General features: G+C 48.1%; 7 protein-coding genes across 16 annotated transcripts in view; 5 read left to right on the top strand and 2 right to left on the bottom strand.

Moving 5' to 3' along the window:
• carmil3 (capping protein regulator and myosin 1 linker 3) overlaps positions 1–5,172 on the top strand; it is a 33,880-nt gene extending 28,708 nt beyond the window's left edge. For 4 of the 6 annotated variants that reach the window (XM_068341651.1, XM_068341653.1, XM_068341649.1 and 1 more), the window contains exons 32-38: positions 245–324; positions 1,081–1,200; positions 1,742–1,910; positions 1,993–2,335; positions 2,821–2,912; positions 2,996–3,191; positions 4,696–5,172. In XM_068341651.1, coding sequence (XP_068197752.1) covers positions 245–324; positions 1,081–1,200; positions 1,742–1,910; positions 1,993–2,335; positions 2,821–2,912; positions 2,996–3,191; positions 4,696–4,733 — 1,038 coding nt within the window. In that variant the 3' untranslated portion in view covers positions 4,734–5,172. The remainder of the gene's footprint in view (positions 1–244; positions 325–1,080; positions 1,201–1,741; positions 1,911–1,992; positions 2,336–2,820; positions 2,913–2,995; positions 3,192–4,695) is intronic. The other 2 variants (XM_068341652.1, XM_068341650.1) reach the window with 1 other exon arrangement.
• Positions 5,173–7,193: 2,021 nt separating this feature from the next.
• si:ch211-119o8.4 (somatostatin receptor type 5) lies at positions 7,194–9,922 on the top strand. Its single transcript, XM_068340865.1, has 3 exons — positions 7,194–7,209; positions 8,151–8,571; positions 9,250–9,922. The coding sequence occupies exons 2-3, from the start codon at positions 8,165–8,167 to the stop codon at positions 9,920–9,922; spliced, it is 1,080 nt and encodes a 359-aa protein (XP_068196966.1). The 5' UTR covers positions 7,194–7,209; positions 8,151–8,164.
• Positions 9,923–12,016: 2,094 nt separating this feature from the next.
• On the top strand, positions 12,017–26,860 carry rem2 (RAS (RAD and GEM)-like GTP binding 2). The gene is made up of 5 exons (XM_068340871.1): positions 12,017–12,319; positions 14,812–15,151; positions 16,032–16,105; positions 21,449–21,626; positions 25,330–26,860. The coding sequence occupies exons 1-5, from the start codon at positions 12,308–12,310 to the stop codon at positions 25,650–25,652; spliced, it is 927 nt and encodes a 308-aa protein (XP_068196972.1). The 5' UTR covers positions 12,017–12,307; the 3' UTR covers positions 25,653–26,860.
• A 3,075-nt stretch (positions 26,861–29,935) lies between these two features.
• Positions 29,936–33,625, bottom strand: LOC137612389 (nucleolar protein 9). Its single transcript, XM_068340888.1, has 12 exons — positions 33,579–33,625; positions 32,477–32,722; positions 32,168–32,404; positions 31,897–32,094; positions 31,709–31,816; positions 31,488–31,629; positions 31,216–31,411; positions 30,983–31,123; positions 30,781–30,900; positions 30,494–30,706; positions 30,307–30,412; positions 29,936–30,211 (listed from the first exon to the last, which is right to left on the bottom strand). The coding sequence occupies exons 2-12, from the start codon at positions 32,685–32,687 to the stop codon at positions 30,057–30,059; spliced, it is 1,827 nt and encodes a 608-aa protein (XP_068196989.1). The 5' UTR covers positions 32,688–32,722; positions 33,579–33,625; the 3' UTR covers positions 29,936–30,056.
• Positions 33,626–33,879: 254 nt separating this feature from the next.
• tmem71 (transmembrane protein 71) lies at positions 33,880–40,744 on the top strand. Of its 5 annotated transcripts, XM_068341139.1 has the most exons (11): positions 33,883–34,055; positions 35,999–36,079; positions 36,257–36,330; positions 36,590–36,635; positions 36,738–36,947; positions 37,194–37,429; positions 37,520–37,693; positions 37,799–37,865; positions 38,153–38,214; positions 38,383–38,432; positions 38,523–40,744. In XM_068341139.1, exons 3-11 carry the CDS (start codon positions 36,300–36,302, stop codon positions 38,544–38,546), a joined length of 900 nt encoding a protein of 299 aa, XP_068197240.1. In that variant the 5' UTR covers positions 33,883–34,055; positions 35,999–36,079; positions 36,257–36,299; the 3' UTR covers positions 38,547–40,744. The 5 variants fall into 5 exon arrangements, with proteins under 5 accessions (XP_068197237.1, XP_068197239.1, XP_068197238.1 ...); XM_068341136.1 differs by having other exon boundaries at positions 33,880–34,055; positions 36,003–36,079; positions 37,194–37,693; XM_068341138.1 differs by having other exon boundaries at positions 33,880–34,055; positions 36,003–36,079; positions 36,190–36,330; positions 37,194–37,693.
• Positions 39,174–53,297, bottom strand: LOC137612369 (zinc finger protein 236-like). Its single transcript, XM_068340864.1, has 13 exons — positions 52,805–53,297; positions 51,268–51,380; positions 51,097–51,187; positions 50,206–50,948; positions 49,874–49,980; positions 48,683–48,734; positions 48,196–48,627; positions 46,816–46,876; positions 45,900–46,726; positions 43,957–44,530; positions 43,478–43,569; positions 43,293–43,392; positions 39,174–42,466 (listed from the first exon to the last, which is right to left on the bottom strand). Exons 1-13 carry the CDS (start codon positions 53,070–53,072, stop codon positions 41,658–41,660), a joined length of 4,269 nt encoding a protein of 1,422 aa, XP_068196965.1. The 5' UTR covers positions 53,073–53,297; the 3' UTR covers positions 39,174–41,657.
• Positions 53,298–53,680: 383 nt separating this feature from the next.
• dnaaf11 (dynein axonemal assembly factor 11) lies at positions 53,681–65,375 on the top strand. Its single transcript, XM_068341114.1, has 12 exons — positions 53,681–53,820; positions 54,989–55,156; positions 55,351–55,428; positions 55,544–55,716; positions 55,795–55,940; positions 56,027–56,179; positions 58,440–58,520; positions 59,028–59,093; positions 59,161–59,230; positions 59,829–59,924; positions 60,236–60,327; positions 64,581–65,375. The coding sequence occupies exons 1-12, from the start codon at positions 53,811–53,813 to the stop codon at positions 64,801–64,803; spliced, it is 1,356 nt and encodes a 451-aa protein (XP_068197215.1). The 5' UTR covers positions 53,681–53,810; the 3' UTR covers positions 64,804–65,375.
• The last annotated feature ends 2,992 nt before the right edge of the window (positions 65,376–68,367 follow it).

The raw sequence follows: 68,367 nt of genomic DNA, 5'->3' as shown, positions 1-68,367 counted from the left end.
AAAAATACTTTAAAGCGTCTGTCTCGGTGACTCAAATGCTAATCGTGCAACAGAAATCTCCCAGGGGGCCGTGGGGCAGCCTTGTTTGGAGACTTTTTTTGAAAACCTTTTTTTGTTCTGGATCGGAGCAAACGCTGTCGGGGGGGGGGGGCGGCGCCCTGCCGAGCGATGGCACCTTTTTAGCGGCGTCGCTGCGTCGCCACTGTGGATTGATAGCTGTCATTTCTGTTTCCTGTTCCTTCAGCACCTGTCGGAGAACGGCGGCGTCAACATAATAGAAGACGGACTGCCCGACTTCTACAGCAAGAGGGTTCTGCCCGACAGGTAGCTCCGCCCACCTCCACTAGGGAGCGCCGATGAGCGCCGGCGCCGCGCTGCGGATCGCTGAAACCTGTTATTTCTCCAGCGTCCGCGGAGGAACTTCATCTCCTAATTATGTGAGACGGAACCAATTAGTGAGATAATTATCTCGTAACGACGGGAAGATTACGCCGGAAAAATTGGATTATTGGAGTAAATGTGGCCGAACGGGGGCCCCGGGGCCCCAGAGGATCGGTTTCCAATGACGGCGTTTTATGGGAAACGTTTTAGAGCCTTTCAGCTCGTTTGTTTCACTTTTATATCCAAAACTTCAGCTGATAGCATTTTTATCTATGTGTTAAAAATAACCAAAAGTAGGCGGGGCCGCACAAATAACCACGCCCCCTAATATTACGACACAAATGGGTGTGTCCCAGGTGTCTGTGACATTTCCTGCCACTAGAGGGCAAGAAATGAGTGCAGATGGATGATGCTAATGCTAGCGTTAGCTTCCAAGGTAAAATTTTGAGTTAGGAATTTTTTTTCCGACACCTGATTGATCCGTATTGATGATTAGATGTGAAGAAAAACGTACTGAAGTAATTAAACGGCGGAAACTGATTGGACGGTTACCATCGAAGGTGTCACGGCGACGATTGTTCGCCAGTCGGCCGTGAAATTGATTAATTGAGGCGGCATAAACTAGTCCCTCTGTCGGACCCATAAAGCATCTGCCCCGCCCGCCGCCGCCGCATCACCACCCGTCTGTTTGTCCTCCAGTCAGCTGTCGTCCCTCCATCACTCCCAGTCGCTCCGGCGGAAGAAGAGACGCAGCGTCTTGTCCATCTTCTCCGGCTTCCGCAGGAACCGCCACTCCACCATCTCCAGCCAGGACTCAGAGTGAGTGAACCGGCGCGACGCGGCGCGAGGAAATAGATCCACAGGACGCATTAACGGCGTCTCGCCGCCTCGTAACTACTTTAATGGAAGAGAATCGATTTATGTTTCCGCCCGCATTGAACCCGTCGTTATGTAACGACTGAGTTTAAGAAGCAGACGGCACCGTTAGCGAGAAGAACAACTGTAAATAAGTCGCAAAAACGACAACCGGCTCAGCTGATGTTGTGTCCATCCGCCAACACGTGGTAAAGAACGAGATCCGGTCTCACTGATGGTGTATCCATCCGCCAACATGCGGTAAAGAACGAGATACGGTCTCACCGATGTTGTATCCATCCGCCAATACGCAGTAAAGAACGAGATATGGTCTCACTGATCTTGTATCCATCCGCCAACACGTGGTAAAGAACGAGATGCGGCCTCGAGATTCTACTTTATGCATAAAAATGAGTTTACCATGTTTTTTTAGCGTCTGTTATTAACTCTTCATTGATAACTTTGTAATAAATGTGTAATAATCATCTTTTTCTTCTCACTCCAGCAGCGCCCTAGAGAACGTCTACTCGATGATTCAGCACCCTAAGGATGCTGGGAGACCAGAGTCCGCCGTCCCTGGGACAAATGGGGCGTTGCCGTCGCCCCGACCCCCGCACGGCGTCTCTGTGCCGGGGGTGAGGGCCGCGAGCCCCTCCTGCCTCATCCAGAGACAGGTACCGCCCCCTAGAGGTGGAACTGCACCGGCTTCCAGGGCTCAGTGTGACCTCTGACCTTTGGAAAACCGTTTGTTTACAGTCCACAGACCTGGTCAGCATGGTCTACAGCTGCATCGGGGCGGAGCTCGACGACTCTGACGGGAGCAGTGGCGGCGACATCAAAGCTTCCAACGACGCCGAAAGACCCGCCTCCGTTCCGCAGTCGCCTGGCAACGGCCAGGTGGCGTCGCCCAATCAGCAGGCGGAGAGACGGGTGGAGGCGGGCCGGCAGGAGCGGGACGGAGCCCCGACGGAGACGGAGGAGGACGGGCAGGGCAGGGGGGGAGGCGGCGCCCCCGGTGGGGTCAAACCGGAGCCCCCGCCTCAGAGCAGCAAACCCAGCCTGGCTGCCATGAGGCAGAGACACCTGCAGGAGAGTTTAGGTACTGCAGGGTCCGGATTAAAGGTTCCATCAGTCTGTGCAGGACACAAACCTGGGGGCGGGGAAGATGAGCCCCCTATTAAAGCCCCCCATTTAAGCCCCTGAATTAAAGCCCCCCATTAAAGTCCCCCGTTAAAGCCCCCACATTAAAGCCCCTGTATTAAAGAACCCTGTAAAGCTCAGAAGAAGCCATTAAAAAGTTAGAGAAGTAATTTAAAGACTTTTAATAGGAGCAGGGGGGGGTCAGAGGGGGCAGTGGAATCTGCCCCAACTAAAGGGGTATTTAAGGGCGGGGGGTCATTGTTGGAGTCAAACCAAATAGGCTAGGAAAGAGGCAGCAGTCCGATTCAAAGGTCCAAACAGGTGGTGTGCAAACCAGATGCTCCGCCCTGTGATGGGGGCGGGGCATGGTGGGACAGGGGGCGGAGCTAACAGGCTTCCAGTTGCATGACGTCCAGGATATTGACGTCCTTTCTGTGCCCCCAGAGGAGGCGGGGCGACTGATTGGCGAGGAGGACCAGGCTGAACGGAGGCGTGAGGAGAGGCCAGAGGTCCCGCCTCCTGTCGCCCGTAGCAACGTATGTGGAGCGCCGGAAAACGAGAAGGAAACCAACTTGAGTTCGCTTCAGACTCCTAACTTAATCCTGCCTTCCTCCCTCAGCCCAGCATCGACCCCCCCAGAGATGAAACGCCCCCCGACAACGTCGCTTCCTCCCCCAAAACCTCACCCGTCTCCGTGGGTGAGGAACCCACAGGTGACCAGAAGAGCTCGCCCGCCGCCCCGCCGGTCGTCCAGGAGGAGGGGAAGGCGGAGGGGGCTGGACCCGGGACGGAGGGGGCAGAACCGGCCAATGAAGGTACACGAACCCAGCTGGAATGTTTGGGGGGGGTACTCAGGGGTAGACGGGCAAGTCAACAGCTGGTTCCTGGTTTACAGGCAGGCCTCAACCTACAAACACAACTGGTTCAAGGAGGCTGTTCATAAGTTGAATTGTTCAACTTATGAACAATTCAACTTATGGACAATAAGTTGAATTGTTCATAAGTTCATAATGTGACTTTTCAACTTTTCATAAGTTGAAGTCACATTTCGTTTCACCTCATGAACAATTCAACTTATGAACAAAGTGAAAGTCTGAACCTATGGGGTGTTGATGTTGCGCTGCTCGGTGGGGGTTGTGGCAGAAAGGGGAACTACAGGTGGCGTTGTTCGGTTGTTCGTATCTACGGACGTTCGTATCTTGAGGACTAGTTGTAGCCCCGCCCCCAACCTGGGGTCATTTCCCATCAGGCAACTAATGGAGTCTATTAACAGAACCTGTTGGCTGTATAACTTTTTTCTTGACGGATGACGCTCGGAGCGAACGTCTGTTCCGTCGTTTTATCGACGGCGGAACAAACATCAGCGTCATTTAAGACTGGCAGAGCAGAAACGTGTCGCCGCGGCGCCGCAGCTGACAGCTGAGTCCAGAGCGATGAATTAGTGGAGAACTTTGGAGCGGAGGAACGTTTCCTCGTCTTTTTGCGGATGCTTTCTTAACGCGGCTCTCCTTATGGAGGTAATTGGCAGCCGCGTGCGACTGATTCATCATCACTTCCCGCGCCGAGCCATTTGGCAACGTGGATCAGACCCCCCCACACCCCCCCAGGCGGTGGGATTCAAGGGCTGCTAATGATGCGGCAAAATCACCGCCAATTACCTCGGTAACGCGGAGCGCCGTATGAGGAATCGATGGCGGTCGCTGTGAGGATCGTAAAAAAGGTCCAACGATGGCGGAGACGCCAGAGGGGGAGAAGCAAGCGCTCCTCTGCGGCCTGTCGGGGGGAGTTTTAGGGAATTTACAGCCTGGACGGCGTCCAGGAGCGATTCTGAGGCGAGAGATCCATCATGAGAACGCCGGATGGGTTTTATTTTTATTCAGGTCGGAAGTTTTTTTATTGTCGGGTCTATAAAAGTGTCGAAGCAACCGTTTAGCATTTAGCCGCTAAAATGAGTCCCAAACCCTCTAAATTATTATAAAAGAACATTTTTATCAACCAATAGACACGCAGACTTTACCTGTGAATAATTAATTATATGTAAATTATGTACACAATGATAGACTGTAGAATGAAAAACGCAAAATTCAAGTTTTAATCCTGTGCAGGTCTATTTCTGACCACCAGGGGGAGACACAGCGAACCAGTTTAGTCATATTTCAGCTTTTGCTTTACTCTTGTTACTATGGAAACGTTGTGATAAAGCGATGCATTGATGTTACACCAGCTCCACCTGCCAGCAGGTGGCGCTCTTCTCCAACCAGTTGCTAATAAACCCTGTAATGGAGCTCCGTCTGACGCGGTTGTCCTCTGGTCCTGCAGGGAACGCCAGCCCCCAGCTCAGCACAGACGTTCTATGACATCACCGGTGGACCAGAGGCATTGTGGGAAGGCCGGGCTGGATGGCGGAGGACTGGACGGAGACGAGCTTCTAGGATCCAACAGCCGTTAAATCGTTTTAGCTTTGTTTAACCGATGCATGCGTTCTGTTTTTAACCGGTTGACCTCTGACCTGCAGCATAACACACACACACACACACACACACACACACTCCTGTCGGATCACCTCCATCCGTCCCTGTCCATCTCTAACCGACAATCGTAGCGGTAAGCGGGTGTAAATCCCAGGTCGTCGTGGTTACGGTGGGCGGTCCTGATTTGTGCTGAGTCGTGTGTTTGTACGTCTCTAGAGTGTTCTTTACATCCGTCGTCGTCGGATGTTTAACGGTTTCATCGGATTCGTCTATTTTCTAAAAATGCTTCTATGAATCAGAATGAATAAAATTGACTTTACATTAACACACGAGTCGCGCTTTTATTCTGAAGGGTTGATCCACGTCGCCATGACGACAGATAAAGCGTTATCCAGTTTCAAATAGGATCCAAGATGTTAATTTATTAGCAGATTGATCAACGCTGAAGACAATTAGGCTCCGCCCATCGATTCCACACAGGTGATTGGCTCCTGGTCATCCCACTTCCTGCCTGTTGTTCCCGCCTCTGGCCACCAGGTGGAAGCAGAGAGTCACCTCCAGCCTGAACCCAGTGGGATCCAACCTCCATCCCATAGACCGGAGTCTTCATCGCTGCAGTCAGGAAGGCAGAACCTCCATGATGATGAAGAGAAGGATTATTATGGGATGGACAGTAAACCAGTTCCAGTTTACAGGCGCTTCCACAGCTTCCAGAACGATGATGACCCGTTTGCCTGAGAGGCGGAGTCACATGATCACATGACCTCCATCAGGAGTTCAGCCCGTATGATCGGATGAACGCTTCATCACAGGGAGCGAGAACAATCCAGTGTGTGTGTGTGTGTGTGTGTGTGTGTGAGTGAGTGTGTGTGTGAACAGCAGAGGGGCGGGGCAGCGCTCCACACACCTACAGGTGAAGCAGATTAACCCCTGACCTGCTGGAGGTCTGAAGATGTGGATGAAGGCTCTGACCTCATCTTCCTCTCTGGCCTCATCTTCCTCTTCATCATCCCCCCCCCGGTCTCAGCTGCTGCGTCGAGTTGAAGCACCGGGGTGTGAACGACTGGATGATCCGGATCAGTTAATCTGAACAGATTGATGAAAACCAGATTAAATCCTGACTCTGTTTGTTTGTCCAGTAAATACTTTTGTCATATTTCATCCTCATATCTTCTCCTGGTTTTGTTTCTGGTTCCCAGTTCTGGTTCTAGTTTCTGGTTCAGGTTCTGGATCTGGTTCTGGTTCTGCACCCTGACCCTGAACAGGAAGTGTAAACAGACCATAAACTTTACACCTCCATCCCTCCTTGAGAAGAACGCCGGTGACGCAGCAGAGCTCTCCATCGGGTTCCTGCGTCTCCGTAGCGACGGGAGAACGAGAGAATAAAAATGTAAAGGTCTGGTTTCGGGTCGGTCGTGTTTTCTGGACCCCCCCATTGTGAGGAAGCTCCAGAAGATGTTCCTCCTCCTCAGGATGGTGGAACCAAAAAGTTCTCGAGACCTTCAAGTAGAACCCAAACAGAAACTCGTAAACACATCCGTGTGTGTGTGTGTGTGTGTGTGTGTGTGTGTGTGTGTGTGTGTGTGTGTGTGTGTGTGTGTTATCGAGGGGAGGGGATGAGGGGAGGACCCCAGGTGTGTGACCTTCATCGCTGCTCCTCCTCCTCCTCATTCAGCATCATCAGATGATGGAACCGGAGCTGCTCTCTCTCTCCACAGTAAGTGATGCTCGATCGCCCTGTTTGTATCTCTGGAGTAAGAAAGATGATGATGATGATGATGATGATGATGGTGATGATGATGATGGTGATGATGGTGATGATGGTGATGATGATGATGATGATGATGATGGTGATGATGATAATGATGATAAAAATGGTGATGGTGATGATGATGATGATGATGATGATGATGATGGTGATGATGATGATGATGATGATGATGATAAAGATGGTGATGGTGATGATGATGCTCTTTTCTGATATATTTAGTGTGGGAAGGAAAATCTTTTTTAAAATAAATTTTAATCTTCAATAAAAAAAACAGCTTGAATCCGATCTTAATTGGATCCACAGAAGGAATGATATTAATAATATTGATCATATTGATCATATTGATCGTATTGATCATCTGCTGGAGACTTCATTGATATCTGAGAGTCGACACTGTTAATAGAGATATAAACATCGATCAGAACGTCAGAATGACGTGGAGGTTCTAAAGAAGCCTTTTTATTTGCAGTGTTAGGATCACACACTGGTGGTGACGGCGGCTGATGAACCTGTAAAACCTGGGAGGAGACAAAGAAACACCTGATCAATATCTTCAGTTTGAAGTTCCTGCTGAAGTCGTTGCTCTTATAGGTGATTTGTTATGATTTAAACTGTAAAGCGTAGCCATGGTGATCAACCCCTCGACCCCAGCGCCTGACCTCCATGTGGGAGGAGCAGCACAGTTGCCCCGCCCCTCAAACACACTTGTTATCTCACGTTTGTATCATAAATCACCTCTCGAGGTGGATTGATTTTCACACCGCAGGACGCTGTAAATCCATCCAAAGGTCAAAGGTCACAGACCCAATACGATGAGCGTTTCATCTGTGCGAAGTGATGATGTCATCTGAACGTTAGCCTGAGTGGCGCCACCGGAGCGACAGATGGATGGAGGGACGACCACTCGTTCACTTCTCCGTCCATCTGTCAACCGCTCACGCGTTACCACGGACACGGCGGAGCGGCATTGTGGGAGGAGTGACGCTCCACCAACGCACGCTGGCGTTTCAGAAAAGTCACATGACTTTAGCTAGAGATCCAGAAAGTAATCGATTACAAATTTAAGTAGAAACACTCATCGTGTACGACTTCACTCGTCTTTGTTTCCATCTTCATCGTCTTTGTCGCCGTGGGAACCAGTCAATTGATGAGCTAGTTCAACGACGACGTCTCGCCTCTAAAAGGAGGGCGGGGCTTGACCACTTGCCAGTCAAGAGAAGGGTCGGAGCTTAAGCCTTTTTTCAGTCACAATGAGGGGCGGGGCCTGACTTTCGTCAGTCAGGAGGAGGGGCTGTGGTTTCCAGGTGACGGGGCCCCGGAACATGAATAATTCATGATTGTTGCTGGGATCTGTCCTTTTTTTCTCCAACTCACCTCAAAGCATTGTGGGTAATTCTCACCTCTTTCCCTTATTTGTTTGCCCTCCTACCCCGAATCACCTCACTATCCCATTTATTTTGAAACATTGCACGTTAGCGTGTTAGCACATTAGCATGCTCTGCTCAGCTCCGCCTCCTTCTCCATCACCTCAGGCACATTTCCCATCATGCCCGCTATCGTGAACCTGCTGTTCAACATGGTGTCCACCAACACCACCATCGCCTTCACGGCGGTGCTGCCGCTGGTCAGCGTGGTGTCGCTGCTGGTGGGGGTCGGAGGTCACGTGCTGCTGTGGGCGGTGCTGATGAGGAGTCCCCGCCGCCGCGCCGCGCCCAGCTCCGTGCTGCTGCTCAACCTCAGCCTGGCCGACCTGGGGGCGTTGCTCACGCTGCCCTGCGTCCTGCTTGGCGCCGGCTTCCAGGACTGGCAGCTAGGGGGCGGGACCTGCGTCCTGCTGGGGTTCATGACCTCGGTGACGGTGGGCGGGGAGATCTTCAGCCTGGCGGCGTTCTCCGTGCTGAGGTACCGCATCGTGGCGCCGAGGATGAGGACGCCTGCGAACCTGAACCAAATGTGAGTAGCTGGAGATAACGCCGCTAAACGATTGGTGGGCGGTCTTTAGCAACCAAGCTAGCGTGTTAGCAGCTAGCAGGTTAGCATCTGCTTCTTCTCAGATGTTTTAAATATGAAAAAGCAAAGGAGAAGTCATGTTCGGGTTTTACAACCGAGTCCGCTTCATTTAGCGTTTAGCGTTAGCATTAGCATTAGCATTAGAGCCGAGAGACCTGATCACATCATCCCCCGACCTGATCACATCGCCACCGCTGTGACAACACAACTCGCATTAGCAATAGCGATAGCATTAGCATTAGTAGCTGGAGACCTGCTGGGATGCTAATGCTACAATTCTCTGTGTGACTGTTTAACACAGTTTCATCTCCAAAATGATCTTGTCATCGCCACCGCTGTGACATCACAACTCACATTAGCATTAGCTATAGTGATAGCATTAGCATTAGCAGCTGGAGACCTGTTGGGATGCTAATGCTGCAATTTGCCATGTGACTATCTGACACAGTTTCATCCTCCGACACGATCTCATCATCGCCACCGCTGTGACATCACAACTCGCTGTTAGCATTAGCATTAGCATTGGTGGCTAAAGACCAATTGGAATGTGCTGTTAGCGCCGTTAGCCACTGACAATAACGGCGTGAAATCAAGCACCTGACGCCTCTCCTTCCTCTGCAGGTTGTGCATCGTGGGCGCCATCTGGCTGGTGTCGGTTGCCATGGCGCTACCAAAGGTCACATACATCGACTTCGACGGCGGCTGCACGTGGTCGGTGGGCCGGCGTGAGTGGCTCTCCTTCCTGGTTCCGGCGTTCCTGGTTTACTACGTGGCGCCGCTGCTCTGCATCGCCGTCAACTGCGGCCTCATCGTGTCGCACCTCCGCCGATGTCGACGCATAGTCGCCGCCGCCGACCGGCGCAACAGGAAGGCCACGGCGCTCCTGATTGGCTCCACGCTGGTGTTCGCCGTCAGCTGGTTGCCGTACTACACGCTCGAGTTCGTCAACGTCATGTCGCCGCACGTCAGCTCGGCTGCGTCTCCCACTGGCCGGTCGGGGCGAGAACATCCTCCAACTTGGTCGCCGATGGCGACGGATGTTGGGGTGGGTGTGTCCCTGGTGTGGGAGGTGGCATCCCTGTCGGCCATCTTGTTGGTGTGTTTCGCGCCCTGCTGGAACCCGCCCCTCTACTTCCTGTTGTCGCGTCCGGCGGTGCGTCAGCTCCGAGCGCTCCTGCCGTCTGTCTTCCACAAGCATCTTGGGAAAAAACACGTCCGCCGCTGGCGCATTGCTCCGGCTCCTCCCCCTCCCCCTCCTCCGTCTGAGTCACGTGACCCGCCCCTGAGTGGTTGAACCCGCCCCTCAAATATTTACGCCGTTGCTTTGATTGCAAACATTTCATACTAAAAGGCTCCGCCCACGCCATCACGCCCTCACGCCGGCGGCGCCGCGTCGGAAAAACTTGGATTATGATTATTATAAAGGGTTAAAATCCACGCTGCTGCGAGTACATGACATCATCGCTGACCTCGCCGCGTGGTGTCGGCGAACATAAATGTAATCCATGTTGCCTCTTGACCTTGTGACATCTCCCAGAATGCACCGCTGCACCTCCTAATGACAGAGCAGGGTGTTGCCGGCGGCGATAGCATCTCAGCGTTAATCTCTGTCGCGGCGTCCTGATCAGACTTAATTAGGTCTGAGGATTAGCGGCGGCCTAAAGTTTGAGCCGCGCCCGGAGAGACGCTACTTCCTGTTTCCTGGAGGTTTTTCAGCCAATCAGGAAGAGGATTGCAGCGTCTCGCTATGGAAGGTCTTTAAATGAAACAATTGATTATCTGACAGCAGGAACGTTCAGGGGCGTCGACCAATCGATGGTTAAACTGGGATCTAATCCCACGAGGATGATGATGATGATGATGAAGATCTTCTGTTACTCGTTTCTCTTTAATCCAGTTTTTAATAAAGTTTATTTGAAGCAGCAGTTTTTGAATTTTGTTTCATGAAAAAAAAATTCTATTCAGATTTTTTTTTTAAAATTACATAAATTAGCATGAAGCTAATTATAAAACCTGATTATTGGTAATGGTGGGGCTTTAAATTCTTATTTATTTCCCTTTGGACATGCTAAATGCTAGCTGGCTAATGAACGCTAATGGTCTCATAATGACTTTTTATGGCTTCCATCTGCACAGAAATATAATAATATAATGATATAATAATATATATGTTAATTTAAACGGGCACCATAGCGCCATCAGCTGGTCGTCTCTGACATCACAGGTCATTGATTGATGATGTTCTTTAAAGCAGAAGGTTATATCTGAATAAATCAACTGATTGGTTTAATTTATTGATCCATTGGCTCTTAAACATGTTAAATATTCACACGGGAACGCCTGTTGGAGCGCTCCCGTTCATGGACTCGTCCCACGTTACAGAATGAGGGTCACAGCAGGAGGTCAGAGGGCAAGGAGACGTGTAGAAATCAAACCGAAGCGGGAAAAGATTGAAATGGAAGCAGCCTCTCGGCGTCCAATCAGGAAGCAGCGATGAAGATGAGATTATTTCTGATGGATGTGAGCAGACTTAACTTTTATATCAGACATCAGGAGGATTTTTTCCCGCGGAAACGGAAGCGTGACGGTTCTTGATGTGTTTGAACGCGTCTCATCAGGAAGAGAATAATTATCTGTAATCACAGAGAGCAGCTGGAAGCAGCCGGGGTTCACTCGTCTGGGGGCCACAGATGACAAAATCCGCTCCTTTACTCGTTTTATTTAAATATATGTTTTTTAAAAATCACTTATTCTAGATGATTTTGTCTCCAACTGGAGTCTAATAACATGAAAGCACAACACTGGGGTCATCTGGAGCCGCTCTGCCACTAAAAGCTGAACGTCTGGATATTAGTTTTCCCAGCCAGGGGCCCTGCGGCAGTTTGGGCCCCAGAAAGATGAAACGGGAGCCCGTGGTTTTTGCATAATAGATGCCTTCATTTGATCACGACGAGGAGCTCATCCATCATTGAGGACAGGCGGATGACGTCGCCGTGGCGATGTCAGCGTCCTGGGATCAGCTGGGATTAATGTAGCGGCGCCGCCCGAAGCTTTGGAGGCCAGAATCCTTGTCGTTCAATTCCGGATCGATTCCAGATTTTAACCAGAGCTTCCTGACGGACGGCACCATCCCTGAGAGAAAATTCATTTTAATTGGTTAAGAACTTTCCCAGATATGAGACAAAACAATCGATGCATCCCGATGCAGATTTTGTGTTTCTGTCGCCCCCTGGCGGCGGCCTGACGTCACAGCAGGAGGAGCCCGGACCTTTGTTTGACGCGTGGAGAGAGAGGGGCACCAGAGGAAGAGGAGGACGGCTTTTCTTCCTCCTCTACACACACACACACACACACACACACACACACACACACACACACACACACACACACACACACACACACACACACACACACACACACACACGTTCCTCCAGAGGGAGACACAGGTGTAGCCTCTTCCCTCTTCTTCCTCATTCCCGTCGTCCACGCCGCGCCTCTCCATCCGCCGAGGTGAGGATTTTACGCGCACCGGAGTGGGAATTTACGCGTCCCGGTAAACGGAATGTGGCGCGTGTCGCCCGCCGCCGCGGGGTCCGTGATACCGGTACCGCACCCGCGCGGGGGAGGCGTTTGAAACCGCAACGCTCGAGTTCCGTGACGAGGAGACCCGCAGATCACCATGACTGACCAGGTAAGGAGACACGCGCCAGGTGTGTGTGTGTGTGTGTGTGTGTGTGTGTGTGTGTGTGTGTGTGTGTGTGTGTGTGTGTGTGTGTGTGTGTGTGTGTGTGTGTGTGTGTTTCTCTGTGTGGGAATTCCGTCCGGATTTTGGGGGGATTTTTACGCGCGTCTGATTTTCCGTGGGATGATCCAAGGACAGGCGGTGATCAATCGATCTAACGATTGATCGGATTATCGATCGGATTGGATCGGTGGACACTGTTTGGACCAATCAGAAGTGGGCTGATCTCATCCCCACCGGCCGGGGCATTAATGTTGCATCGCGTCCCGGTGTTTGTCCTACTTTAACGGATTAACCCCTGACACGCCGGCCCCAGCCCACGGGCAGAGCTTCCGGTCGCCGCGTGAGGAGCTCCCCTGACAATAAAGGCCGATGTTTAATTGATTAGTTCGTTCAATTAAGTTAATGAAGCCGCTCCAGTGAGTCCGCATGAATGATGGATGGCCGAGGGGGGGCGGGGGTGACAGCCACACCTCAGGACGACCACAGGATGTGGAACAGCAGACCCACAGTCCTGCTGTGTGCTGCTGGACATCAGATCAATCAAGTCGATCAGATATAATTGATTTACTTGTGCTTAATTCAGGTGAATTTATAAAACCGATAACCAATCAATAAATAATAGAATAAGGATCAGAGAGAAATGAGGGAAATGTTTTCTGAATGTTTTGTGTGTTTTTGTTGACAAACAAACAAACAAACAAACAACTTAAAGTCAACTGAAGGCTGAATGCTTCTGGTGAGGGAAAGACACGCCCACCTCTGCCCCTGATTGGCTGGTGGGTGGGCGTTGCCCCGGCTGGTTGGCTGGGTTTAGCCTTGAGGGGTGATGGTCGTTTACGCGCTTTTATCGTGGTTGTTATCACTGCAATTTGACTTAGCCTACATTAGCACTGGTAGCTTCTGCTCGTTAGCATTGGTAGCTTCCGCTACTAGCTGTGATGCGTTTACCAGCATTATTCCTGAAACATCGTCTCTAATCCCTTCAGATTAAAAGCACACTTCCTGTCAGAGAGACAGATGACAAACTGCACTCAAATTGGTAATAATAGAGGTAATCAATACCTTCCCTTTGAACTGCAACGACCTGTCATTCACTGACACGATGCTAACATTAGCATTGGTCATTTGCAACCATGCGTCACACCTCTGGATCAGTTTGACCTTTGGTGTCTGACCCCTGAGGATAAGACACCAAAGGTCAAACCAAAGGTCACCTAGTGGCCAAAATTGTGACTAAACTAGAAGAGATTAGACTACAATAGATTAGACTAGACCAGGTTAAACTAGACTAGACTAGACTAGAACAGTTGAGACTAGACCAGGCTAAACTAGACTAGACCAGACCAGACTAGACCAGACCAGACTAGAAAAGACTAGACCAGACTAGACTAGACAAGACCAGACTATACTAAAATAAAGTAGACCAGGCTAGACTAGACCAGATTAGACTAAACTAGACCAGACTAGACCAGAGCAGACTAGACCATCTAGACCTGACCAGTCTAGACTAGTCTAGACCGGTTTAGACCTTCACAAATTTCCCAACTGTGGGACAATAAAGGGTTATCTTATCTTAGTCTAGACTAAACCAGACCAGAACAGACTAGACCAGAGTAGACTAGACCAGACTAGAATAGACTAGACCATACTAGACGAGTCCGGATCGCCTGGACCGCCTTTGACTTCCTGGTTGACCTAGATGGAGCCTGAACCCCAGCTGGTCGGTACTGAGGTCCTTGAACACATCTGGCGCTACGAATCCAACATTCCTGAGGGGAATCCGAACTTTGTGATGTTCCGATACGTTTGAGAAGCGACGATTCATCTGCTTGTAATTTATGCGCTTCTTTTCCTTTGTATTCCCTTGAGTTCAGGCTCTTGTGGCATCGCCAATTAATTACGCACTGAGGCGGTCCTTAGTTTATCCGCCGCCGGACTGGCCTGCAGATACCCCGGGGTCCGCCTGGAGTGAGATTAATTACCCCGTTAATATTGATGAGGGTCATCTATGGCCGACCCGCCGTTCCCCTTTAAGAACAGATCCAGATGAAGACTACATGTTTTCGTCTGAGTGAATTCAAGTCACGACGGACTCCCTGGACAGGAAGTGGTCACCTGACCACCCCCATCCCTCGCCGTCTCCTGGTTTGACAGTCTCCTGGTTTTCCCCGTCTCCGTTTCCCTTTTTCCACGCTCTGTTTCTTTCTTCACACTTCCACTGAAGTGTCGCACCTCCACGGTTATCACCTCCCTCCCCCCTACTGGCGTTTTCAATTGCTGAGGCCCCTCCCCCCCGTTCTCCACTGATAACAGGTACCAGAATAGACGCCTCTACAGGTAGACGTCCGTCCAGATCTCGTGGTCTTTAAAGTGGTGTCAGATGTTTGATGCCCGGACTTCCCCCTCATGTGGTTTTCGTATGTCCTCCTCCACCCCAGTACAGCATGTTTCTGACCACGGCGGCCCCCCTGCGCCGCGGCAGCACCCCCTTACCCCTCAAACACCAGCTGCGCCGGGAGGAGGCCGTATCTGAAGACTGCGATTGGATCCCGGGTTTGGAGGAGCCCCCCACGTTGCCTATTACTGACACAGCAGTGCCTCGCGATGAGTCCTCCGGTCACGTGGTGGCGGCGGTGGCGCCGGTTCACCACGCCCACAGCGGCGCGTTGAAGCTAGTGCTGCTGGGACAGAACGGCGTGGGCAAGTCGTCGCTAGCCTTATCTCTGGCCGGCCAGTCGGACGGATCTCTCTCCATCGACTCTGAGACGCAAGCATGTGGTAAGAACCAGGAGGGGATTAGCATCCTCACTTTTATGTAGCGTCAGTTAGCTTAGCTTAGCTTGTTTTAGCAGGAAAAGTAGAGAGGAAGCCCAAGGTGACAAAATGTAAAATTACAAACATGTTATGTCTACTTTGTACAATTACTACAAAAAAAATGTAAAAAATTCCTACATGCAACTGTTTCTAGCAATTTCCTATCCTGATGCTAAGCTAACCTAGCTGGTTAGCTGCTGTATATTGATGTTTAATGAACTCATATGTGTTTGGTATCCATCTTCTCGTCTAACTCTCAGCATCGTATCGCAGCGACTTATTTTCTGCTCGGACACATCGTCATACAGATATACCTCAAGTTACGTCGTTCTCGATTATATGTCGACTTTCAAAAACATTAAAAATGAGGTTTACGTCATTTTACTCCACTTTACGTCTGTCTGCCACAAATACTGGAATCATAACATCACTAGTAGACCATTAAAAGCACATAATAATTTTGCATGTGCTAAACGAACGTTAGCGGCATGCTAAACAAACATTAGCGGCGTTCTAAATGAACACAGTCCCAATCAACACCTACTTAATGAGGGTTTATTGATCCTGGTAAACAGATGCTCGTTTTCGCTGTGAACGATCGCGCCTCACGGATCAATACGTGTCTCTAGTTCGTTATTATCGGGAAAGACGCGACAGATTAACGCGGCGCTGGCGCCTCAAGATTCGCCCGTCGCTCATCAGACGGGCTCCGGGCCCCCGTCAGAATAGAGAAACGCCCCTGTCCTCCAGACGTTCGCCTTCATTCCTAACTAGAACCTGATTTATGAAAGAATCCATCGATCGATAGACCCGATCGATCGCCTGATGTGGTTTTCTGCTGCAGGTGAAGGCTACGAGTGTTCGGTTACCGTCGACGACGAGGACAGCAAGGTCGTCATTTACGACAACTGGAAGCAGGTGAGGTCACTCCTTCCCCTCTTCCTCTTCCTCTTCCTCTTCCTCTTCCTCTTCCTCTTCCTCTTCCTTTAATTTCTTTTTTTCTATTTGTGTTCTTTCAGGCGGTCAGATTTTATTCTTTCATTAATGATTTTGTTGTTTGTTTTGGGGGGGTGTCTTGGGGGGCATTAGCGGGGTATCTGACGGCTGTTGAGGGGTGGGGGGCAGTTAAGTTTAAAGCTTTAAAGTCAGGCATTAATGTGACGGAGCAGGACGGCGTGTTTCTGACCCTCAGGATAAATTATTCACGCCCATTTCTGGATCAGCCCCTCCCCCAACGCCCATTTATGGATCAGTCCCGCCCCCAACCCGCCCTAAACTTCTCGTCCTCCTCTTCCTCTCAGGACGATGAAGAGCATTCCCAGCATTCCCCTTCATCCTTCAGGTGCATGTTCAGAAACATGTAGTCCGAAGGACACACGTGTACACGTGTAAGGGCGTGGCACACACACACACACACACACACACACACACACACACACACACACACACACACACATTTAAATAAATCATCCGTGGGCTTGAAATAGAAACAGCGGAACGTTCGGCCGTGACCTCGGCCACCCCCCCGTCCTTCGCCATTACCCATAAATCCCTCAAACTGCGAACCGGTTGGGGACGGGCCAACGGGGGTCACCAGAGGTCAGAGGGCCCCGCCCACCCGCTGCTGTGTGTCTCGATTAATTCGAAACCTTGAGTTTCTTTTTTTTTCATGCGATGGTAATTAAAATATTATCACGGGGGGGACGTGTAGGTCATGTGACCTTCTGGCTCCTCCCTTGAAGGGGGAATTTTTATATTGTTTATTGCATTGTTAGCCCTGTGCTAACCTGGATGTTCTCTGGCATCGTGTGTTTGTTGGATGTTAGCAGGATGATAAAACCTGGAGGAGATTAGCATCTTCACCTTTATGTTCACCATGTAGCTTCAGCTAGCAGACAGTTCGCTTAGCTTAGCGTAGCTTAGCAGGCAAAGTAGATAGGAAGCCTAATGTGACAATATGTAATGAAGTAACGAACAAGTTATGTCTAGTTTATCCAATTAGTACACAAAAGTTGTAAAAAAATCCCTACATGCAACTGCTTCTCGCAATTTCCTGTCCTGATGCTAAGCTAACTTAGCTGGTTAGCCACTGTTGATTGATGTTTAATTGATTCATTAGTGTTTGGTATCGATCTTCTCAGCTAACTCTCAGTAACGTAGCGCAGCAGCTTATTTTCTGCCTGGGTGCATCGTTTTAAGGGCGGGGCCCTCAACCGTCCGACAACCAATCGATTAGTCGTTGTCGTTAGGAGGCGTCGGCTCTCCCTCGCCCATAAAACGTGACCTTCAAACCATTTTCATCGGTTATATTTTAACTTGATGGATCGCCGTCAACCTGGATAGGCGGGGGCGGGTCGGGGGTGGGGTGTGGGGGGCGTTTCATCCGGTTCCATCCAGTTCCATCCAGTCCAACATATAATACCAGTGACCCAAACTGGTGCTTCCACAGAGGTCAGATGTCAAACAGAGCACCTTTCTCCCAGGATGTTGGGGGTGGAGTCTAAACGTGTCACCGTGTTAATGTGTGTGTGTGTGTGTGGTGTGTGTGTTAGCTGATAGCGATAACCTCATCTGCTCTGTGCACTGTTGTGCGTCTGATCTCATCGGTGGTCAGCTGACACGGCGCTCAGGCGGACAGATGGCGGGCGGGGGGGGGGGCGTCTCTGTGCAGCAGACTGTAAAGGAGGAGGGAAGGGAATCCGACCCCCCTGCTAATCTCCCTCATCCCATTATCAGATCTTTACCTAGCGACCAGAGCGAGGAGCTCTTCATCCTCCTTTCCTCTTCCTCTCATTCCCTCCATCCATCACCATCATCATCATCATCACCATCATCATCATCATCATCATCATCATCATCATCATCATCATCATCATCATCATCACCATCTTCATCCTCTATATTCAAAGAGAAATACTTGTTAGCATTTTCTCCCCAATGCTACCGTTTCACCAGCTTTAGCGAGCTAGCCGGCTATGCTAGGCTGCACTGGCAGGAATAACTGGAGCTGGAAATGAGGTCACCAGGAGAGGGAAGCTAGCACTGCGCTAGTAGCAGCATCGCTAAAAATAGCGCCAGGCTTGTTTCCGATCGATACATAATAACAGCAGGTGTGACGATTGATCAATATCAATATCTTATATAGGTCAAGTTATCAGTTTCTGTTGATAGGAAGATGGACGTGTGATGCGGAGCAGCCAATCAGATTGAGCGTGCAAGACGAGGAATTTTTCTGCTATAGCTTCCGGCGCTGGCTTCCTGTCACCTCTGATTGGACGGTTCTTATCTGCATCCACAGCGGAACCAGGAAGTGTTGTGTAAATAATGATTGGACTGTTTGAACGGTTCTGTTCTTTATGTTATATATCTTTATGTTATTATATTATATACATTATAAAATATATTATATAGTATTGTATTATATTATATATTATATATATTTTATTATACCTATTATTTCAGTGGAGCGGAACGGATCACAAACGCCATCAGCATCACAGACAGTAATTCGCGGACATAAATGATGGGACGCAGCGTGGGACGTATGTCAGAGACGCTGCAGGACGTCGCCCGAAGCGACAGCGTCCCACCAGGAGTAACGATTATTTATTAATGATTCCAATATGGAGGCGACGTCGCCGGCGCGTCTCGGAATAACAATCACATGTCATCAGCGTGGAGACGAGCGCCAGCAGGGCGTCTCACGATTTCCAGATAAAATGGGTTTTCAGATGAATTCCCCCAGTCGGATCTGAGCGGTCCGAGGCGTCCGGATACTTTTGGCCACATAGGAGGTGGAGACGACGACTGATGTGATGGAAAACCTGCGTGACGCGTCTAAATGTTTAATCATTAACGACCTGAACGCTCATTCAGCTGCTTTTATTTACACAGGAACTGAATATGGGCTCGTCTTGTGTGTGTGTGTGTGTGTGTGTGTGTGTGTGTGTGTGTGTGTGTGTGTGTGTGTGTGTGTGTGTGTGTGTGTGTGTGTGTGTGTGTGTGTGTGTGTGTGTGTGCATTGACAGATGGCCTGCTCTCTACGGACAGAGAGGAGCTGCCTGATCTGGAGGAAGAAAGCGAGGGAGGGGAGGGAGGGAGTTGGCGTTGATTTCTTTGACTCCGCCTCCTTTTGACGGGGGGGAGGAGTCAGTCGGTCACGTTTCTCCTGAAGCTCTGCAATCGTTCATTCGTCTTTCTCTCCATTTCACGCTCTCTTCTTTCCATCCCTTAAATCTGACAGTGACAGGTTGTGGCCCCGCCCCCCTCGCCTTCCTCGCCATCCTCCCTCCCTGCCCCGCCCCCTTCCTTCATCCTCAGTTCCATCTTTTCCTGTCCTCCCCGGGGAATTTCCTGCTCTGAATCCAAATTTTTCCCATCGGATGTCTGGGAAAACGGGACTTTTCCAGGTGGGCGGGGCTTCCCCGTTCCGGCTGTGGATGAGGGGCGGGGCCACCTGAGTCCATGCTGATGCACAGAGTTCTATTATTACCATATCAGTGATATTGATCCAGCCACTTGTTGAAGGCTGCACTCCATCGATTGGTCACATGATCAAATAAACCTCAACCCCAGCGTCCAATCAGAGTTCACGGATTCCATCCAATTGAATCAAGCCGAAGGTTTCGGGGCTCAAGGCCGTAATAAAAATGTATTTTCAGATATTCCAGATAAGCAGACAGGAAGTGGATAGAGGCTGCCGTCTGATTGGTCTGTGGGCTCTGGTTTCTGTCTTCAGGGCACAGATAGTCGCTATTGATCGTCTGGGTCAGATTAACGTCTCTGGTTTCAGCCTCATCCACGTCACGAGCATCAGGTCCAGAACCGGTCAGAACCGCCTGGATTAAAGGCAGCAACGTGTTCAGAGAGGATCTAAAACAGGGTTAGGGGTTAGGATTAGGGTCAGGATCAGGGGTTAGGGTTAGGATTAGGGTCAGGGTAAGGGGTAGGATTAGGGGTTAGGATTAGGGTTAGGGGTTAGGATTAGGGTGAGGGGTTAGGATTAGGGTTAGGGTCAGGGGTTAGGGTTATAATTAGGGTCAGGATCAGGGGTTAGGATTGGGGTTAGGGTCAGGGTAAGGGGCAGGATTAGGGGTTAGGGTGAGGGTTTAGGGTGAGGGGTCAGGATTAGGGTTAGGAGTTACAATTAGGGTTACAGGTTAGGGTTAGCGGTTAGGATTAGGGGTGGAGTTGGGATTAAGGGTAACGTTTACAGGTAGGGTTAGAGGTAGAGGTAGGGGTTAGGGTAAGGGTTAGGATTAGGGGTAGGGTTAGGGTGGGTCACAGGTAAACTTCGGTTTACGTCATCTGGAGTTTTTGTCAAATTATCCGTTGGTTTTCAAGAAAAATACACTGAAAAATAAAAACACACGACGTCATGTTACTGTACGATAGATCAGAATAAAACATATCATATAATCCCGTAGCAACCCCCGTGACCCACCATGAGGAAGAAGAGCTTCTTCCTAAATTTTAATTACTTAAACTTGGTTTAAACAAGTGTGACGGGCCAGATTAAAAGCCTGAAGGGGCCGTATGTGGCCCCCGGGCCGTTGTTTTCCCGTTCCTGACCCCAATCATAATCAGTGCGTTCCCCAGCTGTGCAGGTCCACAGGCCGCCGCCGCCGCGCTAACACGCCTCTAATCCGCTGCGATGCTGCGTGATACAAATGATGCTTAATCCCCACGACCTCCAGGCCGACGCCCAAATTGGATTGGTTCGACTCCGCGCTTCATAACAGACGGGACCCAATCCGCTAATGACGCTAAGCTAACAGACCTCCGGCTAATTCAGTGGCGGGAGATGTGATGATGGGAGGACGGCGACGGCTAATTAGCTTTAGCCATCAGCTGGGGGGGTGTGACCCATTTTACACCCGAGCGAGACGACAAAAGTAGTCCCGGCAGCGCCGAGCCGCCGTTCCACTCCGGCTAATTGAGCCTGTGTGACAGGAAACCCCCCCGACGGGGCGCCGGCGGACGCCGTTAAAAGGGTCGGGGGTTTCAAAGTGGAGCGTGACATCCAGTCCCCTCGTGGGACGCCATCAGAGCGTCTGGCTAGGGGCGGAGCCGACCTTCAGACAGGAACAGCACTCACCACTACCTACTGTAACCGTGTGTGTGTGTGTGTGTGTGTGTGTGTGTGTGTGTGTGTGTGTGTGTGTGTGTGTGTGTGTGTCTGTGTGTGTGTGTGTGTGTGTGTGTGTGTGTGTGTGTGTGTGTGTGTGTGTGTGTGTGTGTGTGTGTGTGTGTGTGCACCAGGACCTGTCCACGCTGCAGTGTGACGTGTGCATCCTGGTGTTCTCGGTGACCGATAGGCGGAGCTTCCACCGCGCCGCCCAGCTCCGCCTCCTCCTCAGGGAGTCGCAACCGCAGACGCCAATCATCCTGGTGGGGAACAAGAGCGACCTGGTGCGGTCCCGCGAGATCAGCAGCGAGGGTAGGTGAAGGGTTAACGACGGGGGGGTCTGTCTGGTGTGTCAGGATCTCGTTCTTTACCGCGTGGTGGCCGATGGATACGACATCAGTGAGACCGGATCTCGTTCTTTACCGCGTGGTGGCCGATGGATACGACATCAGTGAGACCGGATCTCGTTCTTTACCACGTGTCAGCGGGTGGATACGACATCGGTGGGATCGTATCTCAGTCTTTACCGCGTGTCGGCGGGTGGATACGACATCAGTGGCACAGTATCTCGTTCTTTACCGCGTGTTGGCGGATGGGTACAACATCAGTGAGACCGTATCTCATTCATTACCGCGTGTCGGCGGATGGATACGACATCAGTGAGACCGTATCTCGTTCTTTACCACGTGTCGGTGGATGGATACGACATCAGTGACACCGTATCTCGTTCTTTACCGCGTGTTGGCGGATGGGTACAACATCAGTGAGACCGTATCTCTTTCTTTACCGCGTGTCGGCGGATGGATACGACATCAGTGAGACCGTATCTCGTTCTTTACCACGTGTCGGCGGATGGATACGACATCAGTGACACCGTATCTCGTTCTTTACCGCGTGTTGGCGGATGGGTACAACATCAGTGAGACCGTATCTCGTTCTTTACCGCGTGTTGGCGGATGGATACGACATCAGTGAGACCGGATCTCGTTAAATGATTTTATTTATTTTAAATGTTTAGCTCAGTTCTCAGGTTCTACTTTATTTCTGTGTTTTCTCACATCCTGTGTTGTCACGTTGCCCCTCCCCCTCCCGCCCCCAGGCGCTGCTGTGTCTGTGGCCCCCGGGGGCCCCGTGTTGTCTCTCTGTTCTCTCCCTGCAGGCCGCTCGGCCTCATCGCTCTTCATCTCCTCGCCGCTGATGTCAGCGAGGCTGTTTGCAGGCGGCGCCGCCTTGAGAGTGATGAGCAGAGGGCGTGTGAGGACGGCATGTGTGTGTGTGTGTGTGTTTGTGTGTGTGTGTGTGTGTGTGTGTGTGTGTGTGTGTGTGTGTGTGTGTGTGTGTGTGTGTGTGTGTGTGTGTGTGTGAGCCAGTCGGGTTTATTTTTCACACACAGGATACTTTATTTATACGGTGGCTCATAACTCTGTTCATTGTTCTTTTTGACAATGGCGCCTTCTGCAGGTTGAGCCCCGCCCCTTTACTAAATGTCAGCTGGGGCAGCCTCAAGCCCCGCCCCCTGCGGCCCCCCATTAATAATCAGCGCCTGTCTGGATGAACATAAAAATACCTGTTTGCTCTAAATTCAGCGTTTCACTGAAAGTTTAGCTCCGCCCCCACATTCCTCCTCCTCCCCCTCATGGTCGATGATGTCATCGATGATGTCATTGATGTGGGAGGAGGTTGAAGGAGCTGCTGCTGATTCTGTGGAGGATGTTCATGCTGTTCCGCTCTCTCAGCCAACCCCGGTGTTTAAATCCGGACCGGGACGGGACCCCCCTGGGGCGCCGGCGCCGCGGGGGCAGCGGCCGCCGTCGGTTAGCTGAAAACCTTCCCGTAGAACGCCACACCGGTGACGGAACCGGTCAGACGCGTCCTCATGAAGCTGTCAGGATGCTTCAGGCACATTTTACATTTGCATCCGCCTTATTTCCTGTTTTATTTTGAAAGTTCCCGCCCCTTACTTCCTGTCTTTGTAGGGTTTTCCCTCCCAATTTCACTTCACCTCCATTCCCCTTTTTTTTCCCAGCATTCCCTGCTTTTCCACGTGTTTTTCTATCCATGCATCCTCTTATTTCTGCCGTTTTGCGACGATTTAAATTAATTTCCAGGGCGTCCGTTAGCATCTCGTTTCCTTTCGTTAGCCGCGAGCTAACGGAGGTTTGCGAGGAGGAGGAGAAAAGTGCCGACTCAGCAGATTCGCCAAGAATAGAAAGAACGACCCGGAGCGTCGATGTGGTCAGCAATATGGAAATGCCCCCCCCCCCCCTCCCAACTCCACCCCCCATTTTCATATGGGGGGGGCACTGTCAGGAGAAGCTAACTAGCTCACGGCTAATGTCTATTTGTGGCCATTTGACGCGTTTCTCCTGCTAACTCCCCCTCCTTTGTTAGGGCACGACGATGTCACACCAGGACGCTATTGGTCACTGAATATCGTGGGGGCGTGGCCTAGTTTGATGGATATCCTTCATCTGCTTCGTCGGCATTCCTCCTCCTCTTCCTCCTCTGTTTGTGTGACTCACGTCTTCCCTCCGTCCGTCCTCACGCATCTCTCTCTCCGTCTGCCTCTTCCTGCATCCTTTGTTTCCTCCTCGGTCGGCATGGCGACCCCTCCTCTCCTCCTCCTCCTCCTCCATCCTCTCTCGTCCTCTATTTTCCGGTGAATCACATTCTTACTTCTTTTTTTCTGCGGGAGCAGATGGAGTTTGCTCAGTTCTGTGTCAACTCATCCGTCTCCATGGCAACCGAGCAAACACACAATCCATCGGTAAAAGATTTCCACGCATGAAAGCTCTGATGAACGTTAGCGACAGGACGGAACGTTCCCGGTCTGGGGTCTTTTTCTTTTCTGTAACTCGTGTTTCAAACGGATAAAAACGGCCGACAGGAAGTAGAATCCCACCGGACGCCGTTTGTTTCTGAGCGATTAGCATCCGTCAGCTTCCCTTATCGCCGCTTTGTTTGAGCAGGAAGCAGCCGGCGCTAACAGCTGATAGCGAACCCTCGTTTAGTCACCTGTCCTTATCTGGCAGCCATGGTGAGATAAACAAGCGCTCCCCCGTCTGAGCCGCCGCCAGGAGATTCCAGCTTACACAACTCATCCTGCTAAGCCCCGCCCCCTGAGCTGGATTCATGGCTGCTAATGAGGCGAATTAGGGAAGCCATCTGATTGGTTACCTATAAAATGTAAAGCTAAGTAAAACTAAAACATGTAAAGCTAAGTAATGCTAAAATGTAAGGCTAACTAATGCTATGAAATGTAAAGCTAATTCATGCTATAACTTGTAATGCTACGTAAAGCTATAAAATGTAAAGCTAAATATAAAGCTAACCATGCTATAACACGTGAAGCTAAGTAACGTTATAAATGTAAAGCTAAGTAACGCTAAAATGTAAAGCTAACTATGCTATAGCATGTGAAGCTAAGTAACACTATAAATGTAAAGCTAAGTAACGCTAAAATGTAAAGCTAACTACGCTATAACATGTGAAGCTAAGTAACACTATAAATGTAAAGCTAAGTAACGCTAAAATGTAAAGCTAACTATGCTATAGCATGTGAAGCTAAGTAACACTATAAATGTAAAGCTAAGTAACGCTAAAATGTAAAGCTAACTACGCTATAACATGTAAAGCTAAGTAACTCTAAAATGTAAAGCTAACTATGCTATAACATGTAAAGCTAAGTAATGCTAAATAATGAAAAGCTAAGTAACGCTAGAACCTTTAAAGCTAAGTAAAGCTATAAAATGCTAAGATAATAATGCTATAAGATGTAAAGCTAATTATATGAACCGATTATGAGATGCACACTGTTTGGTTCTAAATAATCTGTTTTTGAGGACGGCTGAAGAGAGGCGGAGCTTCTCCTCCTAACATGCGGAGACGCCGTCGAGTGATGAGACCCAATAAATTCATCATGGATTGTGTTCCAAACGGCGTCTGATCGTCCCATTGGCGCTGCCCATGTTGTGTGGCCCCGCCCCCTAAAGCTTGTCCCCTCCTCCCTCTCCAGAGGCCCAATCCAGCGCCGTGATGTTCGACGGCCTCTACCTGGAGCTCTCCGCCTCCCTGGACCACGGCACCACGGAGCTGCTGGAGGCGGCGGTGCGGACGGCGCGGGGCGACTGCGCCGGCCCCGGGTGGGGCGACGGCGACCCCGGATCGGGGCGCAGGGAGAGCCTGACCAGCAAGGCCAAGCGCTTCCTGGCGGGGCTGGTGCCGCGCTCCTACGGGCGCGACCGCGACCGGGGGCGCTACCGGGAGATGAGCCGCCACCGGGGGAGCAAGATCCTCCGCCAGAAGTCCCGCTCGTGCCACGACCTCAGCGCACTGTGACGCGCACACACACTTCGCACACACACACACACACACACACACACACACACATACACACACACACACACACACACACCAGAACGGGGGGGGGGTATGGTGGATGCTAACTGGTATTAGCGCGCACACATCCAAGTAGCACGTAGAGAGACTGATAGGGATCAAACGTAACCCCGTTCCGCATGCCGAGTAGACGACCCCTCACCCCGTAGGTGCGACCTCCGACCCTGGACTTCCTGTACCTCAGCGGCCGATAGCCAGAGCACAATCTAGCAACGCCGCCGCGCCGGCGAGACCCTTTATACGTAGACGACAACCTCTTATTCTGCACATTTTTTTGTAAACCACAAACATCCACGGCGTTTCCACGGCAACCATCTGTGATATTTCTACACGAATAAAAACAAACAAACATCAAGCCATAGTTCTGCTGATCGCTGAGTCAGCGGTTCGCACGAGGATCCCTTTACTGGAGAGAATGTAAGCTACGAAATGTTAGCACTAGCGTTAGCATTAGCGTTAGCATTAGCGTTAGCGTCTGAATGCTCCCAAAACAGGACAAACGAGTGAAAAACCTCAATATCTGTGGCTGTTTTGTAAAAGGGGGGGGGCAGAGGAGAATGTTCTGGAGGCGTTGTTTGGATATCCCATTGGGCATGGCGCCATCGCCGGTGTGTCCCCCCTCCCACCGCTCCTTCACCGTCTGCTGAACACACTCGTCTTTCCACTGAGAATAAATTCATTTTCCTTTGACGTCCAGACCCAGAGTCGAGTCCGTGTCTTTTTCCACAGACGGGATGAAGCGACCGTCCCGTTACCCCCGGTAACGGGTACCAGGTGACGGGTCAGCGGATGAGTCACGGCCTCCCAGGACGCGTTCCATTTAGGACGGAAATAGCCTGATCTCAGGTTGGAACCAGGGCGTAAGGCGAGGATGTGAGCCAACGCTCAGCAACACACACACACACACACACACACACACACAACGTGGTAGAAATAAACCCTGCGTTGCCTGGAGAAGCCTCACATCCCATAATAGAAGGACTGGGGTAATCCTTTGTTGATCTCATCTCACATTTTAATTAACGTGGAGCTTTTGTGGCGTCTTTTCCCAACCACCAAGGCACAATGAGGTTCTGTTGGAGTCGTTTTCCGATTGGACGTTAACAATGAACGATCAATATTTAACATCATCTTCATCTGTTTGTCGCAAACGACCTGATAATCTGAGGAAACATGATGAATGGAGTGAGGAAGAAATAAAATCCTAAAATTAATCCAGATTGAAAACATACTGTGTGTATATATATATATATATATGTTAAATATATTTAAATATATAATTAAATTAATTAATCAATTATTGAAATAAGTATAAAGTTTATATAAACATATATAAATGTTAATTTATCATTTTAATACTTTTAGATTTTAATTTTTTGATTTTTGTTAAAATACTTTTATATTTTTACATTATTGTTAAACTGGATAAATACCATGAACACGGGTAGAAGGATGGGTTCATTGAAGCTGTTATTTATTTATTTATTTATCTATTTATTTATTTATCTATCTATCTATCTATCTATCTATCTATCTATCTATCTATCTATCTATCTATCTATCTATCTATTTATTTATTTATCTATCTATCTATCTATCTATCTATCTATCTATCTATCTATCTATCTATCTATCTATCTATCTATCTATCTATCTATCTATCTATCTATCTATCTATCTATCTATCTATCTATCTATCTATCTATCTATCTATCTATCTATTTATTTATTTATCTATCTATTAATTTGATGGTAGTTCGCTCTGAAGCGAAGTAATACCACCAGAAGTCGCCAGGGGGCAGTGTAGCTACAAGGCGACAAGCGTTGAAACACACGAAGAAGAAGAAAAAAGGGAAGTGAACGTGATTAATCGAGTGAGACACCTGTAGTAGAATCGACCTGAGACTCAGACCCGACTCCTCATCACCTGAACAGGTGAGTGATTCATCTACAAGTTGAATATTAATGAAGTCACTTCTAATGAGTCACTTTTACCAAATGGGTCGACAAATGCTGATCAATAAGTTCTAATGATCAATATACTGATCAAACTTGTGTTCGCTGGTTATTTCTGCTGCCCCCTAGTGGTCATTTCTGTTAGATAGATAGATAGATAGATAGATACTTTATTAATCCCGGAGGAAATTGCATATATCCACTGCTCAGGCATTACTTAACAAATAATACTGGATAAACACCAGGAGAAAAGGAAACATTGACATCACAGGACATACCACAAGACATACATTACACTAACAGACAGACACATGCAGCACTAACAGGACTTATATACTAAACTATAACTAAAAATATAAACAGTATAAAATTTAAAAATATTACAGTATTAAAATATAAACAGTATAAAATAAAATCTAGACAGTATAAAATTGAATTAAAATATAAAAACAGTATAAAAAATAAATAAATAAATTTTATATATATATATATACAACAGTATAAAATTAAATTTAAATTAAATTAAATCCATTTTCAACCCCGTGCTGACCTCGCCACCTCCCCCCCGCTCCTCTTGAGAGAGTCATTGTACCCCCTGATGGCACGGGGCACGAAGGAGGACCTCAGCCTCTCTGTGGAGGCGCTGTGTGACAGCAGTCTGCCGCTGAAGGTGCTTCTCTGCTGGGAGAAGGTGGTGTGTAGGGGGTGCCTGGTGTTGTTCATGACACCAGGCAATTAAATTAATTAATTTAATTTAATTTAATTAATTTAATTATTAATTATTATTAATTATTAATTAATTATTAATTAATTAATTAATTATTAATTAATTATTAATTAATTAATTAATTAATTAATTAATTAATTTTTAATTAATTAATTAATTAAATAATAATTAATTAATTAAATAATAATTAATTAATTAATTTTAATTAATTAATTAATTTATTAATTAATTAATTAATATTAATTAATTATTAATTATTAATTATTATTAATTATTATTATAATAATTAATAATTATAATTATTAATTTAATTTAATGTTAATTAAATTACTCCTAATTAATATTAAATTAAATTAATAGTAAATCGTCCTCGGGTTGTAACCGGTGTCTGATTAGATTAACAGACCTATAATTATATTGATTAGGCGATTAATTGATTATCCAGACAATCTGTCCCCAGTTTGTTCACACGATAAATTCATTGGATGAATTACTGTGTGAATTACAAGTGTGAATTACTGCGATCCTATTGGCTGTTGCCTCAGCGAGGTCATGACTCCGCCCCCGATGGTGAAGGTTGTGGGTTCGAGTCCCAGCTGATGCAGCAGGACGTTTTCAGTCATGAGAGCAGAGATTACGTTTATTCTGCTGCTCTGGATCGGCCAATGAGGATCCAGGGAATCAAACTGATCCCCGCAGCCAATCAGAAGCCGGCTTGTGATGCTGCCGCGGCGACGACCTGGAGTGAATGAACGGGAGTTCTCTGGAAGGCAAACTGGAGCAGACGGAGGGTCGGGATGGAGAAATGCTTTGAGGAGCCAGAGTTGCCTGGAGACGGTCGTCAGGGAGACGAGGAGTCCTTCGGCATCCCAGTGTACTTCAGGAAGACGAGGTCGTGTGTTTCTTGTGTTTCGTCCCCCGGTGGGAGGAGGAGGATGAAAGAGCTTCATCCCGTGTCACACTGAGGAAGAGGAGGAAGTCCCGCCTCCGACTTCCTGCTGACTCAGCACTGAAGGCTACTTACAGTGATGAGGTGTGTGTGTGTGTGTGTGTGTGGAGGGGGTGAAGGTCATCGCGCCGACATCGGACAGGTCACCAGGTCATCACAAGGCTGATCAATAAGGAGGCGGGGCCTGTTCGGTTGGACTGTCAAGTGATTTATGATGAAGGGGAGTGGGGCGGGCTTGTTGTTGTTTACAACGCCCCCCACCCCCCCTTCTTCAGATCAATATGTAATCAATGTTAGCTCGTCTGCTAGCGGATCGCTGCCGGGGAAACGAACCATTAATAACGACACAAATGTGGAGTCGATCAATAGAACAAAAACTGATCAGGAAGTGTTTGTTTACTATGATCAAATAAAACAAATAATAAAAATAGTAATATTACATATATTAATAAATATTATAAAAATAAAAATATCTAAATATTGATAAGTTTTAACATATTATAAATTTTATATAAATTATATAAACAAATATTTATATTATATAAATATAATAAATGATAAAAACAAAATTCTTAATTTCCAGACCCAGACTGACAAGTAAATGCTACGCTAGCGCCCCCTAGTGGTGAGTCTGAGGTACTGACACAAAGACACTTGTTTGAATTATTGTTTTTTTAATCCAATCAGATTCCTTGAATCCACGCCGACGGTTTCACTCCAGGATGTCGCTGAACATCTTCTTCTTCTTTGATTCGCCGCTCTGGATTTCCTGCCAGTGAGATTTTCTGTGCAGGAAGTGTGAGAGGGCGAACTTGGCCCACACGTGGCGAGCGAACTGATCCGCCCTCAGCCGGGTTTCACTGCCCACTGGTGGAGGAGGAGAGGAAGTGTGTGTGAACACGACGCAAACACGGACAAATAGAACGCTAATGTGAATGCTAACGTAATGCTAACGACGCTACCGAGCTCCTGGGCGATGTTCTGCCTGTGGCTGACCGAGGCGCCGCTCCAGATGGCTTCCAGAACCCGGCTGCCCAGCCTGGAGCACGCCATCTGAACGAACTGACCCTACGGGGACGGACAGGAAGTAGAAGTTAGCTTTAGCAACACGCTAGCTGGTTTCCTCCGACTCGAGGCTTGTTCTCCGACCTCCAGCCTCCTGAGGATCTTCCCTCTCCCCTTGTCGCTGGACGTGGTGACCAGCGCCTGGAGGACGTGGCTGCCGGCGGGGTCGGTGGCTAGCGTCAGCAGGTCGGCGGGGGTCAGAGTTCGCAGGCTGCTGAGGAGCTGGGAACGCTCCCTGAAGCGCGCCAGCGCCTGGACCAGCCGGGAGCCGTGGTAACAGATGGAGGACAGCGGGACCTGGAACACATCCGGGTGGGTTCGCGTCCCAAAAAACACCAAGTAAGGTAAAGACTTCCTGCGGGAGGGCTCACCTCCGCCGGCGCGTCGCCCCCTGCTGGTTCGGGGTGGTAGTACACCTCGTAGGTGAGCAGCGACAGGAAGAGAGGGAGGCAGCAGACGTGACGCGAGCCGGGCTCGGCGCAGTGGAACGCCTGCAGGGCGGCGAGGGGAGGGGTTTCTGTTACCCACAATGCAACATTCAGAGGCGAGTCGAACATAAACGCGGGGACCTACCTGCAGGAGGCACTGCATCAGCTCCGCCTGCCGCTCGCCGCTCGCCGCGCAGCTCTCCGCCAGCTGGACGATCACGCCCATGTGACCCGCCGCCAAGATGGCCTCCACGCCTTCGACCAGCTCGTCGAACACCCGCGGGTACTACAGGAAGTGGGAGGAGGCGCACAGGAAGTGAATGAAGAGACGGGATCCGATCACGCCGCATCATCGTGAGATCCGGCGTTCCCACCCACCAGCTTCTGATTGGCCGCCGCCGCCGCCGTTAACCTCTGGACGGGGAAGTTGGCGATGGGATGGAGGGCCAGGTCCACCAGCTGACCCCTGAGGTGGTTCCGGTAGAGGTCGCGTAGGAGGGGCTTGTGGGAAAGCTGGAGGAGGGTGTCGACGAGGCGACTGGAGGCCTGGTCCTTCAGGAAGACCAGCAGCGGGCTGGAAATATAAAATAAGACCCAATACATCATTTAAGGAGCCAATGGGGCGAGGGCAAGGGGGCGGGGTCTCAGACCTGACTCCTGGGGCGGCGCCGCGACTGGTCAGATACGCCACGATGCGTTTCAGGAGCTGTTTGCAGAGTTTGGGGCGTTTCCTGTGACACACGGCGAGCATCGTCTGGAACACGGCGGAGGCCGAGGCGTCCGTCACGCTGACTGGGGGGGGGGAGAAGGAGACTTTTATTTTGAAAAGGCACCGGAGACATCCTCGTTCCAGGTTGGAACCGTCACTCACGGTGGACGTTGTCCATCAGCGTCTCCGTGAGGCGTCTGAGTTCGTACCAGAAGGAGGCGGGGACGTCGAAGTCCGTCAGCGGAGGGGCGGAGCTCCGGTCTTTCCCGCCTGGAAACGCAAACCGACAACTTCCTGTTTAGACCCAGCCGTCATCGGCTGATGCCGTGGTGCATTGTGGGGGCGTCTACCTGGGCGGGGCTCGGCGCGGGGCGGTCCCAGACACCCCGCCAGCACGTGGAGCAGCGTCCGCACCACGTGGGAGGCGTGAACGTGTCCGATGAAGTCCTCACCGTTGTCCCTGACCACCTGACTCAAGGACAGCACCTGTGCCTCCAGCGCGCCGCACCTCGCCCCCTCCCCCTCCTCATCCTCATCCTCCTCTTCCTCTGAGATGAAGAACAAACAGGTGAGTTTCTATTCGCCGGTTCTCCTCGGCGCCGCCCACACGCGTGACCCCACCTTTGTTCCTGGACATCTGCCTGACGGCGCTCTCCACCACGTGGCCCCCGCACCGGTCGCAGCACAACGCCTTCAACTCGGACCCGGAGGCTCCGCCCAGTTCGGCCAGCACCTCCCCCACCCGGTCGGGGTGGCACAGCGGGAGGAGGCGCTGCAGGGTGACGCTTCCCGTCCGGTCCGTCGCCACCAGCGCCGCTTTGCCCCCGACCTCTGAGAGGACGTTCGCCACGAACACATCTGGAAGAACCAGGAGAGGATCGATCAATACGCGATCAATAACCTGTAGGAGCGGAGAGGCGACACGCTCACCTCGCTCCTCCTCATCCTCAAAGCCTTCGCCCAGTCGCTCCCCGACCCGGCGGAAGTATCCCACGCTCAGAGCGTCCAGACGCTTCCTGCCGCCGTCGGCCGGACCCTCCCCCCCGGCGCCGCCTCCCCTCCTCTTCCTCCCTCCTCCATCTTCATCGGGGCGTCTCCTCTTCTTTCCTTTCGGTTGTTGCTGTTCTGCTTTTTCCAACATGGTTTGATCTCCAGTCAGGATTCAACAGTTGTGTCCTGGAAAACAAATAAAACGAAGACATAAAACCTCCTTTAAAAATATTCACATGTAGATAATTAAAACATTTAAAAACAGGTCAGAATATTAACTTCTTTAAAAAAATAAAAATAAAACAAATTAAAAACAGAATATTAACCTTTTAATTAAAAAAATAATATAAAACATTTAAAAAGAGAATATTAACTTTTTAAATTTAAAATAAAACATTTAAAAACGGGTCAGAATATTAACTTCTTTAAATAAAATAAAACAAATTAAAAACAATATTAACTTATTTTTTAATTTAAAAAATAAATAATATAAAACATTTAAAAACGGAATATTCACTTTTTTAATTTAAAATAAATGAAACAAAAACAGGTCAGAATATTAACTTTTTTTAATTAAAAATAAATAAAACATTTAAAAACAGGTCAGAATATTAACTTTTTTAATTAAAAAAATAAAACATTTAAAAACGTGTCGAAATATTAACTTTTTTAATTTAAAAAACCCCAAAAACATTTAAACAGGCCAGAATATTAACTTTTGACCTCCAGGTTGGTGATTCAATGTAAACAAACTTTATTTATAACAATACAAACAATGCCAAATTTTACATTTGAGAGAACTGATTCAGATGACGCCATAAATCAACATGTATGCGATCAATATTCAACCGATCAACGATGAATTCATATTGACATTCTGTGAAGGTAGTTTGGTAAATGGCGATAAGATCACGACAGGAAGTTGATTTTATAAGTTTTATTTTTACACGTTTAAACGTGGGATCCGCCCAAAGTCAGAGAAAAATGATTTAAATTTAAAAACACTTTAAAGAAACACAATAAAACGTGTTCGATAACTCACGTGAGCAAAACAGTCCTGCTGTCGGCGGTGTGTCGTGGACGCGTAGTGATGACGTAAAGCAGCGGCGCGGGGCTGACGTCTGTTCCGCTCACAGAAAATTTTTAATTTAATTGTGTTCTTATACTCCTGAAATGTGAATATGATGTAATAAGAACTCGTTTATCAATATTATTGCATTTAAAAATATTCAAAATGTTTTATTTTTTCTATTTAAATATTAGTATTTTGGGTTTTATTCTGGCAGCTGAAACCGGAAATAGTATTATTTCTTGCTTTTAATTTGACAGCGTGTTTCCTGTTCCGCACAGGAGGTGGAGTGACAGCTGCTGGGCACCGAGACTCCGAACGAACGTTTGATTTTACTCAGGATTTAAAAAAAACGTTTTTGTTTTTTTTTAAAATTAAAGGAAGAGGAGAAAAGTTGTGTCGACTAGAAGAAAAAGAACTTTTCTTGTCCGGCTCCAGTAGAAAAAAACGGTGAGTTCCGTTTTGTCCCGTTATTTTTCTTTGTCCGCATTTCATCTCTAGATTCGACTGAGATCAGCAAGAAAATATAAAGAGAAGTGTAACAAAGTGAAATGTAAGGTTCTGAATGTTTTACTTAAAAATATAAATGTATTATAAAATTATTAATATTTTAAAAAATATTTTTATTTTATTTTAAAAAGACAAACTCCAAATTAAAGAAAAAACTGCTTTTATTTGCATCTTAAATACAGGAGGAATATCGTAGGATTATTATTTACCAATGCGGCTTAAACATTTTTAATTCTTAAAACTAGGTAGAATATTTATTTAAAAGGCCGTAAATGACGATAAAACGGCGCAGTGTAGATTAAATTCCCGTTAACCGTCCTACATTGGACGGTGCGCAGGCCCCGGACCGGCACCGGTGATGCTGAATGGTTTGATCCGTCTCTGTTCCTGCTACGCATTTTCTTCCAGCATCAGCAGCTCCATCTGAGATAGGATGCTGCAGCAAAGCATGCTGGGAAAATAGACAAGAACGGTCCAATCTGACACAAAAAAAGGGGGGTGGTCGTTAATTATTAATCGATAAACGTTTTTTTTAAAAGACGGAAAGGTGCCGTGTTTCAGTTCTTTTAGTTTGGAAATATTCCATCACAGGAAAGAAAAAATGTCACCAAGTTAACAGGACTTTAATTTGAAAGATGCCATAGAATTTAATTTAATTTAATATTCATTTTGTTAAATAAAATGGAAAAAGAAATTTATAACCAGATTGTCACATTTAATTTTAGAATGTTCTGACAATTACATTAGTTTTATTTTTCTACTATTTTGTCCAAAGGTCATGCTTTTTGTTTAAATACTTTATTTCAAAATGAATAATCATAAACTAATACTATAAAAAGAACATAGAACTAATTGTCAAGGGGTTATATAGAAGAAGATTTCATTCTTTCAAACAGTTTTAATTAAATCTAAAAAATTAAAAAACAATTTGAGTCATACATATACTTAGTTTTTAATGCCTTTTTTCTTGTGTAATTATAAAAATGTCTGAACGCAGGTGTTTACTGAACATTTATGAATATAAAACTTCAAAAAGAATGATTAAAAGGTTAATAATAATAAAAGTAGTCCAAATGTGATGCTTATAAATGACCCAAACAGAATGATGTCATCCTTAAAGGAGATGCTCATACTGGTTTGAAGTGAAGATTCTGTCCTGTTTATTTTGTCTGTTTTTACTCATAAAATTAACATTTAGGGGGGAAAAGAAAATATTTTAACAAAAAAATTCTCACAAATAGACGTTCTAAAATACTTTTGTGTGAGTAAAAGCTGCTGGAGTCTCTGTTTTTCACAGTTCTGGAAAAGTTCCAGAATCACATTCAGTTCTTGTTGGTTGTGAGGCCCCGCCCTCTAGCCCCGCCCTCTGGCCGGACCGGGTCAGTTCAGGGTCGGGCGGTTCTCCAGCCGGCTGCTCTAAAGCTTCAGACCGTTGGTGTGGTTTTAAATCAGGAGAGGAGGAGACAGATAAAGAGGAGGGGACACACACACACACACACACACACACACACACACACACACACACACACACACACACACACACACACACACACACACACACACTGTAACACAGAGGGTCTCTGTTTACTTGCTGACCCAGTTCAGAATCTGAACAGAACAATAGAGCTGAGAAAAAAATCAACTAAAATTACATTAAAATGATTTTTTTCCTGTTTTTTGTTCATTTTATTGTCATTTATTTTAATTACTGTAATTACATTCATTTGTTGTTTAAATTGTCTTTTATGAACCCAAATCTGATCTGAGAGTCAGGGGGGGCGGGGGTCAAGTTTCTCCAGCGGGCGCGGAGTTAACAGGAAGTGTGAGCTGGGAGGCGGAGCCTCTCCGTCGCCCTCCTCACTTCTCTCTGCATTCTTTCTCAGGCAGCTGCAGGATGTGAGAAAACAACAACGACGCCCCGAGTTGTACGACGATCTGAGCCGTTAAAGGGTTAACGGTAAACGGTAGGAACAAACTTCTGTCTTTAGAAATAACTTTTGTTTAGGTTTAGTTCTGAGATTCATTCATTAATCCCTCAGAATTATCTGAATAAATTACTTCATCTCCCCAAAAGTCAAAACGTATTCATCCACCGCTGGAAGTAGTCCCCTAAGCCCGGCTCTCTCCTCCTGTTTCTCCAGCCTGGAGCTCGTCGGGGTCGCGGGGTCTCGTCCGGAGGCGGTCATGTCTCTCTTCTTCTCTGGAGCCGTTACGAGTACGACACACACACACACACACACACACACACACACAAACACACACACACACACACACACACGACACAACAACATGTGTGTGTCGCTCCGAACGCGAGAGCAAATTTACTCAAGAGGCTCCCAGGAATGCCGTCCAGCGTCACGGCGATAGCGTTCTTTATTTAGAAACCTGTCGGATGGCGTCGCATACGCCGGATGGGCATGGACGCCCTCATCCGACGGTCACCCGACTGATCCGTTCTGATGTTTCCCGTCTAGGTTCACCAATCAAGCGGCGGCTGCGGGCGAATGACTCCTGTCAGAGGTGAGAAACGAGGGGTGGTGGCGCCGGTGGATGGATGGGCAGAGCGGGATGAAACAGGGCTAACGATGCTAACGATGCTAACGGCTGTCCCATCTGTCTCAGCCTGGACGCGTCTCTCCTCTCCCCCGACTCCTCCTACGTCTGCTACCCGTCGGTGGGCGGGGCCGAGCCATGCTGCTGCCGCCGCTCGCCCCGCCTCCTCACCAACGGTTACTATGACGTCACCGAGGACAGCTTCACCTGGGACGACCACGGCAACGTGTCGCTGACGCCCTGCAAGACCAGCGTGTCCTACAAGGAGAACCTGGTCAGGTGAGACACACACACACACACACACACACACACACACACACACACACACACACACCCTCTTATTCAAACACCTCACAGCGATGATGTCATTTTAAGAGCTGCAAATTCTTTGTGAGTGAGGTGACGGTGAGGTCATCGGTCGCGGTTGCTAGGAGACCGTCCCCCAGGTGATGACATCATGACAACATGGAATCCTGGGATGATGGGATGGATTCAGGGTGATTAAAACTTCCCTTTGCGTCTCAGGGTGTTCCGTCGCCGCCGGCGACCTCGCGGCTCTCTGGCCCGCCTCCTGAGCGACGTGACGGAGAGCTGCCAGTCGTGGTTGGACGAGAACGTCTTTAGGGGCGTGTTCTTCACGGGGAATCGGGACCAGGACCAGGACCGGGACGAGTTCTGGACCAGGACCAGCGATGAAGGGAAGCAGGAAGAGTCTGGTTTTGGCGCCACGGAGCTGGACGACGGCCTCGGCTTCACCTATGGTTGGTTTGGCGTCGCCATGGCGACCAACACCTGTGATTGGTGGGATGAAGCTCCCGTATCACCTGTTGATGAGGACGTGTGTTCCTCAGACCACACGGAGATCCCCGCCCCTCCTGACAAAGTGGCCCCGCCTCCAGAGGAGCTCATCCAGGAGGAGATTTGCTCTGAGATCAGCCAATCACTGGGCGGCCTCTCCGAGGTCCCGCCTCCTTCGCCCTTCTACACCAGCGGCTGCTGCTGCCAGACGTCACCTGAACCCACAGGTGAGTGTGTTTGTTCTTTTGTTTGTTTGCTTCCAACGCCAGCATGAACATCAGCGATTTCTTCTTCTGTGGTGTGAGTCCAAACGTCCTCTGATTGTCCTCCAGGCCTCACGATGAAGACGCTTCTTCTTCTCATCTTCACCATCTTCATCGTCACGGTCCTGTACTCCAGGTAAAACTTTATTTACAGTAAACAAACAAGATAAAACCTCTGAAAACAACAACAACAACAACAACTCCAAACACGCATGGAAATGTTGAATAAAACAAGTTACAGCCAGACGCTGCCTCTAGTGGCCGACAGAAGAACTGCAGCCAAACGAACACCTAAATAAAACTTTAAATGAATTTAAATTCGGACAAATGAATTAAAATTAAATCAAATTAATTAAATTAAAGTTGAAAAACTTCTGTTCTCTTTTTTTTAAAAATTTGTATGAACTGTTTTCACGTCTTCAGGTCTCTCATGTGGAGCGTTAGCGTCGCGTCGACCGTATTTGTGCTGATCTCAGCATTCATGCGTAAGTTTATCGATTTATTTCTGCCAGTCAACAATATGTAATTATTATTTTTAAATTTTAGAGACAGTTGATAAAATATCTGCAGCTTTATTATATATATATATATATATATATATATATATATATATATATATATATATATTTGCTTACTTTCTGCTGATCTTTCAGTTCTCACAAAGTCGGGGCCGATGGGCGAGTGGAGGAGGGCGAAGACGGAGGTGAGTCCAGAATGAAGCGTGTTCGCGTTGCCTTCAGGGCCTGTCGTTAAAGAATCAACTCTAACGGACTGTAATCGTTCTGTTTCCTAGGACATCACATCGAGAAACGAGTGAAAACCTCCAGACGGTCCCGCACACATATTCTACCTGTTATTCACTGATTGCATGCAGCTGCACGTAAAGAACCGGGTTTAACGACGCTCCCTGAACGTCTCACAGAAACACGTCTTTAAAAAAAAAACACCTTCAGGACAGGAAGTCAATTCAAGTTTTATAAGTCTTGTTTCTGTTAAAAAGGCTGAAGGGGCTCGTTGCCATGGTTACTTACCCACGTTACTGTAGTTTAGCAGCTATAAAGGTGATAAATGTACCCGACGTATTTTTAAATACCGACAGGTGCGTTCAGTTGTAAAAAGTTCAACTTGGCTTGTTTGAGGTGACATCCGATCGAGCATCCGACCGAACATCCGATCAAATTCAGGTCCGTAAAAAAAATATACATCAGCAGCGAGGAACACCTGGAGACGGGTGACGTTTGTTTTCCTGAGGAATCTGGTCGCGAAATTAAAAGTTGGGTTTTAAAAATAAAATCACGACAAGAAAATAAGATAATTATGAAAAGAAAAATAATCTGGTAATTCCGGTCGGATTAAAGCGTCAGAGTTCGGAAAAGGCGTTTGCTGGCAAAAACCGACAATTCCTGACGTTCTTTTAAAGTGCCTTTAAATCAGAAACACAGGGTTCCTCTTTAAAATGCTGCTGAAGCTCTGATTGGTTGGACCGCCTCTGGGTACATGTGGGCGGGGCTACATGCGCATGGGCGGAGCTTCCTGCATCAGGGAACTGATCAGCTGATCACGTCCAGCTGATGTGGAGCGGTCTCTGTACTTATACCTCATTCCTGGAAAGGGAGGACCAATCAGGGCTGGGGGGCGGAGTCTTTAAAGGCACAACGAAAGGGAAAAAAACGCTGCAAACATTTTTAAAAACGTGTTAAAATGTGAAATAAGTTTTCACTGTGTGACTGTAGAAAGAACGATGTCGGTTTCCGTCAGGAAAAAGAAAGGAAGCCTGAACATTTAAAGGTTCTGATTGGGTTTATATCGACCAATCACGTCGTGTTTGAGGGTCAAACTACGCCAAGAAAAAAAAATGAATGAATTAAACTGTTAACGGCGTCTGAATGCGTTTAAATGAAACTTGATGGCATCTGAGAGCCGTGATGCCTTCATGTTGTGTAGGAATTCACATGATCTCACTTTAGAAGGTTATGAAGAATCATTTAATTTTTGTTCTTTTTGTACAACGTAAAGGTGGCGTCACATCAGTCAGAAGAAAGGTTAAGGTTCAGTCAGTTTAGCTTCAGAGCTAACCGCTAACCAGTTAGCAACCTGTGGATGTTAGCGCTAACCAATACGAGAAGAAAAAAAACAAAAAACGTATGCGCTGTTACCCTCTGCTCTGGTGTGACCGGCCCTTTAAAGGTCACGTGTGTTATTCCGTGTAGTTAGATAGTTAGATAGATACTTTATTAATCCCGGAGGAAATTGCATTAGTATGTATTTCTGACGTCATAATGAGCTCAAAGTGCCAAATCTGTAGTTTACATCAGCAACAAAGATCAATAATAGTCAATAATCAGTCTATATTACTAATGTTTTTATCGCTAATCTGATAGCATTTAACGCTGCATTTCACAGTATTTTTATATGAACAGTGGATCAAATGTAATCTGAAAGGCGTCGATTGGACGGACTGCCCCTGAACGCCTCAGCTGTGAGGTGATTTTAGCCTCTTTGAGCTCTTCGTTTTGGTTCCACGGCTGAAGGACATTTATCGTCAGTGGAGACGGAGTCGACTTACATCTGCTGCCCCCTGGTGGCCAAACGTTTTAATGCAGCTTTAGATGTCAGTTTATTTATTATATATTACTAAACTCATGAGATGTTCGTTCTGAATATATTGAACGTGATGAAACGCAGCGGTCGTTTCCCTGAAATGTTGATTTTTATTCCACTGTGTCGTTTTCATGCTCTGAATATTGTGAAATTAAATCTTAAACAACCCACAAACCGGATTATATTCTTAATGTGAAACTAAATATGACCTAAATGAAGACATGAGGGTGTGATTCATTGATTGATTGATTGATTAATGAGACAATAGCTGCCAAAGTGCCGCTTTAATGATCGCTGTTGATCATCGACGACGCGTTTAAGATTTAATTTTGAGTTTTTGATGAGTTTGTTTTCTGATTCCAGTGAAAATGTATCTGAAGTTTAACGTTTGTCTGATTAAAGCTCCAAAACGACGATCCGTGTGTCGCCGCTCGTGTTTCTGAAAAGGTTTCCATCTTTGATTCTGACAGAAAAACGTTTCGTCTCATCCGGATGCAGAAACTTTGAGACTTTTCCTTCTGGGAACAAAACTTTTATTTCAAAACGACACGATCGTAAAAGTCGTATCACAAAATATAAACACTGATCCAACACACAAGATGTACGGTTCACATGGAGACGATCAGCTGTTTGACCTTTGACCTTCTGGTGTTGAGTTTTTTTCAAACATGGAGACAAAAAAAAACCATCTGATGGGTAATGAAACTGAAAATCTAGATGAGTCTCCTTTTAAATTCTTTGACAATCCAGCAACAAGCAGACAAATACAGGCCCCGCCCACTGATAAACAGGCGGGGCCACGTCAGTGAACTCACCTGCTGAACACCTGATGAGGTGAGTACAGCTCGCTTCAGCCGCTCTGAGAACGGTTTGGTTTAATGTGTTCCGAAGAAAGTTTCCATCAACGTGATGAGAACAGTAGCCGTTAGCCATTAGCTGTTAGCCGTTAGCAATGGTAACAAGACCTAACAAGCTCCAAACGTCGATGATACCGAACCAAACGATGACTCACACACGTTTGTCACTCTCACGTCACGCCAGGAGACGGCGACGGCCGATGGATCGTAAAAACAAGGCGGTGCTCTGTAAGTCATTTCTGTTCCATCCAAACCGGATTTTGTTTCCTCTATTTATTAATCCTGAACACCGTTTGGATTAAACGGCGCAGTACCAGCAGGAACCTGAAGGGGGCGGTGCTCCGGCCACTCCCATCTCCTCTTCTTCAGGACGAGCCGTTTTGAGTTGATTAATCCTTCCTGTCGTCTCTCGTTCATCAAACACATTGACAACCAACCAGGATGTGACCTTTGACCCCTGTTGACCTCCGTCACAGCGGCGCCTGATGCTTCTCGGCGGCGTGCGCGGCGAGGTGGCGGCGCAGGTGGCTGCCGGAGATGAAGGTCTTGCCGCAGCAGGCGCACCTGAACTGCTTGCAGTCGGTGTGGACGGTCATGTGGACCTTCAGCGAACCCGATTGGGCGAAACGCTTCCCGCAGTGGACGCAGCCGTAGCGCTTCTCGCCCGTGTGGACGCTCTGGTGGCGCTTCAGGTTGCTGGAGTCGGAGAAGCGTTTCCCGCAGAGGGCGCAGACGAAGGGCTTCTCGCCCGTGTGGACGCGCATGTGGGTCTTCAGGTTCTTCAGGCAGGCCAGCGTTTTACCGCAGCACGTGCACACGAACGTCTTCCCGCCGCCGCCGCCGCCGGGCAGGTGTCCCGACGCCCGGTTCACCCCGTCCGGATGGCGCCACCTGTCTCGTCTCAGGAAACTGTTTTGTGTCCCTGATGCTTCCTTCCTGGCGGGTTTGTCCGCCGCCGACGGCGTCGCCTCGCACACCACGAAAGGGAAGACGCCACCGCCGGAATCGGACGCCCCGGCGTTCAGCGCGTAAGAGCATCCGGGATCCTCCCCCAAAGGATTCTGGGTGGTGACGGAGCCGTGCTGCAGCTGCGGGTCGTACATCAGGTGGTCGTAGCCGCCGGTCTCCGACATGTGGGCGGCGGTCGACGAGGTGGAGCTGACTTCCTCGCTAACCCACGACCGCGTCACGTCGCTCACGTCGTCCACCACTTCCTGTTTGCTCGGGGGGGGCGGGGCTTCGGTCTCCGTAGTCGGTTCGTCGATGTGACAGAATTCTTCTGGAGATAAAGATGAGGAGAAAGTCAACGACCAATCAGGACGCAGGACAGTCATCAGAACAGGAAGTCCTCAACATACGAACACAACTGGTTCCTAGAAATTGTTCATAAGTTGAATTGTTTGTAAGTCTGTATTGAATTTGAATCTGTAATCTCCATCTGAGGTCATTCAAATGTCATTACTACTCTAAGTACTACAGTAATGTCATTACTACTGTAAATACTACAGTAATGTCATTACTACTGTAAATACTACAGTAATGTCATTACTACTCTAAATACTACAGTAATGTCATTACTACTCTAAGTACTAAAGTAAAACAACACAGAATAAATAAAATCCAGGTTCAGGTCGTTTAGAGTTCAGTCGTTTAATCGTTTTAATCCAGATTAGTTTACGCTAAACTTTAATCCTGATGATTTAACCCTTTAGCAGAAGGAAGAAAACACTTCCAGGAACTCTCCTCCAGTTTTTAAGATCGTCAACAACAGTCAGAGTTACTGTTAATGATCCACTGTAGCTTAGCATGTAGCTTAGCATGTAGCTTATCATGTGACTTGGTAGCAGTGCTGCTCAGTGGGCATTGTGGCAGAAAGTTGAACTACAGTCGTCGATACGGCGGTGCGTTTGTTCATATCTCTGAATGTTCGTAAGTCAGATGTCTGTCGGTTGAGGACTTCCTGTATTGGCCTGAGTCATTTTTTAAGGTGGACTTCCTGTATTGGCCTGAGTCATTTTTTAAGGTGGACTTCCTGTATTGGCCTGAGTCATTTTTTAAGGTGGACTTCCTGTATTGACCAGAATCATTTTTTAAGGTGGACTTACTGTCCGGCTCAGTCGGGGCCCACGACTCTTCCTGCTCCTCCTCTTCGTCATCGTCCTCCACTTTGATCACAGCCGTCAGTTTGATGGACTCTCCTGCAGGCTGGGGGGGGGGGGTCAGAACACAGAGTAAAGGAGGAGGAAGAGGAGGAGGGGGAAGAGGATGCTCACGCCCCCCCTCTACTCACCGCCCCCTGCACAGGGTCACGATCGGACTCTGACGGGTTGCCGTCGCAACGCAGACCCTCCTGATTGGACACTCGGGACGGCGCCGCCTGACCTGGGGGAGACAGATCACAGTTTGGGGGGGGGGGGTTAGGTTCTTCCTCCCGTTCCGTTGGAGCGAGCCCCTCGTCAAACCGGACTGAGGGACTTCCTGACAAGAACATTCCTTCTAACCACCGAGGCGTCTCTCAAGAGCCTGATGATGATGATGATGACCCCTTGACCTCTGTCGAGGATGAAGGTCACTCTCCTGGAGCACTTCCTGGTGTTTCAAAGAATTCCTCATGGATTCTTTTTATTTTAATTTAATTTTTCATGCTGTTTTTACTTTCACATTAATTCAGAATTTTTTTTAATGTAAATAAAGATTTAACATTTTGAATCACTCCTTATTTTAATTTTTATCCTTGAAGAAACCTTGACCTGACTAACTTCGGCTTACCTCGGGTGTTTCCGTTCCTCTTCGGGTCGTTAGCAGGGGGCGAAGCCAGCGGGGCGCGTGAGCGGCCGCAAGCGCTCAGCGCCGCGCCGCCGCTGCCGCTGCCGCTACCGCTACCGCTGCCGCTGCCGCTGCCGCTACCGCTGCCGCTGCCGCTGCCGCTACCGCTGCCGCTGCCGCTGCCGCTACCGCTGCCACTAGCGACCGCCGCGGCTCGCAGCGCGGTAGCGCGCGCGGCTCTGAGCTCCATGAGGCGCAGCTTCCGGCGCAGCGCCTCGTTCTCCTTCCGGCTGCGGGAGATCTCCAGCTGCAGCAGCGAGTAGCCGCCGTCCACCAGCTCGCAGATCTCCGCCACCGCCGCGTTCGCCAGCACCTCCATTATGGAGGCGAGCTGCTCGTGGAAGCCCGCGGCGGGGGTCATGACGTGGATCCAGCACGCGCGCGGAGGAGGAGGGGGGGGGGCACAACGAACCAGAACCGGGTCGCGGGGGCTCGGAACGGACGCGGAGGGTCGGTGTGGAGCTGATGTAAACAGCCCGACGCGAACCAGGAAGTGAGGCGCGGTGGGAAGGAAAAACTAGGAATGCCCCGCAGTGCGCATGCGCAGAGGATCGTTTTTACACAACCAATGAGGTGAGAGGATGGGAACTGGAACCGCTTCAGTCTGATGATCCGGATTGGAATGCGGCCCAAATGGAACCGGTTCAGAAACCAGAGTCCAGAATAAACCTGGATTACATTCATATAATTAAAAAAATATATTAAATTTTTTTTTATACATAAAAAAATATATTAAAAAATTAAATATAAATTAGTGAGAAAATTTTTCAAAATAATGAGTAAATTAACAATAGTGACAAAGGACAAATTTTCTCAAAAATATTGAGAATTTTTTTTTAAATAATGAGAAATATTCTTTGAATAATAACAAATTTTTCAAAAAAATAAGTTTCTATTTCATAACTGAATTTTTAGCCCCAATCTTTCCTTCGGGCAGTGTTTTATTTCTTTGCATCATAGCTTTTTAATTTTTTTAGATCTGCTTCAGGTTAAAATCATAAATAATATCAACAGCAAAAACAACAAATACCCACCTCTCCCCAAAAAATACAAGTAGTTCCCCAAATTAATGACAAACTTAAAATAATGAGTGAATCTTCTCAAAATAAAGATAAACACTCATCAAATAGGAGAAAGTTCCTTTTCAATACGTCCTCAAATTGATGAGAAAATTCTTTAAAATAACAAGTAAAACATTTGTGATGTACGTGAAATTTCCTCAAAAATATTGAGAATTCTTTTACAATAATGAGAACCATTCTTACAATGAGAAGTTTTCTAAAAATGAGTTTTTATCTCAAAACTGAAATTTTATCATAATCTTTCCATCAGACGATGTTTTATTTCTCATAAAATTTCTTTACATGTGTACAATCTTTTTTTGGACCGGCTTCAGATTAAAATCATAAGGAAATAATCTCAACAACAAAAGCAAGTTTTTAACAATATTCACCATCTCATGCTAGCAGGCTAACAGCTAACAGCTGATATATTTAACGGAGTTTAGGAAACATGTTTAAACCAAAACCAGCTTCTGAAATGAAATCAAAGGTCAATTCTTTCAAATAAATTTTCAGTTTTACATTAAAAAGGTCATCTTTTTTAATAAAAACACAATAGAATCCAAACGGGATCTGTTTTAATATTCAGAAAAGCAGAACAAAAATTCGGAAGGAAACAACTTTTATCTCAAATAATTATAATAATAATTATAATAATAATAATAATAATTTTTTATTAGTTCTGACAGAACAGTAAAACTTTGAACTTCTGTCCTAAAAACTAACAATTTCTTTATTCTTAATATTCCATCAGGATATAATCTGTGGTCGGTAGCGTCCTGCCGTTGCTACGGCGACACCCTAACGTTTCCGTGGCGGCGTTCAGTCGCTGGGGGCGTCGGGGTGACACTTCTTCATGTGCAGCTTGAGGCTGTATTTGACGATGAAGCTGCGCGAGCAGAAGGCGCAGGCGTGCGGCCGCTCGCCGGTGTGGACGCTCAGGTGCGACTTCAGGTGCGCCGACTGCGTGAACTTCTTCCCGCACTGCTCGCAGCTGAAGGGCCGCTCGCCCGTGTGGATGCGCATGTGGACGTCCAGGTTCTGCGCCGTGGCGTACGTCCGGCTGCACACGGCGCAGACGAAGCGTTTCCCCCGCCCGCTGACGGCGCAGCCCTGCTGGTGATGCGGCGGCTCCCTGTAGAGGGCGTAGTTCAGCCCGTCGCCGTTTTCGAACTCGAACGCCGAGCCGCTGCTCTCGGACAGCTGGGAGTCGGTGGACGCCGACCCCGACACGCTGATCAGTTTGATCCCGAAGGCGTCGTCGGCGTTCTCGCTCTGGTGGAAGTGCGTGAACGCCGCCGCGCCTTTGGCCTGATTGGTCCACGTCAGGCTGAGGTCCAGTTCTGCCCTACTGGGCGGGGACTCCACAGAGGCGGCGCCGCCGCTGAAGTACGCCGGCGGCCGCTCCCGCTCCATCTGCGAGGCGTAGGAACAAACCGCCTCCAAGGCGTCCAGCCCCTCGCCGTCCAGCTGACCAGAGTGCCCCGCCTCCCCGGGGGAGGAGTCCACGGCGAAGACGCTCTTCGGTTTCCCGTCGGACGCGTCGCTTCCCGTCCAGCGCCTCTTCTTATTCCGGCCGACGCACGTCGACACGACAGCCTCTCTGGCTCCGCCCTCTCTGGCTCCGCCCGTCCCTCCGTCAGCCCGGTTGTCTGGAACAAACCGACGGTAAATCAAGCGTCCACTGCTTGAGAGACGAGACGCGACCCCACGGGGGTCCGGAGCCACAGGTTGGACTCACCTTCCTCAAAGCTGTCGTTGGTGTCAGAGTCTTCATCTTTGATCAGAACCACGTCAGGAAGCTTTAGAGGCAAAGACAGTTACAATAAGACTTCAGTAAAACAGGGATTTCATGAGGCCATAATATTAATAATATTAATAATAATAATAATAATAATAATAATAAACAGGTTTACATCCGTTAAGAAAAATAAAACGGAAAAATAATCAAGTTTTTGTTGTTTCTCTGGATTTAACGTCTCTAAAAATGACCAGAAAACCGTTAAAAGCTCATAATATGTTACCGTACAATAAATCAGAATAAAAACATATAATCATATTAAATTATGTACGAATAGTTCCAATATCTACCGTTAAGCATCACTCGTGACTCATGTGATCGTTTTAATCCAGATTAGTTTACACTAAACTGTAGCATGTAGCTCAGTCTGTGATGTAAACCAGCAGACTGAACATGTTGGTAAAATTTAAAATAAATTAGATTATTGCTATTGAAAATAATAATAATAAAATAATGATAATTCCTGTATTTGTCTTATCTTTAAAAAGGCTTTTATTTTATCATTCCTTCATAAATAAATTGTCTGGATATTTGGAAAACAACTAACTGTAAATTTCGATTTTTTTTCTGAACTATATTAACAATAAAAATATTTGTCATCTTAAAATAGATTTGTATTGATCAAATATCATTGAAAATGCATTTATTAACAAACTTCAGTACAGAACTGAATGTTTATTATGAATGACATCAGAAGTATATCTGTAATCTTTAATTTAATATTTAATTTAATGATTAAATGTCCCCTGAGCCCCGATTGGTTGTTTTTCAAGAAGTGGTGGCTGTCACGTGATGTAAAGAGAAAAAACCCAACCTTTGTGTTTCTCAGAGATAACAAAGAAAATTAACTCGTTATCACTGAACTACAACCACAGCCGTCAGTAATGAGACCAGATAACAAGGAATTAAAAACGTTATCTCCAGATGAGCCTCACTGCGCATGAGCACTAGAAATTATACATCATTAATTTATGATCGGGAGATTATTCTGGATTAAACGTGTCCAGTTTCAGTTTTTACATCACTTTATGAAGGATTTGGTGGAAAGGCGAGTTTATAATCTAATTATAATCTCTTTGATTTGATCGACATTCTAATAATCACGTGACTCCACCTCAAACAGGTAAACAGATGACGGTTTTGTTAACCTGATTATTTGTTTACTTGTTTTGTTTGTTTTTATTTTGTTTAATTTCATTATCTGGTAGCAAAAACTAGAATTATAATCTAATCATAATCTAATTATAATCTGGACCTGTTCAACAATCACTCTAATGATCGTTATATAGATCACGTGACCCTCCCGCCGGTTCCGTTCACCTCGTCCCGCAGCACCACCGTCACCTCGGCTCCTCCGCCTCCTCCGGGATCAGCAGCGGGAGCTCCTCCATCACTGTCCGCCTGCCGCTGCAGCGGCGGCGGCGGCGCGTCCGCCTGCCGGCCGCTCTCCCCGGGCGGCGCGACCTGCGCCTCCGTCGCGCCCGCCGCCGCGTTAGCGTCACCGCCGCCGCCGCCGCCGCCGCCGCGGACCACGATGGACTCGATGAGGTGCAGCTTCTTCTTCAGCGCCTCGTTCTCCTGGCGGCTGCGGCTGACCTCCGCCCGCAGCGCCGCGTAGCCCTCGTCCACCAGCTCGCAGATCTCCGCCACCGCGGCTTTGGTCAGCGCGCCCATGATGATGCAGAGCTGCTCGTGGAGAGCCCTGCTGCTGAGGACCGCCATTCCGCCGCTCCGCGGGCACCGGAACCGGTTCTAACGGGCAGCACGGAGCTCAGGCCGGCTTCAGGCTTCACGGTCGAGTCGCTACCGAAACCACCGGCGGTATTTTGGGCAGCTTTCGTCCCGTTTTCCGCTCCTTCCTGTCGGGGGTTACAAACAACGAGTTTCTTCATGCGTCCGACTTCCACTTCCGGGACACCGCTGTTGATTTCAAAATAAGAGCATGTTATTACCGCCTTACGACGGGAAATGTTTATTTTTTTATGAGTGTTAATTTTTATATAATGTTTATTTTTGGTTTATTTGTACGACCCGCATTAACTTCCGTTTTTTGAATTGGTGGATATTGAGCTAAAGTTTTATAGATTTTAATAGATTTTTTGAATAGATTTATTGTATTATTTATTCCTGTCATTTATCCAGTATTTATTCATTATGTAATGCCTGAGCAGTGGATATGTGTAATTTCCTCCGGGATTATTATAGTATATATATGTTTCTATTTAGAGGCTCGTCAGGGAGTGACTGGATTCTGAATCCATTTATGACGTCAACTTTCTAAAATAAAGCTATGGTCCCAAAAAGTACTCAATCCAACTGGCTCCAAACCCAGATCTCAATCTGTACCTAGATAAAAACATTTTGAGGGAATAATTAGTTGAGTCAGGTTGGAACAGATGCATTTAGACCCAGACCAGAACCATCTCAGATCATGTTGACAGATTGTCTTTTGTTAAAGTAATCTTAAAAATAAATGAAAAATATAGATGAGAAAATTATAGAGACCAGGTGAAAATGAAAATAATTTATAAAAAAAACTGAATAGTAAATGTATATAGAATCGATTGGTTTTAACATAAATAAAATGGAATAAAAATAGTGATAAAGACTTCTGAACCTTTTGTTTGTGTGTGTGTGTGTGTGTCTTTTGTGTGCGTGTGTGTCTTTTGTTTGTGTGTGTGTGTGTGTGTGTGTCTTTTGTGTGCGTGTGTGTCTTTTGTTTGTGTGTGTGTGTGTGTGTTTATCCTGTCTGAATGGCAGCATTCATGTTTTCTGTCGCTGTTCAGACTGGAAACAAACAGAAGTTTTTAAACCGATTTGTTAATGAATCAACTTGTCATTCTCAGTTCTACCCGGCAACAGAATGTTCTCCCTCCTGGTTGGCTGTCGGTTATTTTTCGCTGAACGTCAGCAGTGTTTGTGTTTCTGCTGTTCATGAGTAATTTGTGATCCTAATCCACATTTAAACAAAGATCTGAATGTGATCCGGATCACAAACCAGATGTGGATCTGGATCATGAACCAGATGTGGATCTGGATCATGAACCAGATGTGGATCTGGATCATGAACCAGATGTGGATCTGGATCATGAACCAGATGTGGATCTGGATGCAGCATCAGGACGCGTTGATGTTCTGACGGGTTTACAGACGCACGCATTGAGGATTGCACACGTTTAATGACCAACAACATTCACATGCTTCTTGAACCGGATCCGGAACCCGTTTCTACCTGCATTCAGTCAGTGTGAACCCGAAGCGGTGTGGGCTCTGTCTGAGGTACCAGCCTGTCGGGACGCGTCGTGACTTCCTGTGGCGTTAAAGCGTGACGCCGCCCTGCTCGGCCGGGTGGTGCTTCTGCTGGTGGATCCTCAAGTTCTGCTTCCCGGCGAACCGTTTCCCACAATGCTCACAGGCGAAGGGCCGCTCGCCGGTGTGGACGCTCTGGTGCGTCTTGAGGTGTCCCGACTGCGTGAAGCGTTTGCCGCACTGGGCGCAGCTGTAGGGGCGTTCCCCCGTGTGCACGCGCACGTGCGTCTCCAGGCTGCGCGACGACGTGAAGCACTTCCCACAGTAGCTGCAGACGAAGCGCCGGTCCCGGCAGAAGCGGTTCAGGTCCAGCGGGTCCAGCCGGGCGCCGCCGGCGAGGCCCAGCGCCAGCGGGAGCCCCCCCGCTTTGATGTCTTTGTCCAGGGGGTGCGGCCGCTGCGGGACGGCCACCATGTTCGCCAAACACTGATTGGGCCACGAGGAGCACAGATCCGCCTCCGCGTCATAGGGGAGGGAGCCCATTGTGGCCACGCCCCTTGTCAGCTCGGAGGCGGGGCTTCCCGCCGACCCGAGGAGGAAGGACTTCCTGGTGTGGACGGCCGACGGACCCTCGCCGTCCCACTCCAGGCCGAACACCACATCGGACGAGTTGCTCGAAGCGCCCCCCGGAGACCCCGGTGCACTCTGGGACTCTGGGGGCTCGCCGCCGTTCTGGTCCCACGGCCTCGCGTCCGCTGCCGAGGTCGTGGCCCCCGAGGGCCCCTCCTCGCCGTCACAAGTCCCCGGCGGCGGCAGCTCCGTCCCTGGAGACACAAGAGTCGTTACCGTTACCGGGACGTTACCGTTACAGAGTCGTTACCGTTACCGTGTCGTTAGTTGTTACCGGGTCGCTACCATGACGTTACCGTCACCAGGTGGTTACCGTTACTGGCCGTGCTCTTCCTCGCTTACCGTCTTCGTCGAGGAGCAGCTCGTCCGCCTCGTCCTTCGCCGTTTCCTCTTTTATCGACACGTCCTGGTCAGCAGCAGCGGTCAAGGGATTCTGGGAAAACGACGGAGACGTGGAGTGAACTTCCTGAAGGGGACGGATGTGGGATCTTAACCCCAGAAAAATCCTCTCACCTCATTGGCTGGAGGCGACAGCGTCGTCGTCGCTTCCGTAACGGGGACCCGCCCACTTCTTCTGAGGTTAGCCTTTGACAGTTTGAGGGGCGCTCCAGACGCTACGAGACGCTCTGAGGGGAACAGAGAGACTGTCAGGGTTTGGGTTCCAAGCAGAACCATCAGGTTCTAATGAACCCAGTGTGAACATCAGAACCGTCCGTGGGGGGTCACAGCAGCACCGCTCCATCAGGAGGAGGATCACTGACGTTTTTATTACTGAATAAAGATTTGAAGTTAATACAGAGAAAAGAAACAGGCTGATGTTTTTCACGCTTTCCTCAATCTTTTTAAGTTATTTTGAACCTGAAATAATAATTTCACAATAATATACTGCATGTATATAGTTTTTGTTATATACAGCGATACCTCTACTTACGAAACTTCTCAACAGGAAAATATTGCCTCTGGTTACGAAAGAAATTTCGACTTGGTAAAGGTGAAAATACAGTTTGGGCTGATACTCTCAGCTCCCACAGGTTCCTGAACGCAACATTCTCATAGCTGCTCTGCCATTAATGGTGGGGCAAGAGGGCATGAACCAAAGAGGGCAAAAAACAATGAGGACAGCAGTTAAAGGGTAAATGACCATCATTTTTATTCTTTATTCTTTACGTTATGCACAACTCTCATTTATTGTGTAATAATCTAATCATAGCATGTATTTGTTACATGTTTTGATGCATTTTTATGCTTTATAGAACATTTATGTCGGAATTTTAGGGGGCTTGGAACGGATTAGGGCATTTGAATGGAAAACACGTCTCTACGAAATTTTCTACTTACGTAATTTCTTCCAGAAACAATAAATTTCGTAATTAGAAAGAAAGTCAACTTTATTGATCCCCTACGGGGAAATTATCTTTACACTCTACATGTGTGTACATGTCAAACCATGCATACAAAGTTGTGTTCAGGCCCCTGAACAAACACACTAGGGGCCTGTAGGCATGCAGTTAGTACAACAATTGTTAGTACAGTACATGGGGAGGCAGAGGGAAGGGTCGCGACTTTTTATTATATATATATATATATATATATATATATATATATAAAACACTATATAGTTTTTATACAATATATGACAAATTGTACAATATATTGTATAATATTACATTATGACATATATTACATATTATAAATTTATATAACACTGTATACTGTATAGTTTTGTATAAATATACATTATATAATATATAATGTACATTATATAATATATAATGTACATTATATATTATATAATGTACAAAAATTATATAGTTATTGTTTATTATTGTTTCATATATTTAATGTATAATGTAAAACAACAAACTTTTTGATGACGTCATTTAGATCGGTTGTTAACATTCCGTTAACTACCGATCTAGTCACGTGATCTTCATCACCGGTGCGCGTTCACGTCGCCGTTTGCACGCGCGTTCGTGTTCGTGACGCGGGTCTGGTGGATCCTCGTGGAGCCCGGTCCATCCCGACCCGCCTCCCCGCCCCGGAGACTCACCGATAGGGAGATCCGCCGGACCCCCGCCGGCCTCCTGCCCACCGTAATCCAGCAGCGCGCCGTTGCCCCGGTATCCCCGCGCGATGATGGTCTCGATCAGCTCCAGCTTCCGCCTCAGCGCCTCGTTCTCCTTGTGGCTGCGGGAGATCTCCAGCTGCAGCACGGCGTAGCTGTCGTCCACCAGCTCGCAGATCTCCGCCACCGCCGCCTTGGTCAGCGCCTCCATGATGGACGCCAGCTGGGAGCGGAACGCCTGGTAGCTGGCCATCTCCAGCCGACGGTGAAGCGACAACAACCGGGAATGAAGCGACAACAACGTCCGCCGACCTCCTGCCGGTCGATCCGTCTTTGTTTGGCCCGAGCAGCGACTCACCGGCCGGGGGAGGGAGGAACGGGGCCGCCGCGGAGGAGCCTCGTTGTTTGTTGTCAGTCGGTTTGTCTCCTCGGAGCCTCGGAGCTTCAACAATTTCCGGAATGCGGCTTTCAAAATAAAGGATCAGAGCGTGATGCCTTTGGGACGCCTCGTAAACTCTAGTTTCAGTTTAGTTTATCTTTAAATTAACAGCGATACAAGAAACAAAAACTTCCGATCCAAATAAATAATCTATTCAGACTAGAAGGAAAGTGTTTATTAAGTCAAGATATGTCTTGTGGAAATCATTAACTGATAATATGAAAACATGTTAAAATTTGAACTCATATAAATGAGTTTAAACTTTAAACATTCGAGACAAAACTTCAAGATTTTGATAAAAATCACAGTGAATTTTATTAATCTCTTTATTAAATACTATTTTATATGTAGTTACTGTTATTAGAAGCATTTAAAAATAAGATAACCACGGTACATAACATATTCAATCTTAGAGCTCAAAATTCCGAGCTGCGGCTTTCTAGTGTTTCCCTTAAAGCACACACTCAAACACACACACACACACACACACACGCACACACACACACACAGTATCCAGACGGTTTCTACGGCAACGCACAACAACGGAGGACGATGGTTTACAGTAAGTGAATAAAAACACGATAAATACGTCATCACGCTCCGGTAGAACGTTTCCACGTGTTTCCGGTTATTAATCGCAGCTGTTCGTGAGTTCAACTCTTTATTTCGTTATTTATTTATTTATTTACGTCAGGCTCGAGCCACAGGTGCCGAGTTCCTGCTAACTATTAGCTAACTGCTAGCTATTAGCCAACTGCTAGCTATTAGCTAACTGCTAGCTAACTTCATAAACGGTAAGTAACGTTAACTTAGTTCTGTGTGTGACGTCACTTCCGTCGTGACGGCTACGTAATTAGTGGTTATTAATGTCTTTATTACACATCATGTTAGCCAAGTTTAGCTAAATTAGGAGCCACTCACTAGCTATTAACCTAATGATGCTAACGTCACTGCGCTAATATTAATACATGTAACTATTATCAATAATAATATTATTATTATTATTATTGTTGTTGTTGTTAGTGGTAGTCGTAGTGTTTTACTTAATTTATCCCCACGGGGAAATTGTCCCCCCCCCCCCAAATCACCGCTCTAATGTTAATACAGGTAACTCTATTAACAGATAAATTATTGTATTAATAATAACATAATATATATATACTATAATAATATAGTGTAATAATATATTATTTAATAGTATAATAATGATAACACTTATTATTATTGTCGTTAGCAGTAGTATTATACTTATCCCCTTGGAGAAATTGTTATTTTTTTCACTCATGGTTAGTTTTAAATAAAAAAATCAACAAGAAAAAAATAATAATTTTGACCTTCATGTTCAACAGCACAACAGAGCAACTATAGAACAACAACATGTAGAACAACAACATGTAGAACAACAACATGTAGAACAACAGCATGTAGAACAACAGCATGTAGAACAACAACATGTAGAACAACAACATGTAGAACAACAACATGTAGAACAACAACATGTAGAACAACAACATGTAGAACAACAACATGTAGAACAACAACATGTAGAACAACAACATGTAGAACAACAACATGTAGAACAACATACACAAAAAAACACATAAATAATCATGAGGGGTACAGAAATCTGATCTGATCTATTGATCATCTATTGATCTGTAAAAAAAAAAAAAAGTCACATGACTGTGTGTTAACCACTAGCCCCGCCCCTGGGCGTGTCTCGTGTCTAGTCACAGAGGAGCTGGTGCGCCAGCGGGCAGAACACAACGAGTGTGAGATCTTCTCCCTGGAGGAGATCTCCCTCCACCAGCAGCACATCGAGAGGATCCAACACCTGGACAGGTGGTGCCGCCAGCTGAGGATCCTGTACCTGCAGAACAACCTCATCCCCCGCATCGGTGAGGCCCTGGGGGGGCCACGACGGGGAGGGGGCATGTTTGGAACGTCTGTCTTCATTTATGTCTGTTATTCTTCATGTTACACTTCCCCAAAATGTATTCTTCTTTTTATTCTTCATTTTAACTATATTTTTATGTCTACTGAATCCATCCATCCATCCATCCATCCATCCATCCATCCATCCGTCGTCTAGAGAACCTCGGCCGCCTGAAGAAGCTGGAGTACTTGAATCTGGCCGTGAACAACATTGAAGTCATTGAGAACCTTGAAGGTCAGTGTGGAACCTGCTTGTTAAACGTTTTTATCGTCTGGTTCTACGTTCTCCTTCTTGACCTTCTTGGTTGTCTCCTGCAATCACTTCCTGTCACATGACCACTTCCTGTCAGGCTGCGAGAGCCTCCAGAGGCTGGACCTGACCCTGAACTTTGTGGGTCGTCTGAGCAGCACGGCGTCCCTGAGGCAGAACCCCCACCTGTCCGAGCTGTTCCTGGTGGGGAACCCCTGCACCGGCTTCGAGGGGTACCGGCAGTACGTGGTGGCGTCTCTGCCCCAGCTCAAGGTGACTCCGCCCACCTCACCCGGTCGATCTGATCGGTTCAAAAACGACGCTAACGGGAGGTTTTGTGTTGGCGTTCAGCGGCTGGACGGGACGGAGATCAGCCGGTCGGAGAGGATCCTGGCCTCCCAGGACCTGGAGTCGGTCCGGAGGCGAGTGATGGAGCAGGAGAGGGAATACCTGGAGAGACGAGCCAGACAGAAAGAGGAGGAAGCAGTGTCATCATGGTAACGACGCAGGCGACATCTTTCTGAAGCAAGACATTAAAAAAAGTCTCTTGAAATCCAGAACTCACTTCGTCTCTTCATTGTAGTCTGGAGGATGAGGAGAACCAGGAGGAGGAGGAGGAGGAGAACCAGGAGGATGAGGAGAAGGAGCGGGAGTTCTGGAACACGCCGTGTTCGTTCACCCCCGAGTCTCGTCTGAAGGCTTACCGCTTCCTGGAGAAGAAGAAGGCAAAAGAAAGGTCAGAGTGAAGCCTTTATCACCATGTAGTGGCTGCAGTTGGAGGTTGCAGCCACTGGGGGGCGCTAGCATGCTAACAATGTCCATGAAGAGAGAAAAGATTGATAAATCTGATCAGAACTGGAGAGAGAAATGAAAAAAAAATCACAAATTCTTTGTGCTAGTTTTCCAATCAGAGAACAATGTTTTAAATTTTTTTTAATTGTAATAATTAAGGGTTTGTAAGAATTCCTCAACAGGTCGTCACGGTTTTCTGTCTTTTTTTTCCTTTGATTTAAATGAGTAAAAACATCTTAATGTCTATTTTCAATCAATAAGCTAACGTATTAATCAATTACCAATGCTAGCGGGCGCTAACAGGAACACTAATGGCTAAATGAAGCCTTTAGCGGATGTGTCTACATACTTTTGTCCATCAGGTGATGATTCCAGCGTTTCGATTTTCTGTCGGCGTCGAACCGTTTTTCACGAGCGTCGATGGTGAAATGTGCTGATGCTAACGCTAAAGTGATGGGCAACCTGGTCGCCGAGGGAACAGATCAACCAATCAGATGCTTTATTGACCCCCCCACACACACGTCAGGTTTGAGGCCTTTTGATCTCGTTACGTAGACGCCGGTCGTTCTGACGAATCGGCGTTGGATGAGTTGCCGTTGGAGTTCATCCGTCAGGTTGGTTGAGGAGTTTTTTTTTCCACGGTCGTCACGGCAGCGGAGGACGAGCTGGATGTGGGGGTTATTTATACGCGTGATGGATGGGGGCGCCGCCGGCGGGCCTGAAGGTGCCGATAATCCTGACTGATGTACTGCTGCTGCGTTTAGGAGAGCTGGAGCCGGCCTCTGATTGGCTGCCAGGTCGCGTGAGGGGAGGAGCTTAATCTGAAGCCACTGGATTTAAGACTCACATCTCATTTAAAACACCTCCTGTTTTTAATGTGGAGGAAGATCCATCATCTGGTGGGGGGGTGAGGGTGGGAAGGGGGGGTGAGGAAGAGGAGGAGGTCGCAGTGAACACATTAAACCGTCAGGGTCAGTCCACGGGCGTCCTGGTGGGGGGGTGCTCTCTGATACCCCCCGATCCACATGGGGATACCCCCCCCACCCCAAACTGTCAACCCCCCCATGACAGGCCGTCCTGCACACACCCCTCCCCCCGCTCAGTCTGCTGGAGGGGAGAGGAGGAAAACTTTCTCTTCTATGTCGATGCTTGCCTCGGTCACATGACCACCGTCTTAAAGGGGCCGCGCCGGCCGCTAACACAGAATACATTACCCCCCCCAGATGTGGCCCCGCCCACTCGAAGGGGATAAAAGGCTACTGGACGCCGCTTTAGCCACGCGGCGACCTTGACGGGTCCAAAGCGTGCAGCTCAGGATGGGGGGCGGGGCTTAGACGCCCGCTCCCAGGGGCTGATGGGACCGTGTGACACGACCACGGCGGTAATGGAACTATTAAAACAGGAAGTGCCCCCCCTTGCCGGCCCCCCCAGCCCCATTACACTCATTACAGCCGATCGAAGGCCGCTGGGAGCGGCCGTCACCCCCCCACGCCCCCTCGCTCAGGCTGATGTACGTCTGTGGAGGTCACGACGGCCGACCATCCACCGAGCCCTAAGCCCCGCCCCCCTCCCACCTGCCGCTCAGGGAGTTTAATGGTTAGAGGTTCAGGAAGTGAACGTCACCCCGCCGGTGTTTCTGCTGCCTTATGGGGCACACACACACACACACACACACACACACACACACACACACACACACACACACACACACACACACACACACACACACACACACACACACACACACACACACACACACACACACACACACACACACACACACACACACACACACACACACACGGATCCTGCTTAAACCCTTGGGCCCTGATTTCATCTCACGTCTTTAATTTGATTCAAATTCTCTGTAAAGCTTGGTGTGTGTGTGTGTGTGTGTGTGTGTGTGTGTGTGTGTGTTTATGTGTGTGTGTGTGTGTGTGTGTGTGTGTGTGTGTGTGTGTGTGTGTGTGTGTGTGTGTGCGTGTGTGCGCATCATCTGCTGTGTGTCTTTATGGTTGGCCCTGGAGAACAGGTGGCTCTCTCCTTCACCCCAGAAGCTCATAACTCTCCACCCTTCACACACACACACACACACACACACACAGACACACACACACACACACACACACACACACACACACACACACACACACACACACACACACACACACACACACTGCTCATGCGTTGCTGTCTTCCTGCAGGATGAAGGCGCAGCAGAAGCTGGAGAAGAGGAGGACTCTGATCACGTCTGAAGGACGAGTCCTGAACGTCAATGCGCCAAAGTAAACAAACGTGTTTCCTGTTTACATGTTTACATGATAAATAAACAACATCATGAGGCGGAGTCAGTTTAAAACTCCCCAGTTTTAACAGACATGTCGGATCTATTTGGGCTTCCTCCCGGTTTGGGAATGAAGTTGTGTTGTTGTCGTAAACGATGTAAACAGGAAGTGAGAGACAAACTTGATTTCATCACTTCCTGTTGGTAAAGTAGCAACATGACGCCTCTAGTCGACACCCGTGCTGTGATTGGTTCATTTGTGGCCTTCGCTTTTTGATCTCTGGCCCCCATCAGCCCCACCCCACAAAAGACCCCCCCAGTCACCGTGGGGTTTATTTCCACATCAAGGCCACCGGGATGATCTCATTTGTGATGAGAGCTGAACTGAGGTCAGGATGGGGTCACCGGCCTGGTGACGACGGCCTGTTGGTGAAACAAACAGGAAATAAACAAACAAATCCAAACTTTATTGGTAATTTAATGGTTAACAGAACAAAACGTTCCACAGGCTGGACTTCACCCTGACTGAAGACGAGGAGAACAACACGCTGGTCCTGGACCTGGGGGTGTACAGGTAACAGCCCACCCCCCCACTGATCTGTGTGACTGGATCCTAACCCTAACCCCCCCCCCCCCCACAGGCACCTGGACACCTCCCTGATCGATGTGGACGTTCATCCGACCTACGCCCGAGTCAGCGTCAAAGGAAAGGTAGGAAACACACTTCCTGTTGTCATCAGCCGTCAACGTTTGTACCCCCCCCCTCGGTTATTGGTCGGATGACTCAGCACCCCCCCCCCCAGAGCGATGTGCTGAGTCACTGCCTGACTCCATCAAAGGAACAAATGAACAGCGTCACATTTTAACGCGTTTAGTCCAGATGATGTAGAGATGTGAGACTTCCTGTCTGTCTGGTGTGACGGCCGTGGGTACGGTTCTGACTTCCTGTCCCGCCCCCCTGCTGTTGGGGGTCGTCCTGATTGGACGGGTGCTCTTGGTTTACGTGGCGATAGATCGACCCGGACCGTCAGAGCTCATTTGGGGGAATCGACCGGAGGAGTCACCAGACCCCCCAGGAGTGAAACAGAACGGCGTGACAGACGTCTCCGTTCACACCCGTACCTCGTGTGGGTCTCAGTCGGAGCTTTTCTCGTCGCACTTCTCCTGAAACGTGGACCTAAAAAAAGCCCCAGGACTGATTAAAGTCACATGACCCAGTGGGACCCAATGGGACGGCGGATCAGAACATTAATCCTGCTAATTAAAGTCTAGATTAGTTAATTAAAGTCATGATTAATTAATCCTGCAGGTGTTCCAGATCGTCCTGCCGGCTGAAGTGAAGCCCGACAGCTCGACGACCCAGAGGTCCCAGACCACCGGACACCTGGTCCTCACCATGCCCCGGGTAGGTACAGCCCCCCCCCGTGTTGGTACGGCCCCCCTGGGTCGGTACGGTCCCCCCGACCCCCCCAAAGCAGCTCCAACGTGTTCACTGAAGGACAGGCGTTCAGATCTTTCCCTCACGGTGCGTTCAGGTGTTCTCTGGGCTTTAACGACTGGAGGCTTTTATAGTGTCAGTAAACAGACGAGCGCTGACTCAGCAGAATCTGAGCCGCTACTATTAATTCCCCCCACCCCCCACCCCACCCCATATGGCTCAGGATGCATCCTGCAGCGCAGCGCCAGGAAATGTCTCACCACTGTTTTTCCTTTCAGGCTGAAGGTGAAGTCAAAGTGAGGAAGACGAAGACCGTCCCTCGTCCAATCAGGGAACGTCCAACCGGACGCGGCGGCTCACCTGAGGACAGGTAACGATCCAGACGTCCTACCTTGACAGGAAGTTTAAAATACCCCCCCCCCCCACGCTGATATTGCTGCAGGTTCACGGGGTTCGTGTTGATTCATCGGCCCCCGCCGTCAGTCCCGGCGGACCCGGCTCGGCCTTGCAGGCTCCTCGGGTCCCTGAGGGCCTCATTACAGCCGCCGCTCGTATTTTAAACAGGCAGGTTCCCGTTTGAAGCCGCGTTAGCGGTTAGCGGTCACACGCTAACGGCCATTAGCTTAACCTTGGGAGAAGACGCTAGCAGCTCCTATCAGACGGTAAAACGTTCTCGGTTCGGCTTCAGATGTTGTTTTTATGACAGTTCATAAAGAAAGTGAAGCATTCTGGGATATCATCCTGTCTGCAGCTTCTTACTGTCAGAGGAATCTGGACGAAGTAACAGGAAATGAGAATAAAAGGCCACACATAATTAATGTCAGATGGGCCCCAGCAACCCCCGTGACCCACGAAAGGGGAAGAACCATTCCCAGTTCTGTCCTGAACTTTATTGATCAACGTATTTCAATAATATTTGTTTAATATGAATCTATTTTAAGACGACAAACTATTAAATTTTATTTTTTAATATAGTACAGAAAAAACGTCTCCGTCTCGTCTTCATCTCTTCCTCATTGTGGGTCACGGGGGTTGCTACGGGCTAATAATACGATATGTTTTATTCTGATTTATTGTACAGTAACATCATATTGTATGTTTTTAATGGTTTATTAGTGATTTAATGATTTCTTTTTTCGTATATTTTTTGGGGAAACCGATGGATGATGGAGAACAACGTAAACTGAGGTCTACCTGTAGTGTTTTTCTAATATCTCTGTATCGTTGCTGATTTCCATTATTCCAGCATAAAAATTGATTCTCAGGGACATGACCTTAGTTTACTTTACATTAGTGGCGAGAGGAAACGTTTTCAAGCGCCCCGTTAGCATCGGCGCCGCCGCCGCTGCTCACGTCCCCCTGATGGAAATGGAAGCCGACGTGACGCTGGAGCCGATCGATGCGTTTCGGTGCGTTTCGTCTCACAAACACACGGAACCCGACCCGGTTTGACGGAACGACGGCGACCCGTGAGCTTTGATGTCGTCTCTCAAGGTCGAGGATGAAGTTAAACACTGGATTTTATCGATATTACCCGACTGCAGCCACGTTTTAATTCTGTAAGTCACACAAAAATAATAATCCTGGATCGTCAGCGGCGCTCTGATGGACGTTTTGCATCGTCAGACGTTTTTAAACGCGTGATTTTATCTTTTATCGCTCCATCCTGACATAAACGACGTGACGGAACCTCCGTTCCCTCTCCTTGCCTGGAGGCAGGCTGGTCGCCGCGGTAACATCATTACCGTTTTACGAGCGGCAGCGGCTTCCTGTCCTTCATCTGGCCCCATCAGAGGGCGGCCGGCCCCGGTGGAATCCTGTCCCCGCAAATTAAACATGGGATGAAGGCGCTGAGCGGGACGAGGTGACGGCGGGGGCCGCCGCCGGCCCTGAGTTATCGCATCACTGGGACATGATTAGGGCTGAACTTTGACCCCTGGTTTACCCACAGACTCTATATTCAGCCTCTGGAGGGTGATGAGATGGAGTTACCTGATGGCAGGAAAATCAAACCTGACCAAACGTCATGTCAGCCGGGATGTGGGGTCAAAGGGTCAAGGTCAGGGTCAACCCAGAAGACCGGGGTCGTTGTATCCATCCGCCAACACGGGGTAAAGAACGAGATCCGCTCTCACTGATGTCGTATCCATCCGCCAACACGTGGTAAAGAACGAGATCCGCTCTCACTGATGTTGTATCCATCCGCCAACACGTGGTAAAGAACGAGATGCGGTCTCACTGATGTCGTATCCATCCGCCAACACGTGGTAAAGAACGAGATCCGCTCTCACTGATGCCGTATCCATCCGCCAACACGTGATGGGGTCCTGATGCCTGACTCGTATCTTAAAGTAGTTCTTTTAACGATTTAAATCCTTCTAACCCTACATTAGTGTTACTCGTACGTCGGTCATCTTTCTCGTGGCCTCGTCTTCGGGCTGTAGGACGTCTCATTCCTCCTCTGCGACCTCTCGTGATGCACGATGACTCTGCTGGTCATAAATAGACCCGCTGGCGTCCCTCAGGGCCGGTTAGATTATCTGCAGCATTAGCATTACGGCTGCGTTTGAACCCCCACCCTCCTGACCCCCCGATCGGGGTGGGCTGCGAACTTTACCACGAATTATGTCATCAATATTCCCCGTCATTATAACGCGTTGTGGGGGGGGGGGGTCCTCGCTTTGGATTCCCCATTAGAGGGGGTGTAATCTCCACTTCCTAACCAGGGAGGGCATTAGAGGAGGGGCCCCCGAGGGGCTAATGATGCCATCCATCTCCCACCAGAAGTGCTGACCGTTAGCGTTAGCGGCCGTTAGCGGGATGAGCTAAACTTAGACTCGATCCACGACGTCGTAAATCTTTAGTTCGTCTCGCTTTAATTAATAAACCGGAGTCGAGGAAGTTTCTCCCAGAGTCGTGACTCGCAGGAAAGGTTCTAGTCCCATCTGTAAACCTAATCCAGCGCTTTAATTTAAATCTAAAATAACGTGAACACATCCGGACGCTAGTTTGTTAGATTGTTTTTAAGGCGGTTGCGGTCCTGTACGTTCCTATGGGAGAATTCTCCCTCGTTTTCTTATTTCTGTTTCTACTTTTTGTCTTCAAACGCAGTCCGGACGCCACACCCGTCACTCCGAACACATCCGTCCTATAAATAGACGCCACCCCCCCCCTCCATTGGCAGGAGAGCTTCTGGATTACATCCCGTTTCTGTCGCTGAGTCGGTAATTTCAGCACATTTAGCCGACATCGGCGAATGAAGCGGGGACGGATGCTAACGTAGAGCAGACGGCGTCCTCTGGCAGCTTTATTCCCCTCTTAATAATAAACCCGCGTCGGGATGGGGGAGTCGCTCTTCTGACGCCGCCTTTATTGTCCTGCTGCACACCAGGTTGAGTCATAACTGTGAAATCAGCACGTTTTTATTGATGTCGTCTCTTCGAGGCCCGCGTGTCGAGGAGCTCTGATGTCGTTGAGGTTAGCAAGACGGCGACGTTGCATTCAAATTAATCCCTTGGAAGCTGCATCCTTAATTTCATTCTCAATTTCCCTTTGGGAATTATAATAGTATATAGAATAAAATAAAAATAGAAAAATCCATTCGATAAACGTAGCGTAGCATCAACACGGCTCCAGATGCTAATGGTTCCATCCCCCCCCAGCAAGGGATTAGGCATTAGGCCACGCCTTCTGTTGCTCTCACTCCATCTTAAACTCTCAGGAGCTCTTTGTATATAAAATTCCATTTCAGACATTGCACCTGCATGTTAGCATGTTAGCATGGCGAGTATCCGAGAGTATCTGAGTGTATTAAGGTTAAACTACCTTAGTTCAGCTGCGCAGTGCGACTAGCATGAAGCTACCGTGAGCTGAAACTGAACCATGCCCAATCAGAATGGGCTAGTGAGCGATCATCAACGCTAACAATGAGCATGGAACGTGTTAGTGTGTTAGCTTAGTCTGCGTTATGAAACATAATATGATTGAAGAAGCATAAGACGCGCCACTGGGAAAAAACAACACTTATTTCTGATTGACTACGACCCCAAAAACGTTAGCCTAGCATTACTGAGAGCGTTAGCCTAGCATGACTGTACTCAACACTAACCCCCCCAAGTCAGCTGCTATCTCCACGGTAACTAAAACACAGCCAAACCTCCAGAGATGATTTGAGAATGGACGACTCGCCTGCGGTTTGAACATCATAAAGTGAGTAATTGGTAAATGGATGGACTTCATTGTTGTGGGATGGGACTGATGGGACTGATGGGAGTGATGGGAGCCAATAGTTCAGAGGAGAAACTGGATCAATCAGGTTTAATGATAACATTGTGTGGCGAAGTCGACCATCATACCCTGGAGATGGATTAACGGCTGCCGGGTCAAAGCGACTCGACCGCTACCCGTCAGGCATGAAGGTGTTTGTTTAATACTGACACTAACACAATAAGAGACCATGTAAACAAAACTATAAATATAGATTTAAATCTGAAAATATAAATCAGAAGGTTGATTGAGTTTGTAAAGAAGATTTTTGAGTTAGTGCTCAATTCTGAAAACTCAAAAACAATGCTTTTATTTTGTGAAGGAGATGTTACTTACCTCACTTCCTGTTTCAAACAGGAAGTCTCCCGGTCCTGAGTGGCTGGAGGTGGACCCTGGCAAACGCTCCGCCGTTGACCTTACTGACATCGTACGGCGCGATGGCGCCAGGAAAGACCACCCACGGGCGTCTGTGGTGACTCCGCCCACCTCCACAGCTCACAGCGGCTTCTCTGAAGGGTTTGTGGACGACCCCGAAGTCCCCCCACTTCTAGACGTTTGTCCGACATCTGGGATCCACTAGTCTTCCAAGAGGACGGCGGTGTTTGTGGAGCTAGCCGTTAGCTCAGACGGCTAACGGTGGAGATCAGTATCTAAGGAGGCTTCCACACCAGAAAGACTTTTAGATTGGACCAGTTCTTCACAGACGACGTCTTCTGGTTCATTGTTCTCTGGACTGGGTTCATGTAGAACACATGTGTTAAACTCAAGGCCCAGGGGCCAAATGTGGCCCTCCACATCATTTAATGTGGCCCGCTAGAGCATAAAAGGTCAGAGTGTCTAAAATAAAACTAAAAACTACATTTCCCACAATGCAGTAATTAATCCCATCTTAACTCTGACTAAACGTTGTGAACAAAGTTAATGTCCTAACTTGTGTCTGATGTTATTTTTCTTTATTGATTGATAGTTTGATCCTTGATTGATGGAGTTCTGTGGGTTTAATAACCTGACAAATTAAAAGGATTTATGTTAGAACAGAGAAACAAACATGTTTTAACTGTAATGTTTGAATACGTAATACATTTGGAGTTATTTAGTTAGTTATTTAGTTATTAGTTACTGTATTAGTTACATCTGGCCCTTTGAGGACAGCCGTTATGCTGATGTGGCCCTCGAGCATCTCTGACAGGTTCAGACCTTCATGCTGGTTCTCAGTGAGTTCTTTTCTGTCCATTTCTTCTCTTCAGGTCATCCTGCCTCCTGTGACCGTCTTTGTTCTTCATCCTTGTTGTTTCCTCCTCCTCCTCCAGCAGCCAATCAGGTGCCAGGCTCTGATGAGTCTCCTGTTTGTGGCTGGAGGACGGAGGTCCCGTCTTGTTCCCGAAATGCCTGGAGGTCGTTTCTCTGTCGTCTCGTCGCTCCAGAGTGTTTTATCAGAACCTGTGTCTCTGACTCTGAACCTGTGTCTCTGACTCTGAACCTGTGTCTCTGACTCTGGACCTGTGCCTCTGACTCTGAACCTGTGTCTCTGACTCTGGACCTGTGCCTCTGACTCTGAACCTGTGTCTCTGACTCTGAACCTGTGCCTCTGACAGTGAACCTGTGCCTCTGACTCTGAACCTGTGCCTCTGACTCTGAACCTGTGCCTCTGACTCTGAACCTGTGCCTCTGACTCTGAACCTGTGCCTCTGACTCTGAACCTGTGTCTCTGACTGAACCTGTGTCTCTGACTCTGAACCTGTGTCTCTGACTCTGAACCTGTGTCTCTGACTCCGAACCTGTGCCTCTGACTCTGAACCTGTGCCTCTGACTCTGAACCTGTGCCTCTGACTGAACCTGTGTCTCTGACTCTGAACCTGTGTCTCTGACTCTGAACCTGTGTCTCTGACTCTGCACCTGTGTCTCTGACCCTGAACCTGTGCCTCTGACTGTACTTCCTGTTCCTGCTCAGACAGGAGGAGTTCTGGACCAATCCAGAGCCAGTATTTGATTTGATTTGATATTTGATTCCGTCTTGGTCGTGATGTGAACCAGAACCTCCTCCTCCGTTATCTCCTCCTCATCCGTCCGGCTCCAACACAGTCTGTTTGATTTGTGTCTGTTGCCGTGGCGACAGATGGACCCACTGGTTCGGAACACGTAACACCTCCACAGCAGGTCGACCTCGGTCAAGCGGTCCTGACTCCGGTCCTTCCTGTTCCTCTTCCATCATTACTGCGCTCCACCCCCCCACCAGTGAAGCTATCAGCTAACAAGGAAGCTAATCAGAGCAGCCATCAGGTCACATGACGGAAACCAACCAAACCAGGAAGTAAAACCGACCCGTGTGCGTCAATCAGAATGAAACTGTCCAGGTTTCATGCTGGGAGCTCGTCTTAATGAACGCCGTACCGGCGCTCGCAGCGGGGTTACCCCCTCCTCGCCTCCAGAGCTCAGAGGGGATCAGATCCACGCTGAACGTTCTGATTTGATCGTTTGATCGACGCTGCGATGCGAAAAACCGGAATCAAAGGCGGCGCAGAGACGAGATCCGAAGACGTTTTGTTTCCTTCATCCTCCTCTTCCTCTCTGCTCCTCTGGATGAATTATTTACGCGCCCTCCTCGGAGTAACCCCCTCCTCACCTCCATCGCTCTGGGTCTCTACTGGGACGGGCATCCGAGCTGCAGCCAAGGACGGATGAGTGGAATAAAAACCAGCCAATCAGGAGCAGGACGCTCGACATCAAAGCCAAACCGAGACATCAAAGCCGCCGCTAATAGTTTACGTGTTTGCTAATCGTCACGCCTGTTTTAACGCAACGGTTTCTTTTTTTGGTCAAGAATTTGAACACAAAAATTCACTAAAACGTTCAAATGTTTTAAAAAATCTTACAATTAAACGCAAAATTTTAACAAAATTCAATAAAAATCTTTAAAACTGTATTTAAATAAAGTCTTAGGCAACGAAATCGATTCGTCGATATTAAGAGTGGTCGGTTGTTCATTAAAGCCGACCTGCAGGTCATGTGACGTTCGATCCAACCTGCAGGTGTTTCAAACCCCCCGTCTGGTCAAAATCAGCGACCCCCCTCCTCCCAAAACGATCAATAAGTGACTTCCATCGGGTCTGACCTCCGATCGAAAACAAATCCGCTGGCTGAGCAACCTTTACATGTGGCCCCGCCCACTGACAATTGATAGTCGACGCCCCAATGGGCCGGGCCTCTGCGAGTGCGGAGTGGTTTTGCCCCGGGGGGGGTCCTGTCTACCTCCAATCGGATCATGTGTTTATTTATGCCGATTGGCGTTCATGTCTATTTGAGCGTTTATGCTGAGTCGACAGAAGCGGCGCCCGTTATTTCCCCCGGGGGGGCGACACCAGGGGTCATCCCTCACGCGACGCCGGCAGGTTGATTCATGACGGCTTTAACTCAGCGGATCTCGCCAGCTGATCTCGTGTTTTGGTGTGGCGTTGATCGGGATTCATCTCGGGCGAATCGACGAGCGCCACAAGGCGCAAGGCGAGGAGCCGCTGTGTAACAGGAGACACCCCGGCGCCGGCGCCGGGCGCTGATGTCAGGGATTCTGTTATCGGCTCGTCTCGTCGTTTTTGTCGTAACTCGATCGTGTTTCCTCGACGTCCAAACGGCAGAACCTCTCAGACCGTCTGGGAGGACGTCCTCGCCTCCGGTTGTCACGGTAACAGCCGGTATAAACCAAGTTGTGTTGGTGAAAAAAAGTGAAATAAACAAGTAAAAGCATCTGTTCTTCATCATCGTCTTCGTCGTCCTGAATGTGTTTAACCTGGTTTCATGAAAGTTGGATGAAGCGGATGAATAAATGATGTCAAACAGGCGTCGCTCCTCAGCCGAAGCATCATGGGAACCGGCGCAGAGGCTGAAGCGCCGTCAATTATTCACCAGCCGGACATCCGACGAACACGACGAACACGACGCTGTTTGTCGTGTTTCAGGTTTCTATTGTTTGTGAACAAAAATAAAAACGTCTGTTTCAAATAAACGTGTTTTACATTGGAATCGATGCGTCCACAAGGGGGCAGCGAAGAGTCAACTGTCAACAACAAAAGCTGGAGACTCCGGGGGGAGGCTGTGATGTCATCAAGGGTCTGTGATGTCATCAGGTACACCCAGACTTGAGGATGAT

The sequence above is a fragment of the Antennarius striatus genome, chromosome 18, assembly GCF_040054535.1.
Source record: "Antennarius striatus isolate MH-2024 chromosome 18, ASM4005453v1, whole genome shotgun sequence".
NCBI classification, from domain to species: Eukaryota; Metazoa; Chordata; class Actinopteri; order Lophiiformes; family Antennariidae; genus Antennarius; species Antennarius striatus.
Note: the sequence above shows the minus strand (reverse complement) of the source record. Positions and strands in the feature narration are given on the sequence as shown.

Bases quoted from the DNA above. Each gene is read 5' to 3' on its own strand.
- tmem71 (XM_068341136.1), top strand. From the start codon at position 36,300: ATGTCTCTCTTCTTCTCTGGAGCCGTTACGA. The intron at 36,636-36,737 runs GTGAGAAACGAG...CATCTGTCTCAG, and splicing joins GCGAATGACTCCTGTCAGAG to CCTGGACGCGTCTCTCCTCT. The intron at 38,215-38,382 runs GTAAGTTTATCG...CTGATCTTTCAG, and splicing joins GCTGATCTCAGCATTCATGC to TTCTCACAAAGTCGGGGCCG.
- LOC137612369 (XM_068340864.1), bottom strand. From the start codon at position 53,072: ATGGCCAGCTACCAGGCGTTCCGCTCCCAGCTGGCGTCCATCATGGAG. The intron at 43,393-43,477 runs GTGAGTAGAGGG...CCCCCCCCCCAG, and splicing joins GTGACCCTGTGCAGGGGGCG to CCTGCAGGAGAGTCCATCAA. The intron at 42,467-43,292 runs GTAAGTCCACCT...CTTTATCTCCAG, and splicing joins GGCCCCGACTGAGCCGGACA to AAGAATTCTGTCACATCGAC.
- rem2 (XM_068340871.1), top strand. The intron at 15,152-16,031 runs GTAAGAACCAGG...TTTCTGCTGCAG, and splicing joins CTCTGAGACGCAAGCATGTG to GTGAAGGCTACGAGTGTTCG. The intron at 21,627-25,329 runs GTAGGTGAAGGG...CTCCCTCTCCAG, and splicing joins CCGCGAGATCAGCAGCGAGG to AGGCCCAATCCAGCGCCGTG.
- LOC137612389 (XM_068340888.1), bottom strand. From the start codon at position 32,687: ATGTTGGAAAAAGCAGAACAGCAACAACCGAAAGGAAAGAAGAGGAGA. The intron at 32,095-32,167 runs GTGGGGTCACGC...TCTTCATCTCAG, and splicing joins GCAGATGTCCAGGAACAAAG to AGGAAGAGGAGGATGAGGAT. The intron at 31,630-31,708 runs GTGAGTGACGGT...CCCCCCCCCCAG, and splicing joins GCTGATGGACAACGTCCACC to TCAGCGTGACGGACGCCTCG.
- si:ch211-119o8.4 (XM_068340865.1), top strand. From the start codon at position 8,165: ATGCCCGCTATCGTGAACCTGCTGTTCAACATGGTGTCCACCAACACC. The intron at 8,572-9,249 runs GTGAGTAGCTGG...CTTCCTCTGCAG, and splicing joins CCTGCGAACCTGAACCAAAT to GTTGTGCATCGTGGGCGCCA.
- dnaaf11 (XM_068341114.1), top strand. The intron at 59,231-59,828 runs GTAGGAAACACA...TTAATCCTGCAG, and splicing joins GAGTCAGCGTCAAAGGAAAG to GTGTTCCAGATCGTCCTGCC. The intron at 60,328-64,580 runs GTAACGATCCAG...TGTTTCAAACAG, and splicing joins GGCGGCTCACCTGAGGACAG to GAAGTCTCCCGGTCCTGAGT.